At 37.4% G+C, this 72,089-nt stretch overlaps 1 protein-coding gene and 1 long non-coding RNA gene across 7 annotated transcripts; one reads left to right on the forward strand and one right to left on the reverse strand.

The window, feature by feature from the left end:
- Window positions 1-32,366: 32,366 nt before the first annotated feature.
- LOC145048778 (serine carboxypeptidase-like 18) lies at window positions 32,367-37,611 on the reverse strand. Of its 6 annotated transcripts, XM_078997377.1 has the most exons (14): window positions 37,513-37,611; window positions 37,107-37,283; window positions 36,532-36,677; window positions 35,641-35,717; window positions 35,402-35,524; window positions 35,127-35,229; window positions 34,995-35,032; window positions 34,761-34,862; window positions 34,591-34,677; window positions 34,367-34,488; window positions 33,887-33,958; window positions 33,184-33,297; window positions 33,031-33,085; window positions 32,367-32,591 (listed from the first exon to the last, which is right to left on the reverse strand). In XM_078997377.1, the coding sequence occupies exons 2-14, from the start codon at window positions 37,274-37,276 to the stop codon at window positions 32,508-32,510; spliced, it is 1,293 nt and encodes a 430-aa protein (XP_078853503.1). In that variant the 5' UTR covers window positions 37,277-37,283; window positions 37,513-37,611; the 3' UTR covers window positions 32,367-32,507. The 6 variants fall into 6 exon arrangements, 3 of the variants coding, with proteins under 3 accessions (XP_078853503.1, XP_078853502.1, XP_078853504.1); XM_078997376.1 differs by having other exon boundaries at window positions 37,107-37,611; XR_013683045.1 differs by lacking the exon at window positions 32,367-32,591 and having other exon boundaries at window positions 33,051-33,085; window positions 33,184-33,811; window positions 37,107-37,611.
- Window positions 37,612-39,288: 1,677 nt separating this feature from the next.
- On the forward strand, window positions 39,289-39,896 carry LOC144997593 (uncharacterized). The gene is made up of 2 exons (XR_013659858.1): window positions 39,289-39,439; window positions 39,526-39,896. It is a non-coding gene; the product is annotated as an uncharacterized LOC144997593 (long non-coding RNA).
- The last annotated feature ends 32,193 nt before the right edge of the window (window positions 39,897-72,089 follow it).

Consider the following 72,089-nt stretch of genomic DNA (forward strand, 5'->3'; position numbering starts at 1 on the left):
AGAAATGGATATGTACCTCATCAGGATGATGAAGGGCAACTGGTATTCTGCTTTGGAAACTTTTGGTACCCTTTTTGACATTTTTACCCTTCAACTGGTTGTTGTTTTTCTTGCCCACCACAAGCTTTGACTTTTTTGCATTGGTCAACTCCCCTGCCTGCACTTTAGGTGGTCTTCCCCTGCGTTCTAATTTCTTGAAAAGCGCCACGTAATCAGTCAGATGTAATGATGTAGATTCACCTTGTGTCTTAGGAGGTCTTCCACGACGTTTTTGCTTCTTCTGTGGTTGACCAGTTTGTTGAATGTTTATATTGACTTCTTTGAGCTCAGTTTGGTCGAAGGAAATTCCCATATGTTGACTCAATCACACATAGTGTTCCCTTAGCAACCACCCTTTACAATGATACAGCAGCAACAACACGTGTTGCAGAGCCAACTTGGCATTCAGGCCCCACGAAGCGGAAGTGGGACCAGCATGGAAGGTCAAGGATGTGGAGTTTTTCCTAATTTCAGCTTTGGGGAAGTAGCATCCTCACAGCAGCAACCAGCTCCCTGCAGTAAAGTGATTGCAATAAGTATAAAGGATTTGGTTGGTTGGCAAATAAGTACAAGAATAGTACCTCTGGGAGGAATCGATAGCAGCAATAACACAGATCATAAAAACAGCTTGCATGAAATTTAAAAGGTCAACAGAAGCATACATATCCCCACCAAAGAAAAATCAGTCCAAAAACTTGATAACTATTACACATCTTCTACACAAATTTGCCTTTGTAGTGCCTCACTAAAAATTAAATCAGTCAGATAAGAAAAAAGAACATGTGGTGAATATTTTTCACAAGAAATGACGTTCAATAAAATTTAAAAGGAGTTAAATACCTCCAACTCAATTGTCTCACTATGCAGGGCAAGATACAAAAGGGTTACAATGATGGTTTCCATGATAGGGCGTGGTTGATGACCAGCAGCTAAAACCTCATTGGCTTTAACGACCTTATCCTTAAATAACACCACTAATTTTACACTAAAATTTGATCTGGAAAATGGAGAAACATAATTAGGCCACATATAGCAGTCAGTACCTTAGTTGGCTGAAGCTTAACATCAGAAAGCCTATCAACCATGTTGTCCAGTGATATAACCTGCAATACCACATATCAATGAAAAAATTAGACAAAAGAAAAATCTATTGTCACTATATATTTACAGGAGAGTACCATATCAGAAAACCCTTGACAATAGACCAAAACCCTACCCGCTTCAAGGTTCAAGACCATTCAACCACAGCTCAGACATTAAATAACAAATAAACTGTGAATAAAATCTCAAATGTGGATATTTTACCTGATAACCGGATGAAGACGCAATGATAATAGTTGACATGAAGTTGGATTTCAGACCATCGATATGCTAAAACAGTGAAAAAGGAAATATTAAGTGGCTATGGAAGGGATAGAGGAGAGAGAATGAAGAAGATTTTGCGTTTTTGCTTCGTGATGATGCGAATATTTTATGGATTGAGCACCACCTGTAAGAAAATTAGGCGGGATTTTGCAAATTAGTTCCATGAACCAAGATCTGGATTAAGAGGGGAAGAAGTAGAGGGATAGAGATGATGAATTCGAGATTGAGATGATGAATTCGAGAGATGGAGATGAAGAAGCCCTTTTTCTCCTCACACTGTTTTCTAATTTCACTACTAGAAAACAGCCTGATGCTTAGGGCAGGGAGGGATAGAGATGATGAATTCGAGATGGAGATGAATTCGAGAGGTGGTGCTCATTGTTTGCGTTTTTTCTCCTCACACAGTTGGCGAGTATTCTCAATAACAGCAGAGAGATGAAGAAGATGAAATTACAGCAACGATGAAGTAGATGAATGGAAATCAGAAGCCCTTTTTCTTGATTGAGATGATGAATTCGAGAGATGGAGATGAAATCGTAACCTTCGATCTTTGATTGAGAAGTTGCACAACAGTGTGAGGAGAATGAAAGATGTGTGAAAATGCTTAGGGCAGGGAGGGTAGCGGGCTTTTCTAATTTTTTGGCTTTTCTTTTCCCGCTTGTAACTAAGGAACACGCGTTCATTAAAATTATAAAGCGACACATATAGAGGGCGCGCATTTAAGGTACAGCGCCCTCCGTGTTTTTAATTTTTTTTCTTTTGACACTAATTTAAAGGCACGCAATAATGCGTGACCTAAATCCTTAAATTTTCTGAAGAGATGACACTTTTTTAATGTCACTCTCGTTTGCGTAACATATATTAATGAGTGTCGTAATTTGCGCGTCGTAAAAGGCTATTTTTCTAGTAGTGGCCACTTTCTGTAATACAAATAAACTGAGTGGGTCACGCTTGGGAGCCTGGTGAGCATGTAGAGTTTTCAACCCACAATAAATAATTATATTTAATTCAACAATCAACAATAAACCCGATTACCCATTCCCGTTATCCTCACTTTACGTCCCTAAAAATAACATCTATTATAAGGAACCTAATTCAGGATTTTCATCGGGACGGACATTACTACAGAGGGGCTTCCTCAACAATAAGTGTCCTAAAGGCAACAATGTGGGGGATAGAGTACACCAGTGAACACGTCGTTCACAACACCTATAGGTAATGAGCATGCTAGTGTTCCACATGACAGTCTAGAATAGTCTGTGGTCGTCATCCATACTCTGCTGAATGACTAGAATAACATTAATAACACCAAGGCCTCTCATCTGTTTATTACACACCAATTATCTACCCATGTTCTACCCAACATATTAGTAGATAAAAATATACATTTTTTATGCATTGTTTAAAAACCTGTATAACATGCTTTAATCAATACATATTCCACATAACAGATGAGGCATACACACGTAACACGTATTTCATAGAGAATACATCAGATCTATAAGATAGAAGAGAGTGAATATACACTCACACGTATAACAACCAAATATATACACATAACACGTATTTTATATAAAATACTTCATAATATTGCGTTGGAATGAAAATAACTACACAGTCACTTGATCAGAAGATGATCGGGCAGCACTAAGAGGTGTTTCTTCATAGATCTAGAAGATCTTCACAAAACCGGATCCTCGTGGGCAGCGCTTCGGCTCGGGAATAACACTCTTTGGGATCCTCGGGGCTTCGGATCTTACTTCGGGGCTTGGGAATATTACCGGGGCTTCGGGGTACAAACGGCATGCAAATCGAGGAAAAACTAGAGAGAGGAAAGAGTTTGAACAAGAGAAAATGGCTGATCTTGGTTTCTATTTATAAGCTGGGGGTCTGGGATTACGCTGGGCGTAATCTCAATTTACGTTGGGCGTACTCAGTACGTTGGGCATAAATTGGTTACATTGGGCATACTTTGATGTCACTGCATGCGTCGATCGGTGGCACTCAAGTATTGGTCAGACAAGTTGCCTCCTCCTGAGTACGCTAGGCGTACTCAAATTACGCTCAGCGTAATTTGACTTGTCGAACTTCTAAATTGCCTAACTTTCGCATACGAGCTCCGTTTTCGATGTTCTTTATATCCACGTGTAGGTCAGACCATACTCTACAACTTTCATTTAGACTCCGTCGGCTAATTTTGACTTTTATTTTTATTATTTATTTTTAGGAGGCCGGGACATGAAAACTTTGTTATAAATTCATAACTTCTTCGTCCGACATCCATTCTCGCCTAGCTTTTTATCGTTTCGCTACTAACAACGAGATCTTCAATTCTCGTTTAGATTGTTTCGGCTAAAAACCGCTCGATCTCAAATCGAGTATTCGGGCTGCATACTGCCTCGTCGAACTTAAGAAAATCATAACTTCCTCATACGAAGTCAGATTTGGGCGTTCTTTTGATCCACGCTCTCGGTTTAACGAACTCTACGACTTTCTTTTGGATTACTAAGGCTAAATATCGCTCTAACGTAAATTTCACTTTTTACGTCGTTCAGCATTGCCGGTTCTGTCGTGAAACTTTGACAGGTCATAACTTCTTCGTTATAACTCGGATTTCGGCATTCTTTATATATTCGGAAACCTCATTTCAACTACTACAACATTACCCAAAGATATCAAGTTTATTTTACACTTAAATTTTGATGCTCATTTTATTCTTAATTAATCATATCACATAATTAAGCAATTAAGCACGAAACACATAATATTCAAATAACACGTTCTTATTATTTCAAATTGGGTTACAAAGGTTAACCTAGACTATTACATTGCTAAAAATGGCAAGCCCAGAAACACAGGCGTTACAATTCTCTCCACCTTAGAATGATTCTGTCCCCGGAATCACACATCAGCAAACAAATGCGGATAGCGACTCATCATGTCACTCTCCGTCTCCCAGGTGAGATTCGGCCCATTCGTGTGTTTCCATCGGACAAGCACTAACTCAACCATCTTACGTCGCAACTTCTTAGTCTTTCGGTCAACGATTGTCTCTGGTTCCTCAATCAACCTTTTGTTCTCATCGATTCTTAACTCCGAAAGTGGAATCATGTCAGGAACTTCTCCCGTGAACTTCCTCAAATAACACACATGGAAAGTGTTATGAATTCTAGTCAGTTCTTCTGGTAGTTCGAGCTTGTAAGCTTGGTTCCCAATCCTATGAAGAATTTTAAACGGTCCAATAAACCTTGGACTGAATTTTCCCCTTTTACCAAATCTTATAAGTCCCTTCCACGACGAGACTTTAAGAAAAACCGAATCTCCAACTTCAAAAGTCATCGGTCTTCTCTTGTTGCCAGCATAGCTCTTTTGACGATCTTGAGCTGCTAACATTCTTTCCCTAATTGTTTTCAATTTTTCAGCAGTTTGATGAACCAACTCGGGTCCCATAAACTGCTTTTCCCCAGCCTCAAGCCAACAAAATGGCGTACGACATTTCTGCCCGTACAAGGCCTGATAAGGTGCCATCTTAATGCTCGAGTGGAAACTATTATTGTAGGAAAATTCTACCAAAGGTAAATGTTCATCCCAGTTACCTTGGAATTCTAAGGTACATGCTCTTAGCATATCTTCAAGTGTTTGTATTGTTCGTTCGCTCTGACCATCAGTCTGCGGATGGTAAGCTGTACTTAAACACAACTTGGTACCCAATTTCTCTTGTAGACTTTTCCAAAATCTTGAGGTGAAACGACTATCACGATCCGACACAATTGTTAGCGGAACACCTTGAAGTCTCACAATTTCCTTCACATAAGAATTCGCAAGCTTCTCCATAGACCATGTCTCCTTCGCTGCTATGAAATGCACACTCTTAGTGAATCGATCAACGACCACCCAAATCATGTCGTGACCATTCTTTGTCCTAGGTAGTTTAGTGACAAAGTCCATTGTGATGTCCTCCCAATTGCCCATAGGCATAGGCAAAGGTTCTAAACTCTCGTACGGTTTCTAATGTTGTGTCTTGACTCTCGCACAAGTCACACACTCCGCCACATACTTCGCAATGTCAAGCTTCATCGTCGGCCACTAGTAGTAGGGTTTCAGGTCCCTATACATTTTAGTGCTACTGGGATGAATCGAGTACATGGTCTTGTGAGCTTCTTCCATCAGAAGATCTCTGACTCCTCCTGTCATAGGTATCCAAATCCGATCTTGGAACACCTTCAGTCCATGACTGTTTACACCGAACACCAAAGTTTTGCCCAAACATTCCTCCTTTCGGTCATTCTTCTCAGAAGCTTCGCTTTGAGCTTTCTTTATACTTTCCAAAATAGTCGAGACAACTTTAATCCTCAACGCTCTTGGCCTTCTTTTTTCAAGATTGACTTTCCAACTCAGAGCATCAGCAACAATATTTGCTTTACCAGGGTGGTAAAGTATCTCACAGTCGTAGTCTTGAAGTAATTCTAGCCAACGTCGTTGCCTCATATTCAATTCCTTCTGATTAAAGAGATATTGCAGACTCTTATGATCAGTGAAAAGTTTGCACTTCGTGCCATAGAGGTAATGCCTCCATATTTTCAGAACGAAAACTACCGTTGCCAACTCCAAATCATGAGTCGGGTAGTTCTTTTCATGCTCTTTCAGCTGTCGAGATGCATACGCAATCACCTTATCTCTTTGGGTCAAAACACAACCCAATCCAACACCAGAAGGATCACTATAAACAGCGAAGTATTCAACTCCATTGGGTAGAGAAAGTATCGGTGCCTCGCATAGTTTCTTCTTTAGCTTCTCGAACGCTTCTTTATGCTTATCACTGCAAGCATAAGTAGCTCCCTTGTGGGTCAAAGCTGTTAATGGACTAGCGATTGAAGAAAAATCTTGGATAAACCTTCAGTAATATCCGGGTAATCCTAAAAAGCTTCGGATCTCTATGGGACTTTTCGGTTGTTCCCACTTCATTACAGCTTCGATCTTCGCTGGATCAACCATTATCCCTTCTTGGCTGACCATGTGACCCAAGTATTGGACTTCATGAATCCAAAAATCACATTTGGAGAATTTCGCATACGACTTCTCCTTCTTCAAGACTTCCAAAACTTCTCTCAAGTGTCTGCCATGCTCCTCTTGACTTTTTGAATAAATCAGAATGTCATCTATGAACACTATCACATATTTATCAAGGAACGGGTTACAAACTCTGTTCATTAAATCCATGAATGTTGCTGGAGCATTGGTCAGTCCAAACGACATAACCAAGAACTCATAGTGTCCATATCGCGTTCTGAATGCAGTCTTCTCAATATCTTGCTCCCTTACTTTCAGCTGATGATATCATGACCTTAGGTCGATCTTTGAAAAATAACTTGAACCTTGTAGTTTATCGAATAGGTCATCAATCCTCGACAATGGATATCTATTCTTTATTGTTGCCTTATTAAGCTCTCGTTAATCCATGCACATCCTCATGCTTCCATCTTTCTTCTTTACGAATAACACCGGCGCTCCCCAGGGTGATGAACTAAGTCTAATGAAACCTTTGTCCAATAACTCCTGAAGTTGCATCATCAGCTCCTTCATCTCCGTCGGTGCTAATCGATAAGGTGCTTTTGCAATTAGCGTTGTTCTGGGTAACAAGTCAATACGGAATTCCACTTATCGATCATGCGGTAATCCAGGAAGATCTTCGGGAAATACTTCCGGATAATCACATACAACGGGAATATTTTGCATCACCTTCTTTTCCTTCTTAGCATCGATCACGAATGCCAAGTATGATGTACACCCCTTGGTCAAACATTTTCTGGCTTTCATTAGAGAAATGATTCTAGAATTTACTCTGCGTTTATCTCCGTACACCATAAATGACTCTTTCCCAGGTGGGTTCACTTTCACTATTTTCTTCTTGCATAAAATTTCGGCATCAATGGCGCTAAGCCAATCCATTCCCAAAACGATGTCGAAACCATTAAGCTCTATAGGCAATAATTCCTCATGGAACTTATTCCCATTTAGATCAATTAAGATGTTTTTCATACGATAGCTAATAGGTACAAACTTGCCACTAGCAACTTCGACTGATAAAGCATTATCTAGTCTAACAACAGGCAAAGCTAGTTTTCTACCAAATTCATGCGATATAAAGGAGTAGTTGGCTCCAGAATCAAATAAAATTTGGGCAGGAAAATTGTTAATGAGAAAGGTACCTGAAGCGACATCAGCTTCATCTTTAGCAGCTTCCAGTGTCATCTGGAATGCTCTCGCCTTTGGCTTTGGCAGAATGTTGGGTCTTGCTGCTTCCTTCTTTTTCGAACAATCCCTTGAGATGTGCCCCTCCTCACCGCAACCATAACAAACATTCTTGGTGAGGGTGCAGTCATTGGCATAATGTCCTGGCTTTCCACATTTGAAGCACGTGGTTTCCCCACCACACTTCCCATGATGCTTTTTCTTGCACTTGTTGCACCATTTCGCCTCTACCTTTCCTCCACTTCCTCTCGAACTAGACTTCGAGAATTTACTTTTCTTGTTGGACCCTAAAAATCCATCGATTTTCCTTTTCTCACCAACCTCTGACTTTTCCAGACCTTTTTCCCTGATCTGGGTCTCAACATTTCTAGCAGCCCAGATGGCAGCTTTCAATGTGGTTGCTTGCTTAACCATTGGACCATAGTCCGCTGGTACTCCAAGGGCAAACTTGTTGACCTTAGAGAGTTCTGTAGGTACCAAATATGGGATAAACTTCATCTTTTCTGTGAAACTTGTAGCGTATTCAGTAATGCTCAATTTCCCTTTCTTCAAATTCTGAAAACTCGTTACTGATTTCCAGAAGGTCCTGCTCGGAGCAGTATTGTAGTTTTAATTGTTCCACAAAGTCTTCCCAAGACATTTTACTTGCTTCTCCCTTGGGCATAGAGTCGGCCAATAGCTTCCACCAACTCAATACACCAGATTTTAGCAGAGGGATCGCAAGAGCGGTCTTCTGCCTGTTGCTGCATTTGCAACTTTCAAACATAGTCTCCATTTTGGAGATCCAGTCCATAACTTGCACCGGCGTCGGGCTTCCGGATAGACATGGTGGTTTGGATGCCATGAAATCCTTGTACTTACACCCACACCCATCATTTCCTCCATACTGGTTATTGCGTCTAACCATTGGTGGGTTGTCTTGACCAATGATCCCACTAAAGTTTTCTCCTTCAGACTGCCCTCCAGTCTTCTTGGGCTCTTCTACATGAATTGACGGTTCTTCACGATTCTGCCTAAGCAGGCATCTTGTTTCTTCCATCTGACGATCCAACATCGTTTGAATCATCATTTCTATACCAACCATTGTTATCGGCTCAGGTGCAGCAGCTACAACAGGTACTTGTTGAATTACAGGCGGTTGATTCCTGTTTTCATCAGCATTTCCAATTCCGCTTCTAATTCTCACCATTTTTTATCTATACACCGAATAAGGTGAAATTTAGATCTTCATTAACGATAGATATTCAAATGTACCTTATCACTCCGAAATGATTACATGCTAGTTCTAATATCGTAGACATACGCTTAGAACCCTAAACACATAAACCTTCAGATCCGGTTGGCAACAAACCATAGATCCGAACAACTAATATCATATATGGCAACATATAACATTTAGCACATAAAAACATTTTAGGAAAATTTCCTAAAATAAACTGGTGCTTGTGTCTAAAATTTAACAGACACACACCTCGCAATCTCCACTTAGCATTCTAAGTTTAAGTTTAGAAATCCTACAAATTCCTAGTTTGCTTAAACTAATGCTCTGATACCAACTGTGACATCCCCAAAATCACGGCCAGAAAACACTGGTTTCATTTATGCTTTTAAAACATTTTCAGAGTAAACCCTTTTAATTTTAAAAGAGATGCAGAATTTGTTCCCAAAAACAAAACATGATAAAATAGATATTTATCCAAACATTTCGTAAAGAAATATGATTTCATTTCATAATCAAAAGTCGGGATGTCATGTTTCGATACAGATCATAAAGCATAAACGATAGCATTACAAGTCATTCATGAAATATATACATATATAGACTTGTAAACAAAACAACTTGATGATTTTTCCATCTTAAGCTCTTGTGCCACTTCCTGTAATACAAATAAACTGAGTGGGTCAGGCTTGGGAGCCTGGTGAGCATGTAGGGTTTTCAACCCACAATAAATAATTATATTTAATTCAACAATCAACAATAAAACCGATTACCCATTCCCGTTATCCTCACTTTACATCCCTAAAAATAACATCTATTATAAGGAACCTAATTCAGGATTTTCATCGGGACGGACATTACAACAGAGGTGCTTCCTCAACAATAAGTGTCCTAAAGGCAACCATGTGGGGGATAGAGTACACCAGTGAACACGTCGTTCACAACACCTACAGGTAATGAGCCTGCTAGTGTTCCACATGACAGGCTAGAATAGTCTGTGGTCGTCATCCATACTCTGCTGAATGACTAGAATAACATTAATAACACCGAGGCCTCTCATCTGTTTATTACACACCAATTATCTACCCATGTTCTACCCAACATATTAGTAGATAAAAATATACATTTTTTTATACATTGTTTAAAAACCTGTATAACATGCTTTAATCAATACATATTCCACATAACAGATGAGGCATACACACGTAACACGTATTTCATAGAGAATACATCAGATCTATAAGATAGAAGAGAGTGAATATACACTCACACGTATAACAACCAAATATATATACATAACACGTATTTTATATAAAATACTTCATAGTATTGCGTTGGAATGAAAATAAATACACACTCACTTGATCAGAAGATGATCGGGCAGCACTACGGCTTGCAGAAGAGGTGCTTCTTCGTAGATCTGGAAGATCTTCACAAAAACCGGCTCCTCGCGGACAGCGCTTCGGCTCGGGAATAACGCGCTTCGGGATCCTCGGGGCTTGGGAATATTACCGGGGCTTTGGGGTACAAACGGCCCGCAAATCGAGGAAAAACTAGAGAGAGGAAAGAGTTTGAACAAGAGAAATTGGCTGATCTTGGTTTCTATTTATAAGCTAGGGGTCTGGGATTACGTTGGGCGTAATCTCAATTTACGTTGGGCGTACTCAGTACGCTGGGCATAAATTGGTTACATTGGGCGTACTTTGACGTCACTGCATGCGTCAATCGGTGGCACTCGAGTATTGGTCAGACAAGTTGCCTCCTCCTGAGTACGCTGGGCGTATTCAAATTACGCTCAACGTAATTTGACTTGTTGAACTTCTAAATTGCGTAACATTCACATACGAGCTCCGTTTTCAACGTTCTTTATATCCACGCGTAGGTCAGACCATACTCTACAACTTTCATTTAGACTCCGTCGGCTAATTTTGAATTTTATTTTTATTCTTTATTTTTAGGAGGCCGGGACAGAAAAACTTCGTTATAAATTCATAACTTCTTCGTCCGACGTCTGTTCTCGCCTAGCTTTTTATCTTTTCACTACTAACAATGAGATCTTCAATTCTCGTTTAGATTATTTCGGCTAAAAACCGCTCGATCTCAAATCAAGTATTCGGGCTGCATACTGCCTCGTCGAAACTTAAGAAAATCATAACTTCCTCATACGAAGTCAGATTTGGGCGTTCTTTTTATCCAGGCTCTTGGTTTAACGAAATCTACGACTTTCTTTTGGATTACTAAGGCTAAATATCGCTCTAACATAAATTTCACTTTTTACGTCGTTTAGCGTTGCCGGTTCTGTCGCGAAACTTCGACAGGTCATAACTTCTTCGTTATAACTCGGATTTCGGCATTCTTTATATATTCAGAAACCTCATTTCAACTACTACAACATTATCCAAAGATATCAAGTTTATTTTACACATAGATTTTAACACTCATTTTATTCTTAATTAACCATCTCACATAATTAAGCAATTAAGCACGAAACACATAATATTCAAATAACATGTTCTTATTATTTCAAATTGGGTTACAAAGGTTAACCTAGACTATTACATTGCTAAAAATGGCAAGCTCAGAAACACAGGCGTTACAGGCCCAGATATCGCTTCTAATTCAAGACGTGACGGATAAACTTCGACTCATATGCTTGTTCTACTACTTGTTGAATTTCACACAAAGGAACGTTTTATGACATCGAGTTACCAATGCGTTTTTGTATAATCAATGTATAACCAACTCATATCTCTAGGTTTAAATACTTATATGATATTACTGTCTCACAATCACTCGAGATAAATTCCATGAAGTGATACAAGTGAGCGTGGGTTGAATCCAATACTCAGAACTGATGAGTACTCATGAGTGTTGCAGCAACTCTTTCTATGACCAATACCTTAGACATCTACAAGCCAACTCAAGAAAGTCTTGATTCATATCTACTTCCAACATATGAACGACTATGGAGAATTTGAATAATGTGATATAACATAACATAATTATTCTGGAAGTCAAAACATGCAAAATGAAATGATAGTAAACGATTAACAGAAGATATCAACACTTATACTTATAAGTAAAAAACAAATTCTATTTATCATCAAATGTCAATTACACTTTACACATTTCAAAGCTATATAATTATTAAAACTAATATCATCCTTCAGCCCTATGCGCCTTGCATGCTGGAGATGCTTAACCTTACCCAGTCCCTTCATGAGAGGATCTACTGGGTTCTCATCCGATGATAACCTCTTTGCCACAAGGAGTCCTTCTTCTATTCGATGTCTGGTGAAAGGGTATTTTCTGTCGATGGGTCTGGATGTTCCGTGATACCTTGGTTCCTTGGCTAAGGCAACTGCACTTTCACTATCACAGAAAATCTCCATAGGCTCGTTTATAGTTGGTACAACTCCAAGGTCTCTAATGAAGTTCTTTAGCCATATAACTTCCTTTACTGCTTCACTTGCTGCTACATACTCTGTTTCACAAGTTGAATCAGCCACTATCTCCTGCTTGGAACTTTTCCAAGTAATTGCTCCTTCTTTTAAGGTAAATACCCAGCCTGACTGAGAGCAGAAAATATTCCTATCAGTATGAAAGCTAGAATCACTATTACCCACTACTCTCAAGCGATCACTCCCACCGAGGGTAAGGATCCAGTCCTTAGTCCTCCGCAGGTACTTGAGAATGTTCTTTACCGCAGTCTAGTGAGCCTTGCCAGGGTTCCCATGATATTGGCTGACCATGCTCAATGCAAACGCCACATCAAGACGAGTACAAGTCATAGCATACATGATCGAGCCTACAGCGGAGGCATACGGTACTTGACTTATCTCAACTATCTCAGCCTCTATACTCGAGCTCTGAGTCTTACTCAGTTTGGCATTACTCTGGATTTGTAATTCTCCTTTCTTGGAATTCTTCATGCTAAACCTATTCAACACCTTATCCAAGTAGGTACTCTGACTAAGTCCAATTAGTCTCTTACTCCTGTCTCTCAAAATCCTTATCCCTAGGATATAGGCAGCTTCTCCAAGGTTCTTCATAGCGGAACACTTCCCAAGTTAGGACTTCACTTCCTCCAGAGTTGGAATGTTATTTCTTATGAGTAGTATGTCATCCACATACAATGCCAAAAAGCTAACTATACACCAACTAGCCATAACATATACACAAGATTCATGTTCGCTCCTTGAAAATCCAAACTCTTTGACTTTCTCATTGAAACAAAGATCCCATCTGCGAGGTTCTTGTTTCAACGCATAGATGGATTTATCAAGCTTACACACTCTATTAGGGTACTCTGTACTGACAAAACCCTCTGGCTGACTCATGTAAACATCCTCCGCCAAACTTCCATTAAGGAAAGCGGTTTTGACATCCATTTGCGATATTTCATAATTATGAAATACAGCAATGGCTAACATTACTCTAATAGACTTAATCTTTGCTACTAGTGAAAAGGTCTCATCATAATCAACTCCCAGAGTTTGTGAAAAGTCCTTTGAAACCAGTCGTGCCTTATAAGTGTGTATATTACCATCCATGTCGGTCTTCTCTGAAGATCCATTTGCACCCGACTGTCTTACGACCTGGTACATTGTCAATCAAGTTCCAAACCTGATTATCATACATGGACTGTATCTCGCTGTCCATAGCCTCTTTCCATTTAGCAGCCTCAAGGCCTTCCATGGCTTCCGTGTAGCTATTAGGTTCATCCAGACTTACCACTGTATTATCACTTATAAGTGTATCACCTTCCGCAGTAATATGGAAACCATAGTAATGCTCAGGTGCATTCCTAACTCTCATGGAATGCCTCAGAGGTACAGACTCGTCAGTCGGATCAACAGGATTTTCCTCCTCAGGTTGATTGCTAGGGTTTGAGGTTCCTTCACCACTTGACTCTGGAATTTCTTCAAGGTCATTTTGCCTTCCACTGTTTCCTTGGCTTATGAACCCTCTCTCTCTCTCTCTCTGTCTCTCTCGAAAGAACCCTCTCCTTGCTACAAAGACCACATTATCACTAGGTTTGTAGAAGATATAACAAAAGGATTTATGTGGGTAGCCAATGAAAATACACCTCTCACTTCGAGGTTCGAGCTTATCGTGAGTTTCACGCCTCACGAAAGCCTCGCAACCCCAAATCTTTATGTGGTCCAGATTGGGAACTTTTCCAGTCCACATCTCGTGAGGTGTTTTTGCAACCTTTTTGGTAGGGACTAGATTAAGAATATGGGCGGCAGTCTCTAAGGCATACCCCCAATATGAGATTGGTAGCGAAGCTCGATTCATCACAGAACGAACCATATCTAACAAGGTTCGATTACGCCTCTCAGCCACACCATTAAGCTGTGGTGTTCTGGGAGGTCTCAGTTGTGAGACAATCCCACATTTCTTAAGATGGTCAAGGAACTCTATACTAAGATACTCACCACCTCGATCGGATTGAAGCATCTTAATATTCCTGCCCAACTGATTCTCCACTTCTTGTTTAAACTCCTTGAACTTTTTAAAGGTTTCTGACTTATGCTTGATTTAGTAAACATATCCATATCTACTATAATCATCGGTAAAAGTCACATAAAAGCGGTTAGCATCCCGTGTGGCGGTTCTAAAGGGTCCACACACATCAGTATGTATGAGATCCAACAAACCCTCACCTCTAGCACAAGAACCAGTGAAGGGTGACTTTTTCATTTTCCCAAGAAAACAAGATTCACAACTATCATCCAACTTTAGGTCAAATGACTCCAAGAATCCATCTTTTTGGAGTTGGCCTATGTGTTTCTTGCTTACATGTCCAAGACGACAATGTCATAATGATGTTGTATCCAAGCTATTGGAAGAATCGATACACAACACATTATTTCCTAGGTTATCTACAACCGACACAGTTTCATACACACCATCACAAGGTAATGCTTTAAAATAAAGAACATTGTTAAAGAAAGCATTAATACCACCACATTCATTATCAAACGAAAAGGTAAAACCTTGTTTGTACAAACCATGAAAGGAAATAATATTTCTTTCTAGGAGTTACATAATTTATTCAAATCTAATGTTAACCCACTACTTAGCAATAAAGAATAAACTCCAATCTTGGTGACTGGTGTAACTTTCCTATTCCCCATGATCAAGTTTATCTTCCCATGCTCTACATTCTCACTTCTTCTTAGTCCCTACAAATCAGAACATATGTGAATACCATAACCTGTATCAAGGACCCAAGAATTAGAATAGGGTGAGTTATTAGACAATATAGTGTAAATACCTACATGGTTGGGTTTCACTTTCCTATCCTTAACATCTTGCAATTATTTTGGGCAGTTTCACTTCCAGTTCGCCTTTTCATGGAAATAGAAGCATTCAGCCTCATTAGGGTTGGCAGAAGGAGTGACAGAACCTTTCTTGGTTCCACTTGAAGAGGATCCATCGAGGGACTTTCTCTTGGTACCCTTCGAAGGGCTCTTCCTCTTCTTCCCTTTTCCTTTCCCGATAGCAAGAACAGGGGCATTGGTAGGAGTAGAAGTAGTAACAATCGATTTACCTTTAAGACCACTTTCGGCGGACTTCAGAAGTCCTTGAAGTTTTTTGAGTGCAACTTACTCCTTGTACATGTGATATGTCATTCGGAATTGATCATAACACGAAGGTAAGGAGTGCAAAATGATGTCAATTACCAGCTCCTCATGGAAGTTCACATTCAAATTCAGCAAACGGTCCACGAATCTTTGCATTTTCTGTATGTGGCCCGTGATGGGTTCACCATCTTTCATTCATGTTGTTATCATGGAGGAGATTAAAATTCTCTTTTCTAATTCCATCCATGATTGACTTCAAGTATGGAATCCTAAAAATCAATTGGGAATAAAGTATTTAAAAAATAATCATAGAACGGTCAAGAATATGTGACCAACTTCTTACTCTGCTTTGGTAGTGAAGGCGATTGTGGCCAAACTAATTTTGCAAAGAAGCTGACTGTTTCAAAAACTGGTAAAAAAATATTAATTTAATAATTTTGTGTAATTTGCAAAAAATAATAATAATAAAATTAAAAAAAAATCGACAACATGCTTTATAATTTTTTTAATATAGGTAATTTATTTTGATGAATGATAAAAATTTACTTATGCAATATGTCGTGTCATACAAAAAGACAAACACACGAAAGGCAGTGTACCTATCGGTTAGCAGTTTAGTTCAGGTAAGTAAGGTATCGAAGACAAGGAACGGTAACAATTAAAATAAATGCTAATATTATCTAAATAAAATAAGTAATAAAAAGGGGGGTTTTCTCTAGTTTTACAAGACTAGAAACTTAAACAATTAAATAATACTCAAATTAAGCAACTAACAGCTAAGCAAACAAAAATAAACTAAATACAATAATAGAAGAGACTTATGTTTAGGTTTGAATCATTGATTCCTATGGTTGATTTTATGACGAGTGCAATGGATTAATTGGCATTGGCTACCGATAAGTGTGATTAGGTTCACGTTCGCAATTACTAATCCTTAGAAAACATATCAATTCAAGCAGTGATCAAGTGATTAAACTAATCAAATATGCTAATTGAATTAACTCCTTATTGATGGTTCGTCACACAAGCTCACACATTAACTTACCCATTTTCTAGTTAACGCTAGTTTCATGTTCGTTATTCCTAGGCATATAACTATGTGTTCACATAAATCATATGAGATTAGCAATTAAGAGATGTTCATACAACTTAATTTCTAATTTATTAACAAAAAATAGTTATTTTTAACATATAAGGTTCTTTAACAAGCTTAACAAAACAATATTACCAAATAAAATTAATCCTAACCATAAAATCATACCATAATCATAAAGTCATCTATCCTAAATAGAAGATGATAGTTTTAGCTCATGATTACAGTAAAATTAAGATCAAAAACGAAATCAAACAACTCAAACATAGTTCAACTTAGAGAATAAATAAGAATGGACTTGAATTTGCCTTGATTCTTCCCAAAATTGGATCTAGGGTTGATTCTCTAGCTTCCAGCACCTTAGCAGGTCTTCTAATTGTAGCTTTACCCCCAAGGGTTTCTCTCCATGCCAATGTATCAATCTGAATGTCCCTTTATATAGATTTTTACAAAATAGAGGCGACTCATCGAGTCTAGTGACCTACTTGGTGAGTCCATAACTAAAAACCCGTGTACGACAAGTCAGCGACTCCACAATCGCAAAAGTTCACAGTGACTCGTCAAGTTTATGGCCTACTCATCGAGTCCATTTGGAATCAGCATTTTCTCAAAACACAAAAGCCGTCCAAAATTGCGTCTAGTTTTTAGAAAATTTTGAATCTCATAAATCAGAGTTACGGTTCATGAGATATGGCCAAAACACTGACAAGGGGTCAAGTTGTCCAGCAACATCCTTCTTTCTTAAAAATCCAAGATCCAAGCTTCCAATCGCTAGTTCTGCTTCCTTTTCCAGCCGAGCATGTCATTGTTGCTGAAAAATGAAATTCTAAACTAATTAATCACGTTTTTTTCATTAAATGAGACAAAAACAACATAAAATATTAAGATAATGCATGAATTTTATAACTAAATATGCCTATAGCATCCCTCCTCAGGATAATTGATTACCGACTCACATGTGCCTACTTAGTCGACACATGCTTAGTGAAGAACAAATCCCTCTTATGAAACATCATGGTGATATCAATCACCATGTCTGCCTTCTACTTAAAAGACAACAACTCCTGGACCAATCTCTCGCTCTTAACCACTAGTACAAAATCATCTCTGAACATCTTAGTAAATCTCTCCCAGGTCACCATAGAATGCTCTGCAAGAGTATAACAAGTTGTCAAAAACTTTCAACAATCCTTCGCTCCCAAGCAAAGTAGATTGTACACAAAACGAACCCTCAGATTCTATGGACATGAGCAAGTGTAAAAACCAGTCTTAACATCAGAAATCCATCTTATTGCAACGATCAGATCCTGGGTCACCTCAAAATTGAGTGGCTTCGTGTTGTTGAACTCCCGGTACCATAATGAAACATCCCCCCCCCCCACGACCTCGCAATACTAACAACTACGGTGGTTGCGGAAACATCAGCCTCAATGACGGAGATATAACGCTCGTCAAAAGTCTCAATCAGCATGGTATTAATAGACCCAAACATATCTAGTATAGCCCCTATGATCGCTGCAGCCACCTTGGCGGAAATAATCCTACGTATCTCATCATCACTAACAATCGGTCTTTCAGGGTTGCTGGCGCCTAAACCTAGGGTAACCACCATACTGATACACACAACAAAACTGTCATAATCAGGCTAAAGCACATACAAAAACGTGCACACACTCCTTCAAGCTCCTTAGTTCGTTAAGATTCCTTCTTGATCACGTATAGATCCGGTGCTTTTAGTAGTATGGGCCCAATACTAGCTTCCACACCAACCCGTATTTATCTCAAGTCGTCCTCTCAAGACCCTAAGTCATCAGGAATATATTTCTCAAGATTAACCATAAATTCAATCTACTGGTTCCCCATAACCACTACTAAGCATCTAGGTACTCAGTTTGGATAGCTCCCAGCACTACTCTGCCTCACAATATCTCATAATAACGAACTCCTAGGCTAAAGCCATCACAATTCAGGAAACCATACTTTTACTGCGGGATCCTTAGCCAATCACTAGCATGCATATTTATCAACTCATAAGATATCAGCTCTACACTACTCATAATATACTTCGAGATATTTTGGGAAACTATTACTCGATCTCTAGCTGATTATACACATTGCTTCATTGGGTTTTTATCCTGTAAAAATCTTCGTTTCTTTGAAATGTTTTATGAAAATATTCAAATCCTTAGGTTGAGTTTGGAATTTCGCTAGAGTTCGTCCAAATCCCTCAAATCAGGGCTCTGATACCAAATTGTAACACCTCAAATTTCAAACTAAAATTTCATTTTTAAATTACCCAAAATATTGTTCATAAACCAAACCATCAGAAAATCACAAGTATCAAATATAAATGATCATCACAAATATCAAAATGCCACAAAATGCCAAGTAGCAAAATCTCCCATTGAGTGTGTACAATCAAACCTTCATATTCACGTAATCTGAAGTCTCAGTGGGCAAACAACACGCCCTGTGGGTTATCAACAACCTTGGGAGACTACCCGAAGTCTCAGTGGGCAAAGAGCATGCCCTGTGGGTTATCAGTAACCCTGGAGACAACCCAAAGTCTTAGTCACACATAAATAAACATAACACAATAATAACGATTAGACCCAACTGATCGTCACAGAAACAACTATTCTACCACTTAGGTAAGAATAAGTGAGGATACTCAGCTAATACTGATGACAGATAAATCTCACACCCGAACTACCGAAACTAAACTCCGCCTAATGCACAATAATTAACCCTAATTAATAATTTAGTATGTAACCCAACTTACAAGTCCAAACCCCATAACTATGCTCCTTATAGGCAAAAGATCATTTTGCCCGTTCCATGGTCTGAAACCCTAAATCTTTTACCAAAAGTTAAATTCAGCAAAATTCAACCGTCCAACACATATGTTGGGCGTACGCTCCTTATGCACCGCATACTCGAAGAACAAGGTGAGTCGGGTTCAAGCTTGCCCACTCTGGGCGTAGTTAGAAGTATGTTAGGGCATACGCTTTCTGACCCTAAAAGTCACTCCAAAACGTCTTAATCATTAAGACATGCAATCCAAACGTAGATATGACATCCATAAAATGTATTAATCCATAAAGTGCATAACTTTAAGCCTTTGCATGGCTGAAATAAGCTTAAACCTCAAAATCCTAACTTAAACCATACTCAAAACAACCACACTCTTAAGTGGAAAGAAAGTGACCTTTAGGCAAGCATTTTTATTATTCTAGATGACCAAAAACACATGCAAGGACAACTAAAATGCTATGGAGTACATCATACTCACAAACATCCAACCTTGGGACAAAAAATGTAACATTCATAAAATTCTGAAAAATTTTAAACTTTTAAATTCACTCAAAAACCATCATCATTTACAAATTGTTTTCAAACAAGTTCACCATCAGAGAAATCCCAAAAACGTGAAATAAAATATGAGGAGGTGCACGATCATGCCTTTGCCTTCCCGCAATCATCTGAAGTACCTGAAACATAATCCAAAACTGTAAGCCCAAAGCTTAGTGAGTTTCCCCCAAAATACCAATACATAGTAAACAACACAAATATAATAACATCATGCAATGGGTCCACAGCTAACATACTAGATTACCCCTGTGCCCACAACATAAATTTGGGTTCCCCCTTGGCCCACAACTTATGTCTTGCTTGCTCACTGGCCCTCAGTACGAGTCTAGCATGCCATATCCAATCCTCTTCTCAAATCTGGAATGCTCATGTGCCCTCAGTATGAGTATGACATGCCCTACCTATCCCTTAACTCATATCAGGTATGCTCTAGGGTTTGTTAGCTACAACATGGAGCAGTACAACCTCAACCCAACCCACACCTAATGTCGACATATAATAGATAATATCATATTCAAACAACATGAAGTATCACAGGTAGTCCTATAGATCTACCAAACTAGCATATCAAAACTAGCATGCGTATCTACTCCATACTCAGCATACAATATCACGCTATCAAACCAATGGGTCGGCCTTGGTGCTTTCGACCCGAAAGTATAGTGAGGAAGTCTCACCTCACAAGTAGTGCATAACTGATAAGGCCTGACTCCGAATCTCAGCTCCCGACTCAAATGCCTACAACCACTATGTGACCAATTCCATCAAAATGCCAAAATACCAAAAATGCCCTCAAAAGTCAAACTTGGTCAACCATGGTCAAAGTCAAAGTCAGCGGTCAAGTTCCACAATCCATGTTGACCTAACTAGTCGAGTGCATCAATAAACACGTCGAGTTTCTATAGAAATCATATGTTTGGGAAAATCCCAGCCAACACGCTATGTTGGCTTGCAAACACAACGTGTTTGCCCGAGCTTAATACATTCATTTCTTACTACGATTGCATCAAAATTGTAGCCAGGGTCTCCTGGAGGGAGATCGGGCATTGTGTGTATGGATCTATACGAGACAGACACTCATACACCCCGACTGCTAGCTACAGTCCCAGCCGGTATGGCCAAGGGGTGACAAAATGTCACCTCACTATTTTCGATGCCAAAAGGTCGCTGTGTTTTCAACCATCAATCAGCATGGTTACAACTAAATCACATTTAAATATTTAATTAACCAAACCGGTTTTAAAGACAACAAGACTCCCCAATGCGTATAGTTCATTTAATACGACTAGGAGTCTTCATATTTCCCATTTCATTATTTAGTAGTAGCACTGCTGGGTTAAAACACACTATTTTCCTAATAAAAGATAGCAATAAATGGGAAAATGTACTTTTAAATAAATGGGAAAAACATACTTTTATACATATATAAAGTACTACTATAGTTTCCATACTATTCCAAGTATATATACAAACATTACATTTTATACGAGAACAAACATGTAAATAGTTGGGCCTCAGGTAGAAGGCCATTTTACATTATAAGCAGGAAATATAAGATTTTCTGGGAAAACTTTACAAAACATTTCAAGGTTTTAATACAAACATTCGAAGTTTTTAACTCTATAAATGACACTAAACACTTATGAACTCACCAGCATTTTATGCTGATACTTTCTTTCAAAATAACTTGTATTCTCAGGGAACTAGTAGACAAGTACACCCATGCAGCTTTTGATGGACAGAGTGGATTCAAGACTCGTCATTATTTTGTTTATACGTTTTTGGTGTCATTTAAAGTTTACTAAAGAACACATATGTATTTAACTATTCTGTTAATGCAATGGATGTTGTTGCTTGTTTTACTGTTATACATTGTTATGATATTGTACATGACGTCCTCCGCCCCTGAATGTTTCCGCCAATTCGGTTTGGGGGTGTGACAGATTGGAATCAGAGCATTGTTTATGGTGAACTGAGTATATCAACCCATAAAAGATATACAACTATAAATAGAATGGGATTAAAACACTTTGACCAAGAATTATACTTTTAAAAATATATATAAATATTTTACTAAAAGTATACATACATGCATTCATACTAGGGTCAATATTGTACTAGAATAGAACAAAAGTATTATGATTGTTGAACAACACAAGTAGGCTTGGGGATGTAGGGTTGGTTCTGGGAATGACATAGCCTGATCAACTATGTCGGTCCGAGAAGTGATTAGCATATGCCTAAGAATGGTTGTGACATTGCAACAAGTCTTAAGACTTACCAAGTATCCACAAAGACTCAGCGAGAACATAAAACAAACTTAAAATACTATAGGAGTATTTTGGTGCTACTATTAACTTCTGTGAAAACTAAAGACTCTTATTAGTAGGTCTATGAGTATGGAGTGTATACACTAAAGTTATATATAATTAAAGATTCTATAGACTTAGAATTTGTGACTATCGTTTTACTTCCTGTTCCTTGTTTGGTTGTAGACTTAGAGTTGAGTCATTTATTCGAAGGTCTATCTTACCTCATAATTTATATATAGCTGGTATGCACTACTTACTTATAGAAGTAACTAATAAGGATTACTCCCTTATAAGTATCATTAGATTGGGACGCCTATTAACTATCTTTTATCCCTTTTCTCGTGTAGATTCCATGGTTGGTTTCCATCTTCCGGGAGACCCGTACCTTCCAAATCAGGAGAATGTGGGATGGCTAGAGGATGAACCTAAAGAAAACCATGAGATTCCCTTATACGATGACTTCACAGAACAATTCCCCGAAGAGGCCAACTCAGTGTCTGAAGTCGAGAACCTTCCTCAAGTGGCCCCGATACCAAATCCTAATCCTCGGCTCGAATTCTAAGGCCTAACGCCCATGTAGGTCGGGGTCTAGATAGGTGGAGCCACGAGCAAGGCCAACCCTGCCCATACAATGGGGATCACCATTTTTACAATGTAAACGAGGGAGGCTCCGCAGACAGAACTCTTCCAATCAAAGTCCACCGAGTGGCCCGTAATGTTGGGCTAAGCATGACGGCCATTCAGCGAACTATAGAGCTTGAGGAAGACTCAGATGCCAACACAAACCGCATTCGCAATCTCAAATTTTCTTATGCGAGGGATGTGAGAGACAACGAGGCCCTGCAGCAGGAGCTAGCTGCAACTCGAGTCGATGTCATCAAAAAACGAGCCCATTTGTCTGTGTATGAAAGACACCTGCTTGACGTGGAGCGCCAGTTGGCAAACTTAAGGTTCCGTCTGATGGGTGTCCGCCGCCACTAAAATATGTCATATCATTCTTCTCTTTTGGTTTAAGGAATAGCCTTAGTAGATTCCTTACATAGCACTCTTTTATGTAAATACTCCTATCTAGCAAGTACTGTTCCCACTAAACTTTTATGCTGTCAAATTTTCCCTCTGTTGGTATGATGTAGGACCTACTCCAAGGTCGAATTTCTGATATCTATGTAACTTCTATACCAACTATTATGACAGATGTAGTTTCCGCTAAGTGATCATCTCTATTAAATTCTATTTCCGCACCGTACCTCTATTGTTAGCCATAATGAAGTCCTGTCATCATTTTATCTTTTATAGTTGAAAGATGCTGCCTCACAAGCATCGAAACAGAAACCTGCCTGTAAATCAAACTCCACCACCACCGTCTCCTCCGCAGTTCAATGCGGTGATGTTCCAGGCTACTGTGACTGCTGTTGTGACCATAACCATGACACAGGTGAATTTCGGTGGAGCTAGAATGGGTACCAAATCTAATCATGGTGTCAAACACGTACACGGGAGTGTACCTATAAAGACTTTGTCAACTGCAAACCGGTATTCTTCAACGGAACTGGAGGAATCATTGTGTTGTCTTAGTGGTTCGAAAGAACAGAGTCGAACTTTGATATTTGCTCCTGCCCTAAAGGAAGCAAAGTAAAATTTGTTGCCTACACCTTCACTGAAAGGTCCCTGACATGGTGGAATGACCATGTCAAATCTCTCTCCGTGGTAGTGGCTAACGTAATGGGATAGGAGACACTGAAGGACCTGATCACAAAGGAGTATTTCCCGAGGGGAAAAGTTCAAAAACTTGAGGAAGAACTTTGGAGCCTTAAGATGAAAGGTTCTGATATAGTGGCCTATACAACCAGATTCAGCGATCTGGTGACTCTATGTCTAAACATGGTCCCCGTCAAAAGTAGGAAGATCGAGAGATACATCTAGGGTCTGGTGCCCCCATATCAAGGCAATGTCCTGGCATCAAACCCTACAACCTTTGATAGTGCCATGCAATTGGCCCAAAGGCTTATCGATCACGAGGTCCCTCCTCCAACAACAACTACATCGACTGTCTCAGCACCAGCCAAAGCAACTGACAATAAGAGGAAGCGTTGGGACAAAAAGAAAGGAAAATCAGCTCAACCTACATCCAAGAACCAACAGGTTGTGGCTGTTCATGCTGCCATAACCCCTACTGCCCCAGTACTCGCAAAACAATATGAAAGGATTTTACCCAAGTGCACAAAGTGAAATTTCCACCACAACGGCCCTTGTCGGGAAATGCATTGCACCAACTGCGACAGGAAGGGCTATACTATCCGGTTTTTCAAAGCACCACCAAGACCAATCACTCAAGTCCATAGTACAGGAGTAAGCCAGGACTGTTATGGGTGCGGCGAGATGGGGCATTTCAAAAGAAACTTCCCTAAGGTTGGGAATGCAGGTGGAGCAGGAAGACTGCTTGCTATTGGTCACAATGAAGCCGTGGCAGACCCCACAGTAGTCACGGGTACGTTTCTCCTCGATAACTCATATGCATGTATTCTATTTGATAGTGGGGCGGAAAGGAGCTTCGTGAACACAAATTTTAAACACTTACTTAATCAAGCACCGCAAGCACTAAAAGAAACCTTCGTCGTAGAAATGGCTAACGGGAAGACCGAGAGTTCTAACGAGATTTACCTAGGTTGTACCCTCATGCTAGATAATTATTCGTTTCCGATCGACCTCGTGTCTATGTCAATCAAGAGTTTCGACGTCATTGTAGGCATGGACTGGTTGAGTCTTCATCGTGCTGATACCCTATGTTTCGAAAAAGCAGTCCGTCTAAACCTACCGAGTAGCGAACCCTTATTGATCTACGGCGACGAACCAAGTGTGAATCTCCGTATCATCTTGAGCATGCAACCCCAGAAATACATACGAAAGTAATATCGTGCATTGCACACATAATCGATGTGAGTTGTGAAACGAAAGACCTAGAGGACATTCCGGTAGTGCGCGACTTTCCCAACATCTTTCTAGAAGAACTACCAGGATTATCACCTCAACACCAAATTGAGTTCAGAATCGACTTAGTTCTAGGGGCTACCCTAGTAGCCAAGTCACCCTAGCGTTTAGCACCAGTTGAGACGCAGTAACTATCCGGTCAACTTAACGAACTGCTCAACAAGGGCTTTATTAGACCAAGTTTCTCACCTTGGGGAGCACCGGTCTTGTTCATAAAGAAGAAAGACGGATCATTATGAATGTGCATCGATTACAGAGAACTGAACAAACTTACTGTAAAGAATCACTACCCTCTACCTCGCATAGACGACTTGTTCGATCAGCTCCAAGGAGCGAGCTACTTTTCAAAGATAGATCTGAGATCCGGGTATCACTAGTTACATGTGCTTGGGGAGGATGTTCCCAAGACAGCCTTCCAAACTCGATATCGGCACTACGAGTTTGTAGTGATGCCATTCGGATTGACTAATGCGCCCGCAGTATTCATGGACTTAATGAATAGGGTATGGATTCCTTACTTTGATCAGTTCGTCATTGTGTTCATTGATGACATACTTATCTACTCCCGTAGTAAGGAAGAACATAGTAAACATCTATGCCAGATCTTGGAAACTTTACGATCAGAGAAGCTCTACGTGAAGTTCTCAAAGTGTTAGTTTTGGATCCGAAGAGTCGAATTCTTGGGCCACATTGTTAGTGAAGAGGGAATTCATGTGGACCTTCCAAAATAAAGGCCATTGAGAACTGGTCAACACCGAAGATGCCTACCGAAATTCATCAATTTCAAGGCCTCACTGGCTATTATCGTAGGTTTATTCAGAACTTCTTTCGGATCGCAAAACCACTCACTACATTGACCTAGAAAGGCGTGACCTTTAGCTGGGAAGAAAAACAAGAAAAAGCATTCCAAACGTTGAAACGAGCCTTATGCGACGCATCGATACTATCCCTCCCAGAAGGGATAGAAGACTTCGTGGTTTATTGCGATGCATCAAACCAAGGGCTTGGTTGTGTTCTTCTGCAACGAGATAAGGTGATCGCCTATGCCTCAAGACAGCTAAAGACACACGAGGTCAACTACACCACTCATGATCTTGAGTTAGGAGCAGTCGTGTTTGCTCTGAAGATCTGGAGATACTACCAATATGGTACAAAAAGCACTATCTTTACATACCACAAAAGCCTGCAACATATATTAAACCAGAAGGAGCTCAATATGAGACAACGATGGTGGGTTGAGCTACTCAATAACTACGAGCAAAATCTGTTATCATCTGGGAAAGGCCAACATAGTAGCAGACACACTAAGTCGGAAAGAATATTCTGGTCGTATGGTCAAATCATTGACGATGACTATCCATTCGCATCTGTACACACAAATCAAGGAGGCTCAACTAGAAGCCTTGAAACCGAAAAATGTGGCGGGTGAATCCCTGAGAGGAATGGATAAAAACTTGGAAGTCAAGGGTGACGGAGCCTTATACCTAATGGACCGTATCTGGACACTGAAGCATGGTGGTTTCAGAGACTTGGTCATGTACGAATCGCACAACACTCGGTATTCCGTCCACCCAGGTTTAGATAAGATGTATCTGGATCTCAAAAAGTTATACTAGTGGCCTAACATGAAAGCATAGATTGCTACCTTCGTGAGTAAATGCCTTACTTGCGCCAAGGTTAAGGTCGAATACCAGAAACCCTCAGGTTTACTACAGCAACTGGAGATAACGAAATGGAAGTGGGAGCGAATCACGATGTAATTCATAACAAAGTTGCCCAAGACAACGGGTGGTCTCGATACCATTTGGGTGATTGTAGACAGGTTAACAAAGTCTGCACACTTCCTACCTATCAAAGAGACTGACAAGATGGAAAAACTAACGAGAACATACATTAGGGAGATCGTACAACTGCATGGCATTCCTATATCCATTATCTCCGATAGAGATAGCAGATTCACTTCAAGATTCTGGCAGTCGCTACAAAGTTCCCTAGGAACTAGGCTGGATATGAGTATTGCTTACCATCCACAGACCGACGGAAAAAGTGAGAGGACTATTCAAAACTTGGAAAATATGTTGCGAGCCTGTGTGATAGATTTTAGAAAGGCATGGGATATTCATCTACCTCTTGTCGAGTTCTCCTACAATAATAGTTATCACACGAGAATAAAAGTTGTTCCATTTGAAGCCCTCTGTGGCGGGAAGTGCAGATCCCCTCTGTGTTGGGCTGAGGTGGGCGACACCCAGTTAGCTAGAGTATAAGTCTCTAACAGCACTTTCACAGGTCCGGATACCAATACGAGAAACGAAAGAGAAGATCGTCCTATTGAAGGTCTCACCCTAGAAAGGCTCGACACGCTTCGGAAAGCGTGGAAAGCTAAATCCAAGATATGTAGGGCCTTTCGAGATAATCGCTTGAATCGGCCCTGTAGCTTACAAACTCAAACTACCTCACGAACATAGTAACATACATCCTACTTTCCACGTCTCGAACTTGAAAAAGTGCCTATCCGATGAGACTCTTGTAATCCCACTCCATGAGATCGAGATCGACGAGAGCCTCAACTTCGTGGAAGAACCAGTAGAGATCATGGACCGAGAGGTCAAGCGAACGAAACAAAGTCGCATCCCCAATCGTGAAAGTTTGCTGGAATGCCAAGAGAGGACCTGAATTCACTTAGGGGCGTGAGGACCTGAAATATCCTCACCTTTTCTCTTAATTATTTGTAATTGCTTAAACTCTAATTTCGGTACAAAATTCCCTCTAACGGGGGGATGATGTGACAACCCGAAATTTATCCTCTGTATAAGTCATTCAATTCAATCAATGTCAGACTCATTTATGCTATCTCTTATCATTGTTTTGGGTCTATTAATTTGAATGTTCTAAGCTTAAGTACAATCAAGGTTGGGTTAAGGGATGAGTTGATAAGGTCATAAAGTTGCATTTCGGGCCATACACTCCTTCAGGAGGAGTGTACAGCCGTACACCCCCTCTTGGTCATACACTCTCCCCTATATAAGAGGTACTCGACCATTTTTCAACACTTTACACACTCCCAAGACTAGATTTCGGATTCTCTCTTAACTATCATCACATTTCTCACCAAGATCTTCAAAAATGTAAGTACTTCCCACCTTCATTTGTTGCTACATTGCTTTATCTACTGGTGAATCCATGTTTCATCCCATTAATTTCATCTTTGGCTAGATCTTCATCTTTCACCAAGAACACCAAGAACAAACACTAGTTCTTAGTGGCTATGAACCCTCAACAAGCTTTCAAATCATAAGTAACTGCTTCCTGTGCTTGTTATCTACTAGAAATGCTTGTTATTCACCTTGAAATCGACCAACTTAGCATGAACATGAAGGGTGTACGGCCGTGCACCCTTGTATGGTCGTACACACCTCATAGGGCTGTAAACCCTCTTTAATGCTCATTGTTGGCTTTAAACCTTCCATTAAACTATGCATGGGACCTAGAACACTCCCTTCATGCTAGTTAAGACCTTGAAAACACCTTAAGAGCAAACTTATTCATGAGTGTACGACCGTACACTCATGGGCCGTACACCCCTTTGTATAGCCGTACACCTCCCTCATTCAATCACATATGATTTTAACACTTGGTTACAAGTGTTTCCAAGTCCCTAGGGTGTTTTCCTATCATCACTATTTGTGATATACCCTAATTTGATACATATATGTGATATTAAATGCTAAATAGGATCCGTTTGTGTTCGGGACTTCACTATCCCATATCGATCTTTAATTCAAACCACTCACTTCAGGTGAGTTCATACCCCTGCAATCACTCTTTTAAACTGTTTAAATGCTTTTAAGGGGGGGGGGGGGGGGGGGGGAGGAAGAATACAAGTTGAACACAATTAAATTATGTTAGTATAAACATTTTCATAGTTGTCCAATATCTCATTTCATACTCATTTTCAAACTACCTTTAAAATATTGTTAGACCTTATTGTAAACTCTTTTTAAATACTTTCGAACTCTTTATCAAACCCTTTTACTTTCAAAACAGTATTCATTTATGTATTAGTGTATAAGTATGCTTTAATAGACTTAGGACTATTGTTGATAACGTTGACTCCTGTTCCTTGTTTGGTTGTGGGCTTAAGATAGGATACACTAATTCGGCTGTCGATTAACTCATAGCTATACATGCAAAATACGTATAAGAATATAAAATTTTATCTTTATAAAGTATATTTAACTCAATTGTTCTAGTTGAACAATTGACTCCTTTCAATAAGTCGAAGACATACTAAACCTACTAGTAAACTATAATAGGTATAGTTTGGAGAATATATACATATACAAGAATAGGGAAGAACATATACATATACAAGAACATGAAAGAACATATACATATACAAGAACGGGAAAGAACATATACATATACAAGGACGGGAAAGAACATATACATATACATATATACAAGTACCAAAAGAACACGATAACTAGAATGTGAAATATTACTTCATGATGCGACTATACATTTTTGCACCAATATTGTAATCAGGGTCTCCTGGAGGGAGAGCGGGCATTGTGTATATGGATCTATACGGGACAGACACTCATACACCCCGATTGCTGGCTACAGTCCTAACCGGTAAGGCCAAGTGGTGACAAAATGTCACCTCACTATTTTCGACGCCAAAAGGTCGTCGTGTTTTCATCCGTCAATCAGCATTGTTACAACTAAATCACATTTAAATTTGTAATTAATCAAATCGGTTTTAAAGACAACAAGACTCCTTAATGCGTATAATTCATTTAATACGACTAGGAATCTTCATATTTCCCATTTCATTATTCAGTAGTAGCACTGCTGGGTTAAAACACACTATTTTCCTAATAAAAGATAGCAATAAATGGGAAAACATACTCTTAAATAAATGGGAAAAACATACTTTTATACGTATATAAAGTACTACTATAGTTTCCATACTATTCCAAGTATATATGCAAACATTACATTTTATACGAGAAGAAACATGTAAACAATTGGGCCTCAGGTAGAATGCTATTTTTCATAATAAGCAGGAAATATAGGATTTTCTGCGAAATCTGTACAAAACCTTTCAAGGTTTTAATACAAACATTCGAAGTTTTTAACTCTATAAATGACACTAAACACTTATGAACTCACCAGTGTTGTAGAAATCGGCCTAAATCGGCCTAATTGGTCGATTAATCGCTAATCGGACCTCCACGATGAGATTTATTGCTAATCGATCACTATAATCGGGTTTGGTCAATACACGTCAAATTCGAAATTAATCGGACCTAATCGGGCCTAATCGGACTTAATCGGACCTAATCGAGTTTGGTCAACGCAGGTCAAAGTCGGACCTAATCAGCCCTAGTCGGACCTAATCGCCGATTAATCACTTTTTTTGGAGGATTAATATTGGATTTATAAATTTTTTGTATAATTTTCTTAATAATTAATGGTTCCCGATTAATCCCTAATCGCTAGTCCACCGATTAGCGGTCGATTAGTGATTTCTGCAACCATGGAACTCACCGGCATTTTATGCTGATACTCTCTTTCAAAATAACTTGTATTCTTAGGGAACCAGTAGACAGGTACACCCATGCAACTTTTGATGGACGGAGTGGATTTAAGACTCGTTATTATTTTGTTTATACATTTTTGGTGTCATTTAAACTTTACTAAAGAACACATATGTATTTAACTATTCTATTATTGCAATGGATATTGTTGCTTGTTTTACTATTATGCATTGTTATGACAGTGTACATGACGTCCTCCGCCCCCAAATGTTTCCGCCAATTCGGTTTGGGGGTGTGACAAAGCACCACCCATTTTATTGTGCTTCACGGAGGCAGATTCAAATCTTATAGCTCAGTTATAACTCCACATAATCCCGATACAAAAGTGCTAATACAGGCTAAGATAAGGTTGTATGTAGTATAAAGATTTATAGATATAATATTTAAAAAACTTGTTAGTGTTTTTTATATAAAATAAACACTTAAGATCCCATATTACGAAAGTATGTTGGTTTTTACTTATTCATTATAAATAAATTAACATGAATACTTGTATCTACTTGCACAAACTTTTCTCTACAAGCATTCTAAGTTTTATAAAAGTTAATTTTATAAAACTAATGGAGTCAAAACGTGTAGAACTCACCAACAAATTTTTGTTGACCTATTTTAAAAATATATATTCTCATGTAACTAAGAACCAAAGGTAGACATCGGTCCTAAGGAATTATATTTCCTCTCTTTTTGTGATACACTTGGCATGTTTTATATTATCGTTATGTGTCTGAATTATTATGATGTTGTAATTTCGTTTCCAAACTTAAAAGTTTGTAATACATTAATTCAAGTATGTTAAATGTTCAATATATGTGGTTGAGTGTGATCCAATCATAACGTTGAAATCCCAGCATTTCCATTATCGGTCGGGGTGTGATAATTACAGCTCATTAGATTTATGATTCGGTGATTCCCGCGTGGCTGCTAACACTTTGCGTCGTTTCCTTTTTCACGGTCTTGGGTATTACATCGACCGACATTTCTTAACCTATCTAGGCCAAACAATGAACATAAAAAATAAAAAAAATGGACCCTAAGATTTAAGTGGGCCGGTCTCGCCTATTACGTCGACCGATCAACATTCCTTAACCCATCTAGGCCAAACAATGAACATAAAAAAAAAATTAAAATAAAAAATAAAAATAAAATAAAAAAAATGAAGAAAACAGACCCTAAGATTTAAGTGGGCCTTGTTCAAAGACAAAGTTTTGAACACCCTTTAGGCCGGTTTTGGGCTTCAAATGAGTGTCGTTTTTAACCACCACCAAGGTGGGTTGGTGGCCTAACGATGAGTTGATGATCATTTGGTATCTAAACACTCTGAAATAGGATGTCTTAGGTTCAAATCACATAAGTTTCAATCTTCAACTAGTCACCAAACTAACCTAATATTCTTGAAATCAAATTAAAACAATGTGCTTAAAATTTATTCTAAAAAAATCACAAACCAATTTATTAACCAATGCATGAAGTGTTGTCATAGCAGGACTATATATGTAAAGTCTCATCAACTTTTGCAAGTATCTTCAACTGTTTTAGAAAAAATGGTTGTAAGATAAAGCAAATTTTAATAAACACGTTACAATATCTATAGAATTTGACTTCTAGAAATTACAAACATACAAACCGATGTATACAATATAAGAAACAAACATTAAACTCTACCATTGTGAGTTACAGAGGGTCATCAGCAAGCCAACTCATAAACATGCTTAGACATTCTTTAGGTTTATACTCTGGAGCTGTGTGACCTCCTCCCTGGTAACAACATAAACAGGTCAACACCATCATGTTCATAACAAGAAATGCTTCTTTTACCTCATTAAATTTGCAAAAAAAAAAAAAAAAATTCAGAAGGTTTACAATTATATCATCAATATTGCAAATAGACTAAATTACTATTGCACAGTAAGTTTCAGGGTAGTATACTTGTTGAAATGGATTAGGGTTCGAGGTTTAGCGGTTGCAGGAACCACTAAACAAGGGATTGTTTAACTTATTTGTATCTCACACTATGCTCATTGGACGTGACAGTGTGGGCCAGCTTAGCTTAGGGTTGCAGAAAAATAAAACTTTTTGTAGATATTTTGTTGTATTTCACAAATAGTAAAACTCTTATTAGAAAGTCGAACATTGTCATTTTCATGAGACAAGAGGAGCATTGAGTGAGATGAATTTTCCGAGGAAGATTTCTCACCTTTACAGTAGCAAAGGTTAACGTGTAGTTGTTCTTCGAGTATTTCATGGTATATCTACAAGAAAATAAGAGAGCAACATAGTATTGAAATCGAAAGTATTATTTTTAGCATTTTTTGATGATAGCAAGTCAAATATTGAAAATACAACTCACCCGGCTACTTGTTCATCAACAAACCAAGGTCTCCAATCATTCACAACCAACAGATTTAGCGATTCAATCCAGTTCAATGTACCCAGATATGGAACAACCATGTCATGATCTCCACTGTAAAATGTAAAGGATGTTTATGCGCTTGAAATTTTCTCTACATACTATAATGTTGACAACAATCATGAGCCCACCCACACCATAATGCAATAACATCATGTGAGATGTAAATCAGGTAAACAAGAGCCCACTATAGGTGGTTGTCATAAGGGTCCCATACCAACAAGAAGCTCAATCCACATTAGAATTGAAACTCCTACACTGCGGTTGTTAGACTCAAACCATAGACCTTTTTATAAGTGTATCATGTGGGAACCAATTATACTATGTACACCCTTTGGGATCAAGGGGAGTCTAGTTTAATGACAAATAGAATAGATATAATATTTTGGGAGGAAGAGGTGGATGAAGGGTAACACCTGTATACAAGAGCTCGACAATTTTTATGATTAGCAAAGTGTTGATGATAGGTGATTGTACTTAGGACATTGTGCGTGTATGATAAGACTTCCTTACCAAAATCAAATTGTAAGGAATAATTGCATCGCACCCACTCGATTTAATTAAACTCCTGGTGGTCATGAGAATGTTATGCTACATAATCGAGATGAACATGAAATAATAGAACTCGTTGTGAAATACAAACCTCATGAATGTGAAGAGCTTTTCACACGTTTCTACTATTAGCCCATGTATAGGAATACAAATAGTTGTCCGCCTGTCACATGTATAGATAAAAGATAAAAATTATAAAGAGTGAACCATTGATACTTGTAAATATCTGAAAAAAAATGCATATTTGGCTCTCATTCTAAGAAAAAACATTTTCTCCTAAATCTAAAAGACGCCATATAAATCACGATTTGTTTAGATCACTCACACATATTTGACTTGTTAGTGTAACATGAGCTTTTTCCTAAAACAAACTGAAAATGCATGTACTATTTGTCAGGATAACTCTGTAAGATATTTTAATTTTAGTATGTCACAATAACTATTATGTTTTTTAGAATTGAATTAAGTGCCTGATAACTCAATGACACCTTAATTTACTATAGGGGCAAAATTAGAACTTAAGATAGTGAGTAATACACGACAGCCTTGTATCTGAAGTTGAGGTAACGACCACATATCATTAGCGGTTTTGTCAAGAGATCTTAAGACCCTTCTGAAGAGATCAGATTTTAAGGCGTTGAAAGTGTCACAAAAAGGCTCTAAAATGTGTGGCTTGCGAATTCTTTCAAGGCACTGCAGATCGAAAATAAGAAAGCGACAATTAAACAGAATATATACAGATTATGAAGACGCCATTATTAGCTAGTAATCCAAGTTGAAGTGTAAGTCAAATACCTTATCTACTACTTGAAGATCATGTATGCAAAGACTATTGTTGGGATCTACATTCAAGTGCTCTCCATAGCAATTTTCTTCAGTTGACTGCAAAAATATAAACTTAATTAATTCCTAGGCATATTGCAAATTTGTATTAGTCGAAAACTAAAGTGTAGTTTTTTTTTTGCCTTGTAGATTGCATCTGATAAGAGTCCCGTACGATGAGCAAATGGGATTCTTGAATTATAGTCACCACTTGTGTCTGTTAGAGGATTACCAAGAAGGTACCCCTATAAGTTTGAAAACATAATAAAAGAAACATTAGTTAAATCTTTTCCAAAATCAAGCTCATGCACAAACATTGCTCATTTTAGAATTGTAAATAAAAATTAAAACAATAACTTCAATTGATCAATTTGTACTTTGATGTTAATATGTGGCCCTTCTCCAATTTCATTACCTACAAAAGAGGGAAACAAGAAAGACTTTATTTAGTCAAAAGAAGATTAGCAGACTAAACAAGATGATTGTAAATTTGTAAGATTTAAATATACCGTTATATATTTCCTGAACAATCATTGGAAGCACTATACCATTGTAGGAATCAGAACCAAGATATAGTGGATTGTTGAGAAATGTAGGATGATCCACAAGCCACTGTTAATTGGAATATACATAGCAATTAAGCAAGCTTTAATGATCTTAGTTTGTATCTAAAACAGATAGATTGCAATCTGTTTTCAAGGACACGAATTAAACATGTGAATATGCCTTTAAATATGTAAAAATAAACCTTTAATTTCATCATGAGTATATATAACCACCTTACCTTTCTAAGAAATTGGTAAGTCTGTAATGTTGATAATGTATCGTTTGTTATATAAGCTTCACGAGTTTTTGCATAGGAGAATCCAGACCCAGCAGGTTGATCAAGAAATATTATGCTGGCTGCCTAAAATGTAACACTTATTTCATTAAATATATTATCCAGAAACATGGACTCATTAGCTTCTTAACATTAAACAGATTGGAAACTTTTTAAATGAAAATCAATAAGTAAAATGACACCTTTGTCCAACTGTGAGGGTTTATCTCGAGCATTGGCTTCTCCAAAGTGGAATTTGCATAGTTTATAGTGAATGGGCCTGTATAGAATATCAGCAACAGGTTTAGTAAAGTCTTTATAAATTTATGATGGAAATAGACATGTATTGTCTTAATCACTTTTGATTTTGACATATTAGGTTATCCAAAGGTTACAATGATTCACCAAATTCCCTTAACTTTTAGATAAAATCTTGGAAACTATTTTATACATATGGACATGCATATGAAGGATGGTGATTATCAATTTATACGGTTTTCTTTTCTCTCTTTATCTCCCATTACACATAAGAAACAAAAGAGACAATTAAGGGTGCGTTTGGTTGTGGAAAACTGTTTCATTTTCTAAGAAAATGTTTTCAGAAAGTAGAGTTAAGTTTTCATTTTCAGTTTTCAATGAAAATTTTAGAAAACGCGTTTGGTTGGAACCAGTGGAGTTTTCATTTTTCATCTAAGAAATCTCGAAAACTTTGGAAAACTATGAACATCACTTTTCTAATTTACATACAATTTGGAAAACTGGAAATTTTCATTTTTCTTAGAAAACTGAACGAACAAAACACGTTTTCTAAATTACCGTTTTTCTTGGAAAATTTTCCTAGAAAACAAGAAAATTTTCCACAACCAAATGCACCCTAAGATTTTCATCTCCATCACTTTCAAGGCATACCAAGAAAACTACTTTGCCTATTCCACCAAAAGATAAATCGTTGCATCGTCATCTACAAATGCAAGACGTGTATTTGCACTAAATGATGGTAAATGACTATTCTCCCCTTTGTCTTAACAGTACTGTTGAATTCCAAAACTAAATAAAGTTGATTTACTAACAGAAACAGTAAATCTTAGAAATACCTATTTCATACAAAAGGCCAGAAAGAGCAGAGCAACCAGGCCCTCCTGTGAGCCAAAGCATGAGAGGGTCGTTTTTTGGGTCCCCTTCAGACTCAATGAAGTAGTAAAATAACTGCACATCATCGGATTCTCCTACCCCGATGTAACTTAAACCACATTTTCTCTTAAAGAGTTAGTATATCTACCATATTAAACAAAGAATGATAGTAACAACATATAAAAAGGTTAAATGCAATAATCAACAACACACTTTCATTTATTCATTCATTATAGCATTCAAGTGTCATCTGTCCTATAAAAACATTGTTCTCTGTAAAACTCAATCCAATTATTGAAATGCCTTGCGAATACAAAACAGTTTTTACTAGAATTCCAAAGTACAATGTCCCAGTAAGAAAAAAAAATTGAAAGTACAATGACCTAATTGAGTCTATTTTTACAATATAATGTGTTAATAAAAAATAAAAATAAAATGTTACAAAAAACAGATAAGTAAAAGTACATTGTTTTTCTTGCATTTAACCATATATAAAACAACATAAAATTAAATTTTATTACAAAGAACGTGGCCTTACCCAGTTTCGAGTGTGAATGGAAGGTCACCTAGCAAACCTGGCAGTGACTTAACCAGGAATCGTGACTCGGTAACCTCCAATGAAACTACCAGAAGAAGAAACACACTAAACAACCTGAACTTACTAAAGAGGCTCCAAGGTTGAAGATGAGATAGTGGCCATGGTTTCATGATGCTTCTAAGAAAAAAAAAAACATATATAGACAAGTTAACTTCCAGTAAACAAGATTTAGAGCTCAAGATTTCTTTCTATCACTTGCGCAGTGGTAATAATCTCCATAGTCAAATCACCATTACTTGCACAATGAAGCAATTGGGTGATAGATCGAAACATGAGTCGCGTTTATGCAAAATGACACTGTTCATCGGAAGTCGTAACAAAAGGAATCGAAACGATGGAAGCGTACATGACTTAAGGGTGTAATTATATCTTAGGAAGACGAAGCACATTCAGGTTCTTTGTGATGGTGATTGTCTGTTCTTGCTTGTGTTTACTTGTGTTGACTGTTGACTGAATTTGTGGACAAAAGAGGCCTATCATATATTCAACATCAAATAAACGTACGGAGAATTTAATGAATACATGTTGTTATAGATATTTTTGAAAATAATTTAATATTAGGGTAAATTACATGGATGGGTCCATATAGTTTAGAGTAATTTGTATGTTTGGTCCCTAACAACTTTTTTAGGATAAATTACACCGATAGTCCCTTGTGCACACGCCAGAAAGCGTGTTTAGTCCTTATTTTCAAAAATTCACTCGGACCGTCCCTTTTGTGGTTAAAAGTTATACGTTTCATCCCTCATCAATTTAAATCTACATGTTTCATCCCTTACAAGACTTGAAAAGACTATATTGCCCTTGTTTATTTTCTTTTTGATTGTTGAATTTTTTTTAATTATATTATATAAAAAATAATGTGGGCCCTCACCTTACACACCCTACCCCCGTTTAGCTAAATACCCTAAATCTCCCCTCTGTTTCTATATGTTTGTCTAAAAATCTCACCTCCCCGGTAAAGCCAAAATCTGGCCACCGTAGGTAATCATCATCCTCTTCAGACCACTGGGGTCCTCCCCTTTACACCAACAATTTCATCCCCTGCAAGTAATCATCGCCATCTCCTCCAATCCACCATCGTCGCCTCCAAGCCACTGCCGCCTCCTCACATGTCGTTGCCACTATGGAGATCGATTATGGAGCTCAACGGACCACAACCATCCTCTCTGTCTCTCATCCTTCTCTAATCTGAATACTCTATCTTCAAGCCTTCACCTTCATCGTCTCAGATCACCACCACCTAGGGTTTCGTTTTAGATCGCGATAGCCACCTATGGTTTTGTCTCATATCGCTCAACCTTCTCGAGCATCAAACATGATAAAATATGTGGATCTTCAGCGACTTCTTTCCTACAAGCTCCTATTCTTGTACCTTTCATTCATGTTTGTGAAGAAGAGATCAGTTGTTGGTGATTTACAGTGGTTATGGCGAGATATGGTGGTGATGGCATTGACCGATAATGTTGTTAGTATCGCCGGTGGTGTTGTTAATCTACCTAATTTCCATCTTAATTTTCATAATCATTTAATTAATGTCCAACACATGTAAATTGGTCATATAACCGGTTTTTTATGTATGTATATCCTTCGATCCACATAAATTCGTGTAATTTACTCTTTGCGGGAGAAAGGAGGAGAACGGATGGTTTCCGATGGTTCTGGTGGTGCTGTTTCCCGAAAAGGTAAAAGGAAAAGGGAAAGAGAAGGGGAGGGGTGGGGTGGAGACATTTGATTTTTTTTTTTTTTTTTTTATAATCTAAAACTAATAAAGTAATAAAAGAAAATGAGAAAAGAATTTATTAAGGGTAAAATAGTCATTTTATGCCAACAGGAACTAAGCGTGCAAGATAAAACAAATACAGGGATGGTCTGAGTAATTTTTGAAAATAGATACTAAACACGTTTTTTGACATATGCACGAGGGACTACCGATGTAATTTACCCCATTTTTGAACTCGGACCGTCCCTAATTTATGTTTTTGTTGCACGCTTGCCCCATGTCCGCTATAAAAAGACTGTTTTACCCTTAATATGTTATTTATTTTTTCATTTATTTATTCTTTTACTTTTTATATTAAAAAATGAAAAAAAAAAATACCTTATAACCCTAAGAAATGCCTCCAACCCCTTCTTGGCTCCTTCTTCACATGTCGTCTTCCATCATCCCCATTCACCGGATGCATCATCGGTCAGCTGCATCTCCGACCACTCCAACAACGTCATCTTCTTCACCTTCTTGGCTTTTTTTTCACCTGTCGTCTTCTTGGCTGGTAAGAAAACCCTCCATATGCTTCTCCTTTTCACTCATGGGACTAACATGTCTCTCTGCTCTGTATCTCTCTATTTCACTTGAAAGAAGACGAAGCTTGAAAGTCTAATTGCCTCGCTTATGTTTTCGCCACCAACATCTATTGTCAGCGCCACTAGAGAAGGCGGAGGTGAAGCATGCACTTGAATCTGAAGAGACAATACAAACTTAAGCATTGGCCTCTTTATCTGTCTCGGGATGGGAAACGTGTTATAAATCCAGAAGCCACAAATACAATAGATTTCATGTTTGATTTCAGTTCCGGAGCCCAAACCGACCCTACAATGCTGGTTAGGTTTGATTTCAGGTTCAATTTTTAGTTTAAGGTTTGATTGAGTTCTAGGTTTGAATTAAGTTTCACATTAATTTTTCAGTTGGATTTTAGTTTCAGCTTTCAATTCATATTTGATTTTGAGATATGGGTTTGATTTCAGTTTCAGTTTCGCCTTTAGTTTTAATTTTAGGTTTGCATCCTGGATCACTTTAAGGTTCAAGTTCCATTGATTTTGGTGATTACCAGAACACGCTTCATTTTAGCCGGAGAAGAGAGTCGTGGGGGGGAGGTAGAGGTGGAGCCAGAGAAGACGCCATCAATATGTGAGATTTCCCGGGAGAGGAGTGAGTATTTCCAACGACTGAACACAAGGGGGGAGGAGGGTTGGTGGTGAAGTTCTTTAATCATAACAATATACATTTAATTAATACTTTTTTCATAATTAATTAATATTTTTAATTAAATGACAATTTAAAATTGATAAAAGAAATCAATAAGGGTAAAATAGTCTTCTTAAAGCAGAAAGGGACCAAGCGTGCAACAAAAATATAAATTAAGGATGGTCCGAGTTTAAAAAAAAATTGTTAGGGGCAAAATATGCAGATTACCCTAAACCATAGGGATCATCTGTGTAATTTACCCATAATATTAGTTTGATTTGTAGCAATAAGACAAAATTTAGGATTTGCAAAGTCTCTTATTTTGAGGATTTTTATAGAAAAACATCAAGCCAATGGGCTCTTATGGTTTGCAAAATTACATGAAATATCTTATTGTCATTAAGTATAACTTTTCAACAATTATTTATTTTACCTTTGTACCTAATTTCCAATATACTACAAACCTCAAAGATTATTTGTGTAATTTTATAAATTTGAAATATATATATATATATATATATATATATATATATATATATATATATATATATATATATATATATACTTTTTCTAATACTTTTACTTATTTTGATTCAAATAAATGAAAAGAAAAAAAAACCTTCAATTTTAAAATATTATAACAACTTTTTTTTGTAGAGTCTGACTCTTATTATTATTATTATTATTCTTTGTTTCAGTCTATTATCAAATTGAAAATTATTATCTTGAATTTAAACTATTGGTTTCTAATATAGAAATATCATTTAATTTGTAAGTTACAATTTAAAAATATAAGCTAGTTTTCCTATTTTAATAATTATAAATCGCGAATATCACACATTGAAATATTAATTCCAATGTACAAACTGTTTGATTTTTTTAATTTTAATTTGTTGTAACATATATAAAAAGTATAAAGAAAAAAAATGAACCAAAATTACAAATATAAATATAAAATTTTTATTTACTTGAATCAAAATAAAAATAAAAATTACAAAAACCATATATGACCAAAATAAAATAAAAAATAAAAAACCAAAAAACTGAAACACCAAAAATATAATATACTTTAATATATTCATAAATTTACAGTTTTTGGAAAATGTCAAAATAAAAAAATTCAAATTGATGAAAAACAAAATGAAACAAAAAAAAAAAAAAAAAAAAAAAAAAAAAAAAAAAAAAAGGAGAAAATTAAAAAATAATATGAAAAAAATTAAAAAAAATAATACAAACAAATTAAGAAGAAATACACAAAAACCAAAAAAAATATAAAATGTATTAATATATTAGAGTATATTGCAATTTTGGTGTTTAATTTTTTGTTTTATTTTTTTATTTTTCATTACTTGAATCAAAATAAATAAAAACAATAGAAGAATAATAAATAACTAAAATTAAAAAAAAAAAAAAAAAAAAAAAAAAAAAGGTGAAATAATGAAAATGATAAATACAAACATAAAGTTGTTAACGATATTAACTATGAAGCATCCAAGTAAAAATACATGAGTAAACCATAATGACATAAAATTTTAAAGATAAATATTAACGCTTCAATTCACAAATAAAAAAAATTAAAGAAAAAACAGTTTCGACATGGTTTCTTGAATTTACGTTTATGTACTTGAATAAAAATAGATAAAAACATTAAAAAAAACATCATTAATAACTAAAAATATAAAAAAATGTCAAGAGGATAAATAAAAGTTACGAAAGCATTGAAATTATATATATATATATATATATATATATATATATATATATATATATATATATATATATATATATATATATATATATATAATTACTAAATTCTCCATGTGAGGGAGATGTACTGTAGCTAAAAGTACATCTACTAAAGCATAATGTACAAGCGATTTTGTATTGCATATCGTTTGTAGTGCATATCGTACGAATGGTACCAAGCTCATTTTCCTTGGTTTCACACTTCAATTGTTAATTGTTTTGAGCTTAAGTTGCAGAAATAATCTTTACACTTTTACTTTTTATTCATAAACCATCCATCCAATTGACACTTGCATCTTTTTTCTGTATTATTTTTTCACTTTATGCCATTACAATTCAATTAACTTGCCATCTGCAACATCTTTTTTTTTTTTTTTTTTTTTTTTTTTTTTTTTTTTTTTTTTTTGGACTTTTACCATTATAATCAATATGTTATTACACCTTGATACCCTTTTTTTTTATTTTTTCTGTTGAATTGTTTCTTTTGCCATCTGTGACACTTTAACTTCTTTTTTTTTCTTCATTTTCTATCCTGAAAAATTACATTTTTATAAATACACGTTGCAAGATCCGTTTGTATAATAGTACCAACCAGGGGCGGATCCAAGGGGATCCCGGGGTAGGTTGGGATACCCTTCAATTTTTTTTGGTAGTGTAATTTTTGTTTAAGTATCCCTCAAAAAAAAAAATTCGGTATAGTGTATATATATGCATCCCTCCACTTAAAAACACAAACAAAGAGTTGGTCTGCTGGTTAAGGTGTTGGATTATTGAAGTAAGGTTTCAAGATCAATTTTCGGTTCTTACATATTATTTGTTTACTTTTGTTTTATTTTCCCGGCTATTCTATCACACATCGCTAAACACATGTAAACTCAGCCATTTTTTTCTATTATATAAACCTGTTATCCTAATGTTTTATTTAATATCTACTTTGAGTCCCACATCGATTCAAGTATCAAAATATACTTCAACTTCATGTTTATATAACAAGACTTGAGGTTAGCTAAGGATTCGATTAATATTTGGGTTTAAAACCGAAATCGAACCGGGGAAACCCAAGCACCCCGGGAAAAAAATTGGGTTACCCTTAAAAAAACTAGGATACCCATTTACTTTAATCCTAACTCCGCCATTGGTACCAACCTCTATATTTTTCTACGACCCGTCGCAACACGCGGTGGGCAAATTAAAAGTATTTATACAACATATGTCAGTACTCAGTAGCGTGGTTTACTATCTTAAGCCACTAAGATAAGTTTTTATTCCTTGAACATTTTTTTTTACAATTTCACTATCGTACACTGATATAAGTATGACATTGTAATAAACTATGATATGTTATACTCATTTAGTTAAATCTCATTCCTAATACATAATAAAAACACATAAGAACCTGCGGCAAAGCACGAGCTCAAATACTAGTTATATTACATCATTCACTAGTTATATTACATCATTCACACCCACGCCACTTTTCTTTTTTCCACTTCTGCTTACTACTCCACAACATTGCTTCTCTCTCGACTCTCGTCACGTCGACTCCCTCCCACTCCCTGCTCGCGCCCTGTGTAGCCACCGGCCGGAGACCTTTGATAGCCATAGCTACTCCTTCACATTCCACCCAGGTTCATTTTTCTTCCTTTTATGTTCTGCTTTCTTTCTTCCGTTTTTTCTTGCTTTCTTTAGAAATCGCCAATCTTCATATCAATTGATAGTTTGATACCGATTTCAAGGTTATCAATTGATGTCGGTGTTATTATCAATTGATTTTGGTCGATTTCTTCCTTTTTTTTCTGCCACAGTTACTTGTTATATTTATACTTTATATATATACAAAATTTCAAATTTACAAAGTTACACAAATGGTCCTTGAGGTTTATATTATATTATAAATTTGTTACTAGTGGCGTGACGTTTTCCATAAAAGTTCTTAAAGTGAGATATTTACAAACCACATGGACCAATTATGAAATTTTATCTAGCAGTAATGTTCTCAAATAATAAAACAATTTGGTCTAAACTAATTTAATTTTAAGAAAACCCATGTTTGGTAAAATACCATTAATTGTGATGTATGTGTATCGGTTAGATATCATTAAAGAAATTTTTTAATGTAAAATAGAATTAAAAAGTAGAAACTTTTAACTTCTAGTAAGGAATTAAGGGAAATCCGTGAAAAGTTGGCAACTTGGACTGTTAGGTGATGTAGCATGGCTGATGTGGCATGTCCTTTCTTTAAAATTTAAAAAATCAAATTGGGGGGGGGGGGGGGGTGGAATATATTAGAGGGAATCCAACCCTTATTGTCATGTTTAGATTTATCCCTTTTGTCCCTAAATCTTCATGGTGTGAGAAATGGGAAGGATCGATCTTATAAAGTTTGCAACTTTATGAATCCATGTGATCATTCTAGTGTCATATGTTCCAGATCTGAGGATCTATGTAGTTTTTGGTTTTATGCTCGAGTTTAAATCCTTATTGTCATGTTTTTGACCTAAAATGGAAGGGACATGCATTGGACATACATGTCCATAAAGCTATGATTGTTAGGGCTTATTAGCAGTAAGAAATCATTATGGAAACTATGCGTGAGCAACTTTGGAAGTTGGATGCTTAATGAGTGCCTTTGTGCTTTTATTTATCCTTAAGGAATTAGGGTGTGGGATCTTGATTTTTTGAGGAGTCTTAATAGGCAAAGTTGGAAACTTTATCCATCAAGACCATGGGAAGGACTAAGTATAGGCTTTGGAGCTTTTGAACTTGTATGAAAATGGCTTAATTGATTAAGTTGTCCAGACTAGTCCCCACAGTGTGGCCTTAGGTTGCTACAACATGGCGATTGGATGGGGACCCGCCTGCCTTGTCGTTTAGCAACCATGACGTGGAAAGGATGGCCATGGCATGGCGACCAGATGGAGGTTGACTTTTGACTATTGACCGTTGACTTTGACTAAGTTTGACTTTAGGTCGTTTGGGGTATCTTGAGTACTAGACCGAGGCTTGGTCCCTGTGTTGTACATCGTAGAGCCGGTACTTGGAGCAACATTCAATTCAATTATCTTTCGGACATTGAGGTGAGTTTTCCTTACTGTACCCGTGGGTCGAAGGCACCAATGTCGGCCCACTAGGTTGTGTTGTGTGTCCTGGTTTATAAGATATTGTTATACTATAGTAACTTATTATATTGGTAGAACCGTATGGCTACCTGTACTTGTTGATTGTTGTTTACATGTTGCATATGTTGACATATTGGTGGTTGGATTAAGATAGGAAGCCACCAAACCATGGTTTGTTGGGTAGAGGTGGTACTGCTTCGTGTGGTAGACCAACAAACTCGGGATGGTTGATTTAAAGCAATAAACCAAGAAACACTAGATGGTTAGCTTAAGGTAATATGCCAACAAACCTTAGATGGTTGGGTTGAGGCCATGTGTCACAGCTACCATTTTTTGGCTAGGAAATTCTATCGTGGTGTATGATCAACTCTTGATGTATCTTGTAACTCTAAGGCTGATGTTATACATATTATTCATTTAAAAAACAACTATTCAAAACAAAACTCACTCGTGAAGCCCTAAACCTAATTCAATGCACTACACTCTGTAACGTCATGAAAATTTAAAACTGTAACGCCTGTGTTTCTGGGCTTGTCATTAATAGAGATGTAATAGTCCAGGTTAACCTTTGTAACTCATTTGAAATAATAGAAGTGTATTATTTGAGTATTATGTGTTTTGTGCTTAACTGTGTGACTTAATTGAATTAAGTATGAAAATAAGTGTCAAAATGAAATGTTAGATAAAGCTGATATCTATGGATAATGTTTTAGTAGTTAAAACGAGGTTTCCGAATATATAAAGAATGTCAAAATCCGAGTTATAACGAAGAAGTTATGACCTGTCGAAGTTTCGCGACAAAACCGACACGATGCTGAATGATGTAAAATACGAAATTAAGATAGAACGATATTTAGCCCTAGTAATCTAAATTAATGTTGTAGAGTTCATTAAACCGAGAGCGTGCATAAAAAGAATTCACAAATCTGACTTCGTATGAGGAAGTTGTGATTTTCCGAAGTTTCGACTTAGCAGTATGCAACCCGAATACTCGATTTGAGATCGAGCGGTCTTTAGCCGAAACAATCTAAACGAGAATCGAAGATCTTGTTAATAGTAGTAAAACTATAAAAAGACAGGCAAAAACGGATGATAGATGAAGAAGTTATGAGTTTATAACAGAGTTTTCCTGTCCCGGCCTACTAAAAATAATATATTTATAATATATTAAAAACGAAGTCAAAATTAGCTACTGGAGTGTAAATGAGAGTTGTAGATCATAATCTCACATATGCGTGGATATAATGAACGTCGAAAACAGAGCTCGTATGCGAAAGTTATGAATTTCTGAAGTTCGGGGCGTGAACCCCAAGGCTGTGTCAGAGCTCACGAGGTGAATATTAGAAATTCACGAGGTGAATATTAGAAACTCACGAGGTGAATATTAGAAACTCACGAGGTGAGCCTAGCTCACAAGGTGAATATTAGAAACTTACGAGGTGAACTCAGAAAATTCACCCTATAAATACAAATCAAGGGTCATTCGATTTAGGTTGCTCATCTCTTACTCTATCACTCCCGATACTCTCTCTAAGCCCTATTTTAGCCCCCCGAAGCCTCGGTATCATTCCCAAGACCCGAAGCGAGTCCTGAAGCCCGAAGATCCCAAGAAGAAAAGAGTTTCCGAGCCGAAGCTCTGCCCGCGAGAAGCCCGATGTGTGAAGTGATCCCGGTTTCACCGAAGAATACTACTGTTAGAGCCGTAGTGTTGTCCGATCATCTTCTGATCAAGTGAGTGTGTAGTTACTTTCTTCTAACGCATAATTACGAAGTATTTTATACGAAATACGTGTTATGTGTATATTTTGTTGCTATATGTGTGAATGTATATTCACTTTCTTTTATCTCATAGATATGATTTATTCTCTATGAAATACGTGTTATGTGTATGTGTCTCATATGTTGTTTGGAATATGTATTGAATGAGAATGCTATACAGGTTTTAAACTATGTATAAAAATATATATTTTTATCTACTAATATGTTGGGTAGAACATTGGTAGATAGTTGATGTGTGATAAACAGATGAGAGGCCTCAATGTTGTTGTTGTTGATCTAGTTATTTAGCGAAGTATGGATAATGACCACAGACTCTTTCTAGACAGTCTCGTGGAATGCTACCAGGTTCATAACCTGTAGGTGTTGTGAATGATGTGTTCACTGGTGTACTCTATCCTCCTCATGGTTGCCTTTAGGATATCTATTGTTGAGGAAACCCCTTAGCAGTAATGTCCGTCCCGATGAAAATCCTAGATTAGGTTCCTTGAGATAGATGTTGTTTTAGGGACATAAAGTGAGGATAACGGGAATGGGTAATCGGGTTATTGTTGGTTGGTGAAATTAAATATAATTATTTGTTGTGGGTTGAAACCCCTATATGCTCACCAGGCTTCCAAGCCTGACCCACTTAGTTTTATTTGTATTACAGGAAGTGGCGCAAGGGCATAAGATGGATGAATCATCAAGTTGTTTTGTTTATGAGCTTTTATATGAATATAACTGTTGTATGGCTTGTAATATGTCATTTATGCTCCCTTGCCCAATTTCTTAGCCGATACCGGGACGTCTGTATCGGAACATGACATCCCGAATATTGTTATATAATGAAAATGCATTTCTTTATGAAATGCTTTGATAAACTTTATTTTATCATATTTTGTTTTGGGAAAAAATTCTGCAAGTCTTTTAAATCAATAGATTTACTCTGAAATTATTTAAAAAACATAAATGAAACCGATCTTTTCTAGCCGTGATTTTTGGGATGTCACAAAAACAAGTTTTCATTTTTAAAATGCATACTCTTCATAACATATTGCATAAAAATCTCTTTTATTCAATTAAGAAGCACAACTCCATTATTAATCTAGGATCCTCCTAACTCTTTCTCTGGTGTGTACAATCAAGTCGGTGCAGTCCCACGATCCTGAGAAGAAAACTTGAAACACATAACACATAACATGGTAAGCACGAAGCTTAGTGAGTTCCCCAAAATACCACATACAACACATATTAGCCACTCGAGGCTATGACTCTTTTTGACCCTCTGGTTAATGTGTCTCAGTGGGACCCTCCAGTCCCATAACTTTGTGGACCCTCTGGTCCTGAATCTGTGGACCTCCCAGTCCTAACTCTGTAAACTCTGAAACATACATAGCATAAATCACATAGAAATAATGCAGTGTATCACATCATATAAATGACATACAAATTACTTTGTCACATAGCTCTAATTACCACTCTAGGTAAAGTATAGTGAGAAGACTCACCTGGCAAGCCAGCAAATAACAGTCTCGTACTCGGAAATCTCGAACTAGCCTTCGCCTATCACATAAGATAAATATCTCTAATTAATGCTCTATAAAAACTTGACTATTCCAAATGCTACCCGCTTTCTCTGTCTAACTCTTGAAGTGGGTAAAAGGCCATCCTACCTCTCCATGGTTTCCATTACTCACGTTGACTAAACCCCAAAGTCAATAGAAGTCAACTCAAATCAATAGTCCATGTTTGACCTGACTCGTCGAGTGCACTCATGCAACTCATCGAGTCCCCTCATTTCCTCAGACGTCTCCAGAAAGTCCAGCTCAGCTCTTCGAGTTGACCCCCAACTCACCGACTTATTGCATGAACAAACTCATCGGGACAAACCCTAACCGAATCGTCGAGTCAGGCCATGGACTCGGCGAGTCCCTTCGATCAGATTCCTCATTCCAACGATTTAAGGTAGATCCATCACCCTAAACACTAGATCTACCATGCTAAGGGTCAATCGACACGTAAAGTTGCAAGCTTTACGTTTTAGCATGGCATATAGTACTCATAATTCCAATATAACTCTATCATGGATGATTAACCACAATAACTCTTATATGGCTAAATGAAGCTATCATCTTTGGATCCTCTCTAGACTTCACAGAGTCTAGATCTGATATTTAGACCTCAAAAGGGACCTTATGCATTCAAAGTCCCAACAGTGGTGGAAGAAACCCTAATCTTCCACAGCAATAAGATCTAAGAAAAATAACAAGAAAGGTGCAAGCTTTTACCTCTTCCTCAAGCCTTTGCACGGAGGTACACCAGATCTACTGATTCTCTAGCTTCCTTGTTGGATGATCTCCTCTTCTCCTCAAGAGATGCACTAGTCTACTCCAAGTTTTAGCTTCCAAGACTCTCATGGCTCTCTATGCACGTTTAGGGTTTTCTCTAAAGGAAGGGTAGCCGCAAATGAGGCTATAAGTGTCTTTAAATAGGTCCCAAACCCGCGAAATTAGGGTTTCTCTACCCAGTACCTACTCGGCGAGTCCCACCTTTGACTCGTTGAGTCCATTCATTAAATTCACGCGAGCAACTCGATTCGACTCGACGAGTTGGACCCTTAAATCTTTGAGTCTCTCCTTCAATATCAAGATTAACATACACAATGATATCCCTGAAAATTTGGATGTTACAATTCTCCCCCACTTGATTTAGATTTTGTCCCCGAAATCCCTCCTCAACAACATATAGATCTAATCCAATAACTGAACATCACCATCGAAAGGATCTCACACCACACAACTATCTTCCTCTCTGGACACCTGAATCCATACATGAACTCTCTCTGAAAAAAATAGACCCATATACTACTACGCTACCCCTACTGCCTCTCCAAAATCTAGAAAATCAAGTGGTTTGTCACACAGCCATACCGCACTCTCAAGATATCACCACGTTGTTCGCTCCTCGAATAACAAACACTGATAACTCACTGCCTCACTGATTCTCTAGTTGGGACTGATAAAAACAATTCCATGCCCAAAACTGGCTACCGATCACTCATCCCAGACATGATGTCAATCCAGATCATATACCAAGGAACGAATGGATCACATCACACTAGGGAGCCATCCATTAGTACAATCAAAACCCGTCTGAACAACGAGCTCTCTACACCCTGGCCTCAGACACATAAATGATCATGCTTTCTCAGAAACATCCTCCGACATTCAACAAATGAGAACCTTAACTTCCTTCTCAATATCCTTTTCAAGACTGAGAACCAGGGCACAAAGTTCGCTTTACCCCAAGCGAATGCTACACCCCCAACTGAAAATCAAATTAACCTCGACCTCTGTTGTCTACTGCTCATAGTTCCATGCATATCACGGTACCTCCCGTACCTGAGTACTGACCCACACAAGTCTAATACATCAGATGATAAACAATTTGATGGGTTTTAGTCATAAGAACATCCTATGTGCTCATACAAACCCTAATGCTTGGATCTAGGTTTCTCTATTGTACATGCAATTTATCCAAGACTATAAACCCTAATTCTAGTATATCAAAATCAATATTAACATAATAATGGGTTTAAGATATTACCTTGATTGTTATGTAGCAATAACAATCACAAATCCTTCTTGTAATGACTTTAGAAAGCTTAGAGTCACAAATGTCACTCCTCTAATGGTTCACAAACACCAAGAGCAAGAGGATGAAGACGAGAAGAGAAGGAGGCTCTCAAAAACGTGTGGAAACCCTAGATTTTCAGTTCACCACGTTTTTGGAGCATAAGGGCTCTATATATAGTGAGGCTATTAGGGTTATCTAACAAGGAAACCCTAATTTGGATGCTTAAGCCCTAAGCAACCCATGGACTCCTTTAATTAAAGGCCTTGGACAATTTCCAATGGGTTTCCCTATAGAATTCGTCCATCCTTATAATATAAGGCAATCCATAGCCCAATTGCAATTATCTTATAATTACAATTCAAGTCCCTTAAGTTTAGTTAATCTCTTTTAGCCACAAACTTTATTCTTATTAATTCTTGACTAATATTAATTAAAGAATATGATTTCTCCTTTAATATATTATTCCTATAATATATTAATAAATCATATTTAATCCTTTCTCTCCATAATTCATCCTATCAAGTTGCTTTGGTGAAGGCAACCCAAAAGGACCATGCACCATCGGGTCAAGTACATACCAAAATAGTTATGGACTTAGACATTAATCCAACAGTCTCCTACTTGGATAAGTCTAATAACTATTCCGCATATGACTTCAGATCCTGATCTGCAATCGTAGCTTTCCAAAGCCGCTGTCAACTCTGATCCTATCAGATACACGTGTCCTTTAGATAAGGGATCATATATTCCTCCATTCTAGATATCGTATGAGACATGATTTCTAATCATTCTCTATGTACTATTTCCCGACTTCCGATTTATGATGACTGACTAATTGAACAAATCAAATTAGCCCTAGCCCGGCCGAGCATTTACGTTTGTCATCACTAAATCATCGAGGGGCCCAAATATATCGCTTTTATCCTACTTTGGATAAAAGGAACTGATAAACTTTGACTCAATGTTCGCTTGCACTCACTCACCGAATCACACGCAACAATATGTTTTATAACACCAAGTTACTAGTGCGTTTACATATTATCAATGTGCAACCGACTCGCAAGATACAACTCACACATCTCATTTTCAAGAATATAAGATGTTATCGTCTCACCAATCACTCGTGATAAAATCCATGAAGTGATCCAAGTGAGCGTGGGTTTAATCCAATGATCAAATCATACTCATAAGCACTCATGAACATTGCAGCAAACATTTGCTTATGTCTAATACTCTTTAGACAATCCACACACCAATTCACGACAGTCTTCATTCATTCCTACTTCCAACATATGAACGATTGTGGTCCGTTCGAATAATTTGACTGTTCTTAACCAATTAAATTATTCAGGAAGTCAAAACATGCAAAGTGAAACACAAGAATAATACTAATCCCATATAGCCTCAAACCTTTGAGTATAAATAAAACACCTTTTATTCATCACCATATCGATTACTCATTATTTGTTGTTTCGGGTAATCAACTTCTTACTTGAATTACAACACTTGTCCCATGCTCTCAGCATGCACACAATGTTTACCTATGGTTCTTACTTTTGTGAAATAGATCAAATGAACACATTTCCAATCATACTCATTTCACAACTCCTAATCCTTTCCACAAGTGATAGAATATCAAATTCTTGCCACTTATAGAATATGTTAGATTCTAACATTTGATGCAATGATCCTTTCGTGATGTCACTGCACTAAAGTCACAATGACTATTGCCAATGAAATTACAAGGTTATCTATCGGGGATTGTTACAATACAACTCCATAGATGTGATGTCTCTCACTCAAAGTACATTCCTTTGAACATCCTTTTGCATAAAATTTCTAATCTAGACATAGATTCTCAATATTTAACTCCTAATATGGAAACCTTTCCATACTTACCATATGACAACATATTCTTAATAGAATCTTATCTATTCATAATAATGTCAATATACTCCATCCAATACTATACTTCCAACTACTCACAAGCGCCCAATCCTCGGCGAACTTTGGATTGTCCTTTGATAGTTTTTTAATTATCTTAGTCAAAATCGATTCTTGTCCTTTTTCCCTCTAAATGCGCTAGACATTTGAAAAAAATTTCAAATGGTCAAATATTGTAGCATTTGCAATCGATCATATACCCGAAGCGTATGGGACACGATTCATAATGTCTTACATGAAGATTTGATACTTTATCAATCTTCTGCCATAATATTTTATGTACTATGTTCTCACAATTCAAATTATGAAGAGGAATCCCATAATCATAATGGAAATTTAAGAACACACTATGTATCCTTGACTAAGCTTATTAATATTCCACAACCTATGCCTTTAGATTTGAAATAAAGCATAATATTCTCTCCCTTAATTATAGCAAAACAACTATTCAACTCTTACAACTTTGCAAAGTATGACTCTTGTTTTCTATAATTAATATTGCTAACTTGCAACACTTGCCTTAATAATCATACAGTCATAACATTTATGCTCCCACTATCATGATGATTATTATAAACATAACGCTTATGCTCCCACTAGCTTTGACATGTATTCAGAAAACAACTTAACTTACAGAAAAACAATACCTATTGAATTTCTTAAGTTCATGTTTCTAATACTTAATGCTTTGATAATCCTTTATCAAGGCTTCTTAATCTCATACACCTTTATCCAAGATAGCTCATATGTGTCTTAAACAATTAAGACTAATTGCCAAATCTCACAATTCGAGTCATGGAGAGGGATACCGTAACCATAATCAAATTTGAGAATGCAATTTTACAATTGCTATCTTCTTAAAATCTCTCTTAGTGAAAGCATTTCCTCACAGTCATTTTCATGAAGGAGGGAATCTTATGACACTTAGATTTTAATGGTGTAAGTGTTCCTATCCATGTGAACTTGTCAAAACTAAGATTTGTGACAAATTCAAACTCATATGGACCGAACTTTCTTAATCTTGATTTGTTGCCTTATGGTAGCACAGGTGCCCACCATGTCTTCCAAGTAGTTAAGCAGCTCACCTTTTCCTATCAATGTAATCTTCATTGATCAAGGTCCTTGCTTTTTATGCATTCAAATGAGAACTCATAGAACTCTCATGCATAATTAACTCAATTGGAATGGCACAGAAACAATACAGTGTCAACACGATAGGTTATAAACCTCAAGTTGTTCTTGAAACCATTCAAGACCATTAAGACTCCCACTGACTCCTTGACATATAAGATTCTCTTTTAATAAACTTTTCTTGACAAATATTCAAGAGTTAGTGTAGTTTTTATCAAAACACTTCATAAATAGGTCCTAGTTGGTCTTTGTCTTATCCAAGACATCACAACTTTCCTCATTTGATGAATGTGATAAACCTTCTTAATACTTATCACTCAATGTCACAATCTTAACTCTAAGACTTGTTTTTGAAATGAAGTATGATTGACTTCTTGATTTAACCATTTCTTCAATTCTTGATTGTACTAAGACTTACTTAGAGAATCAATTGAGATATGGTTCTTAATCATTAAGATCTATCATAAAACATAATAAAAGGTACTCTCCCTTCTTCTTAGAATAGAGAAACTTTTATCTTTCTGCCTACTTGATTCTTCTTATTCGTTCTGCTTATTGATTTAAACTTTTACAATCAATTCATAATTACACTTAATCTTATAAGTGTAATCATATTTGCTAAACTTTTAGTAAATCATGACGAATATCTTTGTTACTCTTGTGGTAGACTTGATCAACACATAACCTTGTGTAGTTGATCTCCTATTCCTTCACTTGACATTTTGTCAACGAATTAGTCTAATTTCCAAATGTGAAAGTTTATTCATTCATCATACAATTCTTGTTGTACGATTCCAAAACTCTATCCAATAGAAATTTGGGTGATAAGAAACTTTCCCTATTTGATAAATTCTCGAAATTTCCACAAACAACATAATTAAGAATCACATCCATTTGTTGTAAATATACGAACACCAATTTTTCATAACGATTTCATTGCAAGGAAATAAATAAATAAACGAGTCATAACAAAATTTATTTTATTCATAAAAGCAGCGGAAAATATTTGTCCTTACAATGCAAAATCAACCGAAAAACTATGTAATAAATATTCCTAACAACTCTATCTAAGCTCAAAATCTAATCTTCGAATCCATGCGATCGAGATCCATTTCTTCGTGATTAGACTCATCTTGCTATTTCATCAAGCTTCCTCTCTTTTCATCGATCTTGCAATACATTCAAATGCAATCTTATCACATTATGTATTAAGAATCAACGAATAGGAACTTAATTGAGTTACATAGTGGATTTTACCTGAAGTACAGCCATACTCTTTGACTCTTCCATCTTTTGGACTCTTCTGGCTCTTAGGGCATACTTGCATCCAACACCCTTTCTCTTGGCAACAAACGCATGTCGGTTCTCCTAGAACGTACTCAGTAGCATGGTTGGTTGACTCTCCCAACAAATATGCTCCATTGCTTTGCCAAATCATTTCTGATTCAGCAGCAATGAGCATGTAAGTTAGGTCAATGAGGCTTTCGTCATGATCCATCATATAATACTTTCTTTTGAACTCATTATATGATTCGGGAAGTGACTGCAGAACCCAGTTCACAGCCAACTTATCCGGAAATGACACACCTAACATTCTCAACCTATCAATGTGTGATTTCATTCCTAGAACGTGGGCACACACGGTTTTACCATTTTCATGTTTCATTTCCAACAGGGCTTTAGTGACATTGAACCTTTCAATTCTTTGATCTTGTGGGTTAGGTAGAATAATGGGAGGAGGAGGAGGAGGAAGTGAAGCATGATTTCTTGTTCCTCTATCGAATCGTGGAATATCATCTTCATGTGGAAAGCTTGTTCCACGGGATTTGGGAAGACCATAGTTGTCGAACTTTGACATCTACAAAACGGGAGAAAACAAATTCAAGTTAGTTGATAGATTGAGTCCTTAACAAATTACCCAAATGAGATATTAAGGCTAGGACCCAACACAATACACTACAACCTAGAAAAGGGATGTCGTAATCTAGTTGCAGAATATTTGAAGGTAAGTGAATGACGATTCACTAATTTCCACCATGAAAAACGAAAAAGAAATTTAAGTTTTAAATCTATGAAAACTCCTAGATCCTTTGAGATTCATTGAAATTTTCAATGGCATGTTTAAATCTCGATATGCCCCTCTTGTTTGTGACTGGGATGCCGAGGATCACAAAGCGGGTGTGAATAACCATGCAAACTTACATGGTGCCCTCACATGTTACGATCACCTATTCAATGTGCAGGTAAACCACACACGCTTCACCGAACTATGACAAACATTGAGTCACCCTTTGCTACCTTTTCTTAGAACCATTTAGTGTGCCGGTAAACCACACGCGCTCCACTGACGTCTTCGCAAGGGCACAAAGTGTAATTTCATGGAATTGCATCAATTCACTTTTGCCTAAGTAACTAAGATTGGGAAGTTGTAAAAACATTTAGTTACTTTTGTACTTCACTTATACTTATAATGGAAGGTTTTTTTTTCCTATCCTACCCGTTCGGCTAACGACCCTCCATTAGTCAAGAGTGCGGTGGGTAAGAGTGGATACCCATTCAATCGCCATTTTATAGGCAATTTCCTTAAACACCCCTTATAGACCACCTTTGTGAATGAGGCCTACTAACGGTAAGACTTACTTTTACTCATACATATATATATGTATATATGTATATATATATATATATATATATATATATATATATATATATAATGTTAGACTTTTAATGTTATATATAGTATAGGGTGTATTTTACACTTTTAAAATACTAGGTGGTCAAATTTGACGATTATACTTTTTATTCAATTAAATGTAAACCAAAACATTTATGGATTTATTAAACCTCTTTTAATTATACACCTTAATTAATTAATAAAACCATAAGGGTGTGATATGAACTTTTCAAACACTACTAGGGTTTTAGAACTTAACATTCCTAGATTAAACTTTTAATCAAAATTTAAATTCCAAAACTTGAGGACAAGTTTTGAAACCTTTTCAAAACATTAGGGTTTCAACTATTTAAATTTCAAAACTAAACTTTTGAGTTTAAATTTAAACTATAAAACCTAAAGGGGAAAATTGAAACTTTTCATAACACAAGGATCAAATAACAAATAATATAAATTAAACAATTAATTTCATCATTATCTATATTTGATCTAATTTTAATTTCTTGCAAAATAAGTTACCCAATTAATACAAATAATCAAACTTTATCATATAAGGAAGTAATTATCTAATTAATTGGTAATTATCTTGTGTTTAATCAAGGATATACTCATAAAATTGATTAAAATCAGATTTTATTGATGTAAAACAGATAAGGCAATTATCCATGAGAAAAACAGCAAGAAATCCGAAAATCCCCTCGTTCTGACGCTCGAACTCGCCGAGTACCCATATGGACTCGCAAAGTAGGGGCCTACTCGCCGAGTCCACAATGGGACTCGCCGAGTTCATCAGGCAGTTTCATAAAATCGAATTTTTTTCAACTTGAACAAACATACAAAGCATCAATACAATAGAAACCAATCTAGGCTTTGATACCACTGATGGGTTTTAGTCATAAGAACATCCTATGTGCTCATACAAACCCTAATGCTTAGATCTAGGTTTCTCTATTGTACATGCAATTTATCCAAGACTATAAACCCTAATTCTAGTATATCAAAATCAATATTAACATAATAATGGGTTTAAGATATTACCTTGATTGTTATGTAGCAATAACAATCACAAATCCTTCTTGTAATGACTTTAGAAAGCTTAGAGTCACAAATGTCACTCCTCTAATGGTTCACAAACACCAAGAGCAAGAGGATGAAGAGGAGAAGAGAAGGAGGCTCTCAAAAACGTGTGGAAACCCTAGATTTTCAGTTCACCACGTTTTTGGAGCATAAGGGCTCTATATATAGTAAGGCTATTAGGGTTATGTAACAAGGAAACCCTAATTTGGATGCTTAAGCCCTAAGCAACCCATGGACTCCTTTAATCAAAGGCCTTGGACGATTTCCAATGGGTTTCCCCATAGAATTCGTCCATCCTTATAATATAAGGCAATCCATAGCCCAATTGCAATTATCTTATAATTACAATTCAAGTCCCTTAAGTTTAATTAGTCTCTTTTAGCTACAAACTTAATTCTTATTAATTCTTGACTAATATTAATTAAACAATATGATTTCCCCTTTAATATATTATTCCCATAATATATTAATAAATCATATTTAATCCTTTCTCTCTATAATTCATCCTATCAAGTTGCTTTGGTGAAGGCAACCCAAAAGGACCATGCACCATCAGGTCAAGTACATACCAAAATAGTTATGGACTTAGAAACTAATCCAACACAATTCCCCTCATCATGGGATCCACATCAAAATCCAGAATCTCATTTTGCCTACCCAACACACCACCAGAACCAAACTCAGACTCGAGAGTTTGGTCTGACCTAGAGTTTGAACTGCTCGATTCCATTGAAGCACTCAACTCACGACTCATGACCCACAACCCGCACATATACCTCTTCTCTAATTCACTTGGGTTGCGACAACCACAAATCAAATCAGAGTATAACGATCCCTGACAAATATAGAGACCTCCACCTCTCTTTCCTGATCTGGCCCCCAGGCTCCGAATACTCAATCCAATAAGGCTACTCAAGCCTAAGAACTCTCCTGTGTCATGCTCTAATCAACAAATAACACCACCCTATCGTACCATGACACCCCCTTACTGGCTAGTGAGTACTACGGCTCCCTACTATATCACAACACCCTCTCGCTAACTAGTGAGTACTACGACTCCCGCAGTATCACAACATTCTCTCGTTGACTAGTGAGTACTACGACTCCCTGCAGTATCACAACACCCTCTCGCTGACTAGTGAGTACTACAAGTCCCCGCAGTATCACAACACCCTCTTGCTGACTAGGTGCACGCACCTACCCAAATTATGCTCTGCGGACCATCCATAAATAGGTGCACGCACCTACCCAAATTATGCACCACTATAACTGACAATAATCATCATAACAAAACACCTTTCCTTGCTACAATCCATCGCCTTAAATAATCCACTTGCCGTCATTAACCGAAAGGGCTCCCACTGGACTCATAGATGCTTGACACAGCACCATAGAACCTCACGATGTTTTGCCTCAGCCACTGATCTTCATGTTACACAATCCGGATTTTCAGAATATTCCAATTCTCACTTGCAACAAGGAGGGATTTTCAATGACTCATAACGCATTGATGACAATCCGAAACTCCTTCCTATAATGCTAAAATTCATGCCAGAATACTCATAACGATCCTAGAATTTGTTGCCAAAATCAACTTCTGCGTATCCCCAACTTCATAACAGCCAAAACATTTAAACCAAAATTCTTCCACCGCCGAACTAACCCTACAAGCCAATCACCTCGAAGAATTCCTATCCATCACAAGGTCTCTGACCGATGGCCACTTTCCGTGGAGACATTCAGCCTTTACCAAACATATACCACATGCATTATCTCGCTATGTACCTCGCTTCTAACACCAATAACCTTGATCACATGAATCCATACCGCAGGTCTCTATATCCAGATCTCTAACCGATCTCAGATCGTCTCAACAAAATACCCAGTCCTCCCCCACTTAGGGTTCGAACCATCACCAATTGGTGCACCAACACTCTATCCCACAGACTGTCTCCACCAGTAACATCGCACCAAATCCCGCAAGGTGCTACGCAACGCTCGATGATCTCTCTGACAGAGATCAACAACTCCAAATACCCGAATCTCATAGGAAATCCTTATAACTTACCATCATGACTGCCTCTAGTCATACAGAATCTCACATCATAGCATCACCAGACCACCCAAATGTCCAATATTAACCCTGACTCCTAATCTGGAAATAATGAACTATCATACTCCTCATCCTCAACTCCTCGTCCAATGCTCTAGAATGTCCCTTATCATAAGAGCAGAAACCACATTTCCACTCTCTACACCCATGAAAGAGAATAAGAGTCACCGCCTTGATATACTCCTCTTGATCGTCCAACGCTGCAGCTAACACATGCCCTACTACATTCAAATAGGGTGTATCCTGGTCCTTGACCATCTCAATCCCCACTGACAACCTACTCAAGCTATATCATTCCCGCGTGATAGATTTACTGCCAGATTCTCTGATTGAAGATCACCATTAGTGCGATCCCACATGGCTCACCCCCAACTCAGAAACCGAAATCTCAACACCTCTTACGTGTCCCTCAGAAAACAGAAATAGCACCACTCGGCCACAGAAGGTGACATCTCTACTATCGGCCGGTTGCCCGACACATACCGTATTCTTCCATAACGCACCGTCCCTACTCAACTCCGAGTCTTGCGACTCTACTGGCATAACACCAACAATCCATCGGAGCTAACTCGATTTCCCTATCAAGGGATGCTCCACTAAAACTCGTTCCTCCTAGCCTTCTGGACCCATACTCTTTCACATCCGACCTTGATCTATATAATCACTGCGGAATAATCTGTAAAACCAGAAGCACTAACCGCCACATATCATGGTACTCAGACCATGTCCTTCCTTCTCAACATGCCTCAAATCATAGGACTCGAACCATGACATCACCTCTCGATCTGCTACCAATCATGGTACTCGAACCATGACATCACCTCTCGATCTGCTACCAATCATGGTACTCGAACCATGACATCACCTATCGATCTGCTACCAATCATGGTACTCAAACCATGACATCACCTCTCGATCTGCTACTTAGAACCTCTAGAATACTCCCTGCATCGAGTATGATTCCTATGCTTTCAGTAGTACGGGCCCATACTACCTTCCACATCTACCCATACTCTCTACACGGACCATCCCAGATTCCCTAAGTAGCTGCTCAACCTTCTCATCACCAATCTCAACACACGTGCTCGCTCCCAAGCAAAATGCTCTACTCTGTCAGCGTACTTATCTGACTAAGGTCACTTCCTAGGCTCTTCCTAGGTTCTCAGACTTCTCCACCATCAGTTGCTGAGAAACTCCTTATGATGACAGTCATTTACCTCCTGAATATCGTCACATTCACTTGGTAGCTGACTTCCATCATCGGGAGTTCCACAAATCACGAAGCAAGCAACATTCGGGCGTCAAATAAACACATATAACCCGTTCTAGGTGATAACTCCACTAGCTCTACTCATACTCAAAAGACATCACCGGACTCTGCAACTCTACCCCCTGCAGGTATCTAGCTACTCTCTCGGTAGGCTTCATAAATGTTCATCTAGGTATCTCTCCTAGATTACTCCTCTACCCAAATCCCTCTCTTCATAGGATTCCAGTTGGATACTCTTACTCAGAACATACTCGAAAGTGCATCACAGATAACAAAAACTCCTAGGCTAAGGCATCATAAATCAGGCCACTCTAGTCCTAAAATATGAAATACCTAGCCTATCGCTAGCATGCATAGTATCTCACAACATATTTCATAACACAAAAGTAAGGGTATTTAAAATAATTATTCATTTTTAAAATGCATACTCTTCATAACATATTGCATAAAAATCTATTTTACTAAATTACAAAGCACAACTCCATTATTAATCCAGGATCCTCCTAACTCTTTCTCTGGTGTGTACAATCAAGTCGGTGTCGTCCCGCAATCCCGAGAAGAAAACCTGAAACACATAACACATAACATGGTAAGCACGAAGCTTAGTGAGTTCCCCAAAATACCACATACAACACATATTAGCCACTCGAGGCTATGACTCTTTTTGACCCTCTGGTTAATGTGTCTCAGTGGGACCCTCCAGTCCCATAACTTTGTGGACCCTCTGGTCCTGAATCTGTGGACCTCCCAGTCCTAACTCTGTAAACTCTGAAACATACATAGCATAAATCACATAGAAATAATGCAGTGTATCACATCATATAAATGGCATACAAATTAATCTGTCACATAACTCGAATTACCACCCTAGGTAAAGTATAGTGAGAAGACTCACCTGGCAAGCCAACAAATAACAGTCTCGTACTCGGAAATCTCGAACTAGCCTCCGCCTATCACATAGGATAAATATCTTTAATTAATGCTCTATTACCACTCGCCTATTCCAAAGGCTACCCGTTTTCTCTATCTAACTCTTGAAGTGGGTAAAAGGCTATCCTACCTCTCCATGGTTTCCATTACTCACGTTGACTAAACCCTAAAGTCAACAAAAGTCAACTCAAGTCAATAGTCATTGTTTGACCTGACACGTCGAGTGCACTCATGCAACTCGTCGAGTCCCCTCATTTCCTCAGAAGTCTCCAGAAAGTCCAGCTCAGCTCATCGAGTTGACCCCCAACTCGCCGAGTTATCGTATGAACAAACTCATCTGGACAAACCCTAACCGACTCGACGAGTCAAGCCATAGACTCGGCTAGTCGCTTCGATCAGATTCCTCATTCCAATGATTTAAGGTAGATCCATCACCCCAAACACTAGATATACCGTGCTAAGGCTCAATTGACACGTAAAGCTGCGAGCTTTACATTTAAGCATGACATATAGGGCTCATACTGCCAATATAACTCTATCAAGGATGATTAACCACAATAACTCTTATATGGCTAAATAAAGCTATCATCTTTGGACTCTCTAGACCTCACAGAGTCTAGATCTGATATTTAGACCTCAAAAGGGACCTTATGCATTCAAAGTCCCAACAATGGTGGAAGAAACCCTAATCTTCCATAGCAACAAGATCTAAGAAAAATAACAAGAAAGGTGCAAGCTTTAACCTCTTACTCAAGCCCTTGCATGGAGGTACACCAGATCTACTGATTCTCTAGCTTCCTTGTTGGATGATCTCCTCTTCTCCTCAAGAGATGCACTAGTCTACTCCATGTTTTAGCTTCCAAGACTCTCATGGCTCTCTATGCACGTTTAGGGTTTTCTCTAAAGGAAGGGTAGCCACAAATGAGGCTATAAGTGTCTTTAAATAGGTCCCAAACCCGCGAAATTAGGGTTTCTCTACCCAGTACCTACTCGGAGAGTCCCATATTTGACTCGTCGAGTCCATTCATTAAATACACGAGAGCAACTCGATTCGACTCGGCGATTTGGACCCTCAACTCGTCAAGTCTCTCCTTTAATATCAAGATTAACATACACAATGATATCCCTGGAAATCTGGATATTACACATTCACTCGACTTTGGGCTTGTAACCCTAACTTGCCGGTTCAAACTCTTATTGGACCAGGATCCTCTTATTGGGTCTATTAGCCCAATTAACCCTCAACTTGATCCTTTTTGGCTACAAATCCACATTTAGGCCCTAGTTAGGCCGAAGGTCATTAAAAATTTATCATTGGGCCAAAAAACTCTTCATGGGCCTTACTGGGCCAAAAACATTCAACTCATCTCTATGGGCCAAAAACCCATTGTTCTTACCTCTTTTGGGTCGAGAACTAGTATGTGGGCCCAATAGGCTGAAGATTCCATATTGGGCCATATATTTTTGGTTGCTATTTAAATTAAGCCCAATGTTTATTCTTTCTTTCCTCCCTTCATCCGTATTCTCGGCCATTATAAAAAAAAAGGAGAAATTGAGATTATCTAAATAACTATACACCTCATTATTATATGTTGAACATCCATGCATTATAACCACCATACAACTAGGTATTCTCATACTTCTATCCAACATCTTTTCACACTTCTTTCTTCCTCTTCTTACCCTCAGCCGAAACCATTCACAATCACTCTCATTTTCCACTTCAACTACACTAAAAATCCTCTCAAGAACACAAAGAACTTCCTTCCACTTACTCTTAAAATCATGTGGTGTTTGAGAAAGTCCAAGAATTCTACTTCAAGAATCATTAAGTTTGGTAAGTTATCCTCATTCTCAATTGGTTTGATTTCATTTGATATTAAGATTCACACTCTTAAACACTCAATTTCGTGATTCTTGTTTCTTAGAACTCCTTAAGTTCGAAGATCTCATCAAGGGAACTTGATAGACCGAAAACATCTTCTTTTCCTTCTTCAAAACCGATCAAGTCCAAGGGTAGTTCATACCCCCTTGTTTTCGGTTTTAATATCTTTTTGGGGGAGAATAAAAGTTGCTTTTATGTTAGATCTATGTATTTATGCATGTATATGCGTTCTTTCATGTTATATGTTGTGATTATGTTATGAAAGCATGCTAAATCTTCACCAAACTTGAAATATGTAGTAAACTTGGTAATGGTTGTAAACTAAACATCTTATGTGACTTACTATTAAGTTGAAGGGATTAAACATGCTAAGGATGTTTGAAAACTAAATAAAATCGTATAAGGGACCATTTTTGATAAATAAACAAAAAGTCAGGTCCTTAAGTTAACTAACGGTTTTGGAGAGGACCAAAAGAGTCATTTTTAAATAAAAATGGATCTTTATGATATTCACGATTTCAAATGGGCCAAAAGTGTTAATTTTCACAAAATGGGCTTCTATTTGGGCCTTCACGGTTTTAATGGGCTAAATTTGTCGATTTTCAAAAAAAATGGGTCTTATTTAGAAACTCACGGTTTCACAGGCCTAAAAAGGTAATTATTGACTTTTTGTGGATTAAATTGTCATTTTAAACAAACATGGGCCAAAAATGTAAATTTTCGGTTAAATGGGCTGAAAATGTCATTTTATACAAAATAAGCCCTTAAAAGTAAATTTTCGGTCTTAATGGGCCTAAAGTGTCATTTTTACCAAACATATACCTTCATAGTAAATTTTCGACTTAATGGGCCACGAATCTCATTTTTACAAAAAGTGAGCCTTTTATGTCATTTTGGTAAATAATTGAGGTAAAACAAGCAATATAATAACAAGCGGGCTAATTATGTCATTTTCACTTTTATTGGGCCTTGTTTACCCATTTTCATGTTATTGGGCCTACGTGGTCCATTTACATGCTTATTGAGCCTAATACATTCGTTACATGATTATTGGGCCTTAGTGACTCATTTACGTGCTTATTGGGCCTGATACATTCATTACATGTTTATTGGGCCTTAGTGGCCCATTTACATGCTTATTGGTCCTGATACATTCATTACTTGTTTATTGGGCCTTAGTGACCCATTTACATGCTTGATCGGTCTTGTATACTCCTTACACGTTTATTGGGCCTTGTTAACCCGTTTACATGCTCGACGAACCTTGTATACACATTTCATGCTTATTGGGTCTCAGTCATTCATGTACATACACATTGTGCCTTTTAACCTAAATACATACACGTAAACGTTATTTAAAACATTAGCCAGTGTGTTACAATATTCGTGTAAACATAGTTAAGGTTCTTGTGAGATGTTCTTTCATTCGTACCTACCTAGTGTACAAACGCCAATCCTGTAGTTATATCTGGAGGGAGAGCAAGAGTTTGTGTATAGATCTATACAGGGTTGATAGCCCCGCACCTGAGCTATTCGCTACAGCTAGACTAGGCCAGTCTAGGGTGACAAATGTCTTACCTTAAACAAGCGACACCTAAAAAACATCATGATAAACAGAGCAGTCATATCAAGCATGGTTATAACGACTCACATAGAAATTAACTCCACTGTAAAATTTACTAAATACATATACATTTATGCAGTTACGATAATATACAAACACCATTTTACGATCTTAGGGGTTAAGACCACAACACTTTTACAAGCAGAAAATATTGGATTTTTTGGGAAATTTACATTATACATTACCTTCTACTTACATAGAAAATATAGGATGTTCCTGGAATACTCTGTTTATATAGTTTCAAAACAGAAACATACATGCTTTAATACACGATTTGATACAAAATGTTCAAACCATTTTTACAGAAAATATCAGATTATCTGGTTTTTACAAAGTGATACAAACTTTTCATACAAACATTATAACACCAGCCAAATCTAGGTCAAAAATAAATTGTTCAATAACCCTTAATTGGGATAAATAAATTGGTAGAGATCGTAACTACGTTTCCAATATATATATATATATATATATATATATATATATATATATATATATATATATATATATATATATATATATATATATATATATATATATATATAAAGAACATTGAAATCCGAGTTATAACGAAGAAGTTATGACCAATTGAAGATCCACAACAAAACCTATGAAATACTATTAAGCATAAAATACGAAATCTCAATGAAATACTTTTCGAGCTTATGTATCTAAATGAAAGTCGTCAATATTGTTAAACCATAAACAACGTCCAAATCTGACTTCGTATGAGGAAGTTATGATTTTTTTAAGTTTCGGAATAGCGGTAGATAGTTAAAAACTCAATATAGAGATCGAGCGATTTTTAGCCGACACAACCTAAATGAGAGTTGAAGATCTCGACAATGGTATAACAATGGTAAAAAGACAGACGAAAACGGAAGCCAGATGAAGAAGTTATGGATTTTTAATGGACTTTTCCAGTCCCAGACTTTTAAAAATATAATATTAAAAATAAAGTCAAACTAGCCGACAGAGTCTAAACGATAGTTTTAGAGTATATTTCCACCTTCGTGTGGATGTAAAGAACGTCAAAAACAGAGATCGTACACAAAAGTTACTGATTTATAAGTTCTGGACACGCAAAACAATGTTGGATCGAAGGAGTACGCCCAACATTCCTAACGAACGCCCAACGTTTGGAATACTGGGTCTCGGTTCGTCCACGTCGCACCTGGGTCACATCGCCCGCTCCATTCGATGCTTCGGTAAGCAGTGTCGCCTGTTCGCCATTGTATGACCCACGTACACGAGGGTACGCCTAGCGTATGAGTTGCGAAGGCATTACGCCCCGCGTTCTCCGGAGAACGCCTAGCGTATGGAGGTGGTTCAGCAAGGCTATAAATACCATGCGAGACTGCCCGAGTTTATTTGCTTCCTTACTCATTTCTTTCACCTCTAAAACACTCTCAAGCCATTCTAAACCACCTGAAAGTCCTGGTAACCCCTGGTACACGACAGAAGTCCCGACGCCCAAAAGTTCCCGAGAAATAAATCTTTTCAATTCGAAGTACTGCCCGCGTGAAGCCCGATTTTCACCAAAAACCAGAGGATACGTCAAGAAAGGTCACTCTTAGGAACAAAACTTTGTCTGATTCACAACTTATCAAGTGAGTTCATACCCCCTTTTCTACCATTTTAATAGCTTTTAAAAGGCTTTTATTACTATACGGGGGAGAATACAAGTAAAAACGTAACCTTACTCGCATGAAAACATCGAAATTTTAAGTATATATTGCATGATGTTTTTACAACTACCGAATGGTTTAGTTAACATGTAAACCTCTTACATTACTTTACCCACTTTGGGATAGAACATGGTTTATAAATAAAAATGTGTTTTATTTATAAATACGTATACGATTTCATACCAACAGTGAGTTCATACCCCCTTTTCTACAATTTTAAATGCTTTTAAAAGGGTTTATTACTATACGGGGGAGAATACAAGTAAAAACGTAACCTTAATCGCATGAAAACATCAAACTTTTGAGTATACATTGCATGATGTTTTTACAACTACTGAATGGTTTAGTTAACATGTAAACATCTTACATTACTTTACCCAATTTGGGATACAACATGGTTTATAATTAAAAATGTGTTTTGTTTATAAATACTTATACGATTTCATACCAACAGTGAGTCCATACCCCCTTTTCTACCATTTTAAATGCTTCTAAAAGGCTTTTAATACTATACAAGGGAGAATACAAGTAAAAACGTAACCTTACTCGCATGAAAACATCAAACTTTTGGGATACAACATGGTTTATAAATAAAAATGTGTTATATTTATAAATACGTATACGATTTCATACCTAATGTACAAACTTCAGTCTTGTAGTTATAACCAGAGTCTCCTGGAGGGAGAGCGAGAGTTTGTGTATAGATCTATACGGGGTTGACAACCCCGCACCTGAGCTGTTCGCTACAGCTAGACTAGGCCAGTCTAGGGTGACAAATGTCTTACCTTAAACAAGCGATGCCTGAAAAACATCATGATAGACAGAGAAATCATATCAAGCATGGTTATAATGACTCACATAGAAATTAACACAACTGTAAAATTTACGGAATACATATACATTTATGCAGTTACGATAATATACAAACACCATTTTACGATCTTAGGGTTTAAGACCACAACACTTTTACAAGCTAAAAATATCAGATTTTCCGGGAAATTTACATTATACATTACCTTCTACTTACAACAGAAAATATAGGATGTTCCTGGAATACTCTGTTTATATAGTTTCAAAACAGAAACATACATGCTTTAATACACGATTTGATACAAAATGTTCAAACCATTTTTTACAGAAAATATCAGATTTTCTGGTTTTTACAAAGTGATACAAACTTTTCATACAAACATGCTTATGAACTCACAACATTTTATATGTTGACGTTTTCAGAATAACTTGTATTCTCAGGAAATCGTTAAGTGGATTGGTCATCAAGAACACTTGGATTTTTTTGTATTTTTGTTATCATCATACACTTATTATTTTTTAATGTAATTTGTAATCCAACCCCTTATGTAAACAATGATGGTTGTACTATTGTATGTGTGATGATGATGTTATCTTGATTTAATTATTTACGCTGTGATGATATTACAAGATGAAGTCACCCAACCCCCAGATGTTTCTGCCGTTCTAGTTTGGGGGTATGACAAATTGGTATCAAAACAATGTTTATAGTGAACTGGCATATCTAATCATACAAGATATGCAATTATAAATACATTGGGACTAAAATACTCTGAACAAAAATAAAATACATACCTATGTGTGCATTATTACAATAACAATAAAAGTTTTTTGAAGAATTGAACATCGTGGTTTAACCCGGACAGTTAAGTAGTCGTATTAGGGATAAATATAGTCTGATCAACTATATTGATTCAAAATACAACCAACATGTGTTTGGGAGTGATCATGGTGAGCAATGAAACTAGAAACCTACCAACCTCATATCCAAAAAGTTTTAAGAAACTCAAACATAAACAATTAAAATACTATAGGAGTATTTTAGAATGCTATCTATATAAACCCCCTTACACACTTCACATACCTACACTTCTCACGCAAACATCATGGTTGAATACCAGCAAGGTGACCTTTACTATCAGGACCTGGTGGCCCACAGATGGATGGAAGGAGAACCTGAAATGGTTCGAGAGGCAGATCCAAATATAAGACCTGAAGAGTATTTAGAGACAGATTACGAGGATGAGGGATCCGAAGAGGAGACTAAAGAGGTAAAGGGCGTTGGGGAAGTTCCTAGTGAATCCCACCCTTTAAAGATGATACCGAATCCACACATAGCACAAGAGGACCCCACAGATCGGATGCGCTCCTTGGAGGAGGAAGTTGCCACTCTCATGCAACAACTTTTTGTAGCAAAAGCAAGAGCAGTTCGAGCAGAGCAAGAGCGAGAGACGAAATCACTTGGGAGATGAGTGAATTGGCTGACCTTTTGGTGCGTCATTTTGGCATCTGAGCATCACCAACAGACACTTCCCGCCGCGACTACAATATGCTCCACCCACTACCACTATTGTTATGGTTCTCTTTTATGTACTATTTTAGGTAGGACCAACTTTATGATTAAGTGACTACACTACTCATAAAGCCGTTATGTTGTCAGATTATACTTGTTCTCTATGTAGTGTATGCCTTTAAAGGTAAATTTTCATGCTCTTTACTACGAATAGTATATCATTAATGAAGCAGTTATGTGTTTTATTGTGATGTTATCTGATATGTGTCCTAATTTTCTTATTTCGTGATATTATGCAAATTCACTTACATGTACAACTGAAAACATTACAACCTCTAGACAATAACAATGTCCTCATCGTCCTTCTGTTCCAGGACAGAAGATGCCTAGGAGACCAATTCACAAAAATAACAACATAGCACCACCACCACCGCCTCCGTCAGAGGTGAAGTCTGCTGCTTTTGAAGCAGCAGTCTCGGTTGCAGTCACAACAGCCTTGGCACACATTCAAACTAGGAACACTGGTGGCGGTAACGGTCAAGGAGCTGGAAGCTCGAACCAAGGAATTAATCAAGGTCCTACAAAAGTTTGTACCTACAAAGATTTCTCAAATTCCAAACCTTGAACATTCAATGCAATGGGAGGCTTGATAACCTTAAAGCGATGGATAGAAAATATTGAGTCCGTCTTTGAGATCTGTGGTTGTCCTGAAGAATGCAAGGTGAAATTTACAGCTTGTACATTTGTCGAACAAGAAATTTCGTGGTGGAATGGTCATATGGAGCCTATGAAACTCCAAGTGGAAAATGCCATGCCATGGGAGGAGCTCAAGGAAATGTTGATGGTAGAGTACTGTCCTCGTGAGGAAGTACAGAAATTGGAGTAGGAGTTATGGAACCTCACAGTACAAAACTCAGACATCGAGGCTTACATCTCAAGGTCTAGTGAATTAGCATTATTATACCCGGGTATAATCACATAAGAAGGGAAGAAGATCGAGGGGTTCATTTGGGGATTAACTTCTCCAATCCAAGGAAACGTGATTGCAGCAAACCCAGAGACTTTTGACATTGCAAAAAGGCTAGCTCAAAAGCTTTACGACCATGGCAATGAGAAAGGAGCCAAAACTACTGAGACTGAGAACAAGAAGGAAGGTAATAACAAGAAAAATGGGGACAACAAACTAAAGAGGCAACAGAACCAAGGATCCTCTAAAAGAAGCAAATTGTGGCAGTCCACGCTGCTACCTCTCAATTCGTGCCAGCACCAGTTGCTCCAGCCTCAACTGCACAAACCACTACCAGGCCATACTTAGGAACTTTACCAAAATCTAACAAATGCAACTACCACCACCATAGCGAGTGTAGATAAATGCAGTGTACCAACTGCAATCGTAAGGGGCACACCGCCTGGTACTGCAGATCTCAACCCCAACAGAACCAACAGCCAAACAATAACAATAGCAACAACAACAACAACAACAACAACAATGTCGGGGCCAATCATACTTCTTATGGATGTGGAGGAACTGGCCATTATAGGCGAAATTTCCCCAAAGCCAACAACCAAGGAGCAGGAGGATCAGGCAGGGTCCTGAAATTGGGTCAAGGAGAGGCAGTACAAGACCCGACGGTTGTTACTGGTACGTTTCCTCTCAACAACATTTACGCATGCATTTTGTTCGATAGTGGGGCTGAGCTGAGTTTCGTGAGTAATAAATTCAAACATTTACTAAACCAAAAACCCCAGAAGCTAAGCGAAGCCTTCACTGTGGAGATGGCTAATGGGAAAACTAAAATAACCAAAGACGTTTACGTAGGATGCACATAAACATTAAACAACGACTCTTTTCAAATAGATTTGATGCCAGTTAATATTAGGAGTTTTGATATGATAATCCGCATGGATTGGTTAAGCCCCCACCATGCTGATATTATTTGCCGTGAGAAGGTTGTTCGCCTTTACCTTTCCAACCAAGAAACCCTAATAATCTACAGTGATAAACCTAGCGTCAATCTCTGTCTTATCTCGTACATCAAGGCACAAAAATTCCAGCACAAGAAAAACTATGCCTTCCTCGCCCATGTTGTGGATAAATAAAAGAGGAAATAAACATCAAAGATATCCCAGTGGCATGTGTCTTTCCGGATGTATTTCCTAAAGACCTTCTAGGAATATCCCCAGAAAGACAGGTCGAATTTCGAATCGAACTAATACTAGGAGCCACATCAATTGCCAAATCCCCCTACAGGTTAGCTCCCGCCGAAATGCAGGAGTTATCAAGTTAATTAAGCAAACTCTTAGACAAAGGATTCATCAAGCCGAGTTTATCACCCTGGGGAGCCTCAATCTTTTTTGTCAAAACGAAGGACAGATCCTTTAGAATGTGCATCGACTATCGGGAGTTAAACAAACTTACTATCAAAAATCGATATCTAATCCCTCGAATTGATGATCTATTTGAACAGCTTCAAGGAGCCAGTTATTTTCATAAAATAGATCTATGGTCCAGTTATCATCAGTTGGGAGTTCGGGAAGAAGATATTCCCAAAACTGCTTTCCGAACCGGATATGGTCATTACGGATTCGTTATTATGCCTTTCGGTCATACAAATGCTCCCGTAGCATTTATGGACCTCATGAATCGAATCTACCATTCCTAGATAATTTTGTGATTGTTTTCATTGATGACATACTTATATACTATTGAAGTAAGGAGGAGCACGGTCAGTATCTACGCCAGATCTTGGAAACTCTGACAGCTGAAAAGCTATATGCAAAACTCTCCAAATGCGAGTTTTGGATTCGCAGTGTGAATTTATTGGGTCTTGTAGTCAGTGAGGAGGGAATTCATGTGGATCCTTCCATGATCAAAGCTATTCAAGGTTGGGGGATTCCAAAAACACCAACGGAGATTAGGAAATTCTTAGGCCTTGCAGGCTACTACCGAAGATTTATTCAGAACTTCTCCAAGATTGCCAAGCTCCTCACCACTCTAACACAAAAAGGCATACCTTTCAACTGGATTGAAAAACAAGAA

Source organism: Lactuca saligna, chromosome 5 (genome assembly GCF_052625555.1).
Source record: "Lactuca saligna cultivar CGN05327 chromosome 5, ASM5262555v1, whole genome shotgun sequence".
NCBI classification, from domain to species: domain Eukaryota; kingdom Viridiplantae; phylum Streptophyta; class Magnoliopsida; order Asterales; family Asteraceae; genus Lactuca; species Lactuca saligna.

Bases quoted from the DNA above. Each gene is read 5' to 3' on its own strand.
- LOC145048778 (XM_078997377.1), bottom strand. From the start codon at position 37,276: ATGAAACCATGGCCACTATCTCATCTTCAACCTTGGAGCCTCTTTAGT. The intron at 34,863-34,994 runs GTACAAATTGAT...TCAAACTTATAG, and splicing joins GGCCACATATTAACATCAAA to GGGTACCTTCTTGGTAATCC. The intron at 33,086-33,183 runs GTGAGTTGTATT...ATTTTCTTGTAG, and splicing joins GTTGATGAACAAGTAGCCGG to ATATACCATGAAATACTCGA.